The sequence below is a fragment of the Oncorhynchus tshawytscha genome, linkage group LG23 (assembly GCF_018296145.1).
Source record: "Oncorhynchus tshawytscha isolate Ot180627B linkage group LG23, Otsh_v2.0, whole genome shotgun sequence".
In the NCBI taxonomy this organism is placed as follows: domain Eukaryota; kingdom Metazoa; phylum Chordata; class Actinopteri; order Salmoniformes; family Salmonidae; genus Oncorhynchus; species Oncorhynchus tshawytscha.
In genome coordinates, this window is record NC_056451.1 from 20,518,122 (window position 1) to 20,590,210 (window position 72,089).

Here is a 72,089-nt window from a genome sequence, read left to right on the forward strand (position 1 = left end):
TTAAAATTCAGAAACCTGAATTTACAAAATGTAGACCATAAACAAATCTGCATTTTAAACCATTTCACCTGCATTTTATATTTAAAGCAAGTTGATTTGCTTCAATAGTGACCAGGGGCGTGCAACAAGTTTTCCATCACAGAAAATACATTAGTGCAACACATTCAGCACAAAATCACTTCATTCATCAGACAGAAGTGCAATGCTAATAGCAACAAGTAAATGTGCTTATAATGAAAAAGCAAGCTACATTTCCTAAGGTTTTGCTTGAAGTGTAGAACACCGTCTGAATATGTACCGTTCGTCATCCGAGTGGAAAAGTGCAACAGAAGCTAAATGAGCTACAAAACGCAGCCAGATACTCATTATGCATATTGTTTTTTCCATTAACGTGACCCATGTACATTTATAAACAAGCATTTCCTCACCTGTAGATTCCTACTACGATGGCGTGATCTCTCTCATAAGGCTCCAGTGTTAGCTGCTCCTGGGGCTTCATGTTTTCTGAGCCCATCTTCTTCACCTCTGCAGCAAACACAGCCTCCGGTGCTGCCGTTGAGTCAATGCAGTTTGCCTGGAGGGAGACAAGACAAACGTACTTTAATCCCACTGTACCTGAAGCACTGGCCCTCAGTAACAGTAATCTAGGTTGCTCCTAAACCCAAAAGCATTGCAGCTCAATGCAAATGTTCAATGTCTAATGTCTTAGATTGCATGCTTAATTAAGAAGAGTATTCCAAAAGATGGCACCACTAACTACGAATAACAGCTTTTTGCACAGTCTCAATGTTTTACCTTGATTGAGATGACAAAGTGCCCTCCGTTCTTGAGGAAGTTGTGGGCGTTGAGTGCAACAATTCTGGTCTGATCAGGCTGGGCCACATCAGCGAAGATGACATCTACCATGCCTGCACAAAGCGGGTACAGCCAGAGTTGGTAAAACATACATAAACCACCAGAGTATTTTGGCATCAGTGAATGATTTTGATGACTTACCAACAAGCATGCGGTATTTGTGTGGATGCCGGGCGTCCTCAATGATGGGAATGATATTGGTTCTCTTTTTGGCAACGTTGAGCAGATCACGCCCTGACCTGTGAGAGAACTCTACAGCATACACAAGACCCTCCTACAAAACAGAGGCCAAGTCATTACATGTACAGGGGTCAAAGGAATGAAGGTCCACACTTCATTGTGATAGTTAATTGTTCTAAACAAGACCATTATCGAGTAGCCCAACTAAACCAGTGAGTTCTGATTATGTGGAAATATACTCACAGGTCCAACGATGTCTGACACGTGGGACACTGTCGTCCCTGATGCAGCTCCCAGGTACATGACCTTCGAGCCGGGTTTGATGTGGATCTGGTCAACGCCCCCCAAGATGGCTGCTGCCAGCTTTGACCGGAAAGGGTTCCACGCTCTGTACTCAATCTTCGTTTCTCCTTCCTCGACATTCATCCTTTTTTCTCCGTACACAGACTCTCCAATTACCATGTTCTTTGTCACCAGGGCATCCTCCTTACCACGGCAGATGAACACACCTGAAGGCAGAAAAAAAAGAGACGCATGAAATTACAACACACCAATATATTGGGAACATGACAGTTAAGAAATTGTGTAGAGTGGATGCTGCTGAAAAATAAACAATAGTGCAACTACAGGCCTCTGCTGGAGACAGCTTGCATTGCACAGCTCCCCAACTTTTCCACTCACCTTCATGTCTATGAGGCTCCACTGTGACTTTCCTGCCCGCGCCGAAGCCCCCGCGTCCACCTCTACCCCTGGGGGTGCCACGACCACCTCCACGGCCTCTGAAGCCACCCTCGCCACTTGGAGACCTAAATCCACCTCCTGTAACAGGAAAATAACACTTAATGTCCAGTTCTTGCCCAAATTAACCAAGTGCGGAAAACAACTTTCACCCAACAAAAAAATGTCAAATAAAACCTAGCTATGTTTGACTTACCACCACCTCTTCCTCTGAATCCTCCCCGTCCGCCTCTATCTCCAAAACCTCCCCGTCCACCACCTCTGTCTCCAAAGCTCCCTCTTCCTCGGAAGCCTCCTCTGCCTCCTCGATCACCACCCCGAGGGCTGAATCCTAAAAGGAAGATGAAAGACTAACATTCAAATGTGTATGGCACATGACATGTTGCCAAGGCCTGGTGCAAACAACTGCATGAGAGATGCTTCGGATTTATGGTGCATGCTACAGTATAGATTACTTATAGAATCATAGATCTCAACTAATGCATGCTTATGTCTTACAGCCATGATAACTAAATACAGGTTAAGTTAATTTCACCACCTGTGACGAATTGATACCCTAATAGCGGATTAAAGGGGTACAGTAAAGAACTTGGAAATGGAACCGGATATCCAATATTTTTGTATGTCTCGGTGTTAGTTTGCCATCTAACTAGAAGACTGCATTTGAGCTCGAGTGGTAAACCAAAGATAGTGGGTAAACAGCATGACATGGCCGTCCATGAATCTAGCTAATGCAATGGGTTAGTTATTTAATGACCTGGATACATGCATGTTAGCATGTTGAGTACCAACACCGTTAAAAAAATATTTGGCTGGGCACTCATAAACCCAAAACACGTTCAATATAACAAGAATGCGTGCGTTGTGTGCAATAACTACCTAGACTGCTTGCTAGCTACTTGGCTAACGTTAGTGCGTATGAACACGTGCTTAGTTTTCGTGCCATGCGGGCTTCACCATTGCGGAAAATGTGCATTAAATCACAGCAGATGCAAATACAGTCCAAACACTTTAATATGAATGATCATTAGGTGAAATTAAAACACACACGTCCTAATTGTAACTATCGTTAGCTATATGCACTATTTACTTTTTGTCCAAGTTATGTGAGAGAAACCATAGCTAACGTTACTGCTCGCAACACTAGGAAGATTAAATAACTTGACAATAATATTTGGGCTTCATAATAATAGACTGACCCGCATTTCGATTATGTTTACCCAATTGATCAAATAAACTTACCTGGTGTCATATTTGGTCGATTGCTGTGCTCTCAATCTAAAACAGCTCGAATTTGCTTAACCGGTTCTCTTCTACCTTCTTGTGAAGACTCAGCAGAAACTACGTAATAAAGTGACCATGTGTCACCAGACTCCTCCTTCCCATGATACACCACGGTCTGGACGCTTGGGATTTTGTCGCCACCTAGCTTGGACGTCCATAAATACACCCCACTCATCTTTATCAAGGGTGTCAATAATTTCGGACTTTCTTTTCTTGAGCCGAACACTGTAGAGGTAAAAAAAAAAAAAAAAAATACTGCCTACAGTCAGTCCTGACGGATCATAAAGTCATATGGCTGACTAAGAATGTGCAGTAATGATGATACGAAATACTCTGGTGGTTATTGGAAATTGAATAACTGCATGATGATTTAAAACATCTGTTTAATGGAAATGTAACTACCTCTAATGCAGAATATGGGAAATATTGGGAACGGCTGAAATTTAAAATCCACTCAGCCTGTATTACTTATGAAAAATTGCTTGGTTTAAGGAGATGTAAGGTAGCTGAGCTCTATAAGAAGCTTGATCTTAATGAGAAAGCTCAAATGAAGGAGTCACAATTTACACAATTCACAATACCGTAAGTCACAATTTTATCTTTGATTGTCTTAAGCATTTGAAGTTTGGTCATTTTTTGTTGTTGGTGCTATTAGAACTCTGTATAATGGTAGCAGTAGCTGTATCAAACTGTCATGGAACATCCTCAATGTTTAACATTTACAAAGGAATACAACAAAGTTGTCCAGTCTCACCTTTTTTATTAGTTTCTCAAACATTCTGCCCATTAGTTTATCAAAGTCTATTTGAAGGCATGACATTCTAGGTGAGAGAGATCAAGATATCCCCAACTGGCAGATGACACCTCACTTTTGTTTGAAAAATGTGTCAAACTAGATTAGCATTGGATATTGTGAAGCAGTTCTCCAAAATGTAAATAGTCCGGGTGGTCATTTGATTAGTTATTCAGCAGTTTTATGGCTTGTGGGTAGAAGCTGTTAAGGAGCCTTTTGTTCCTAGACTTGGCGCTCTGAGACTGCTTGCCGTGCGGTAGCAGAGAGAACAGTCTATGACTTGGGTGACTGGAGCCTGACAATTTTTAGGGCCTCTTTGACACCGCCTAGTATATAGGTGGATGTCAGGAAGCTTGGCCCCAGTGATGTACTAGGCCGTACGCACTACCCTCTGTAGCACCTTAGGGTCAGATGCTGAGCAGTTGCCATACCAGGCGGGGATGCAACCGGTCAGGATGCTCTCGATGGTGCAGCTGTAGAACTTTGAGGATCTAGGGACCCATCTTTTCAGTCTCCTGAGGTGGAAAAGGTATTGCCGTGCCCTCTTCACAGCTGTCTTGGTGTTTGGAGCAGGATAGTTTGTTGGTGATGTGGACACCAAGGAACTTGAAACTCTCGACTCGCTCCACTTCAGTTACGTCGATATTAATGGCGGTCTGTTCGGCCATCCTTTTCCTATAGTCTGAGTGAGAGGTTGTCTAGTATTATATCTTTCCAAATGTGAGATGTTTGTTCTGAAATGAGCTGTCAATCCAGCAGATTGTAACATCACTGAAAAAGATACTGTAACCTACCTAGGTGTAAAGACCACCAAAAATCTTAAGGCTGTGAATGAGCTTAATATCAAGTTTCAGGACAAGACACAGGCAAAACAATAGGTCAAGGGCAGGCAGTGGTCAGTAATCCAGATCAAAGTCCATGAGGTACAGAATGGCAGGCTGTCTCAGGGTCCGGGCACGCAGAGGTCAATAATCCAGGGTGGTGTGACAAGGTACAAAACAGCAGGCAGGCTCAGGGCAGGCGGAAGGGTCAAAAAAGACAGGAGCAAGGGAAAACCGTTGGTAGACTTGACCAACAAAAGAACTGGCAACAGACATACAGAGAACACAGGTATAAATACACTGGGGATAATGGGGAACATGGGCGACACTTGGAGGGGGTTGGAGACAAGCACAAAGACAGGTGAAACAAATCAGAAACACTTCATTTCAATCCTGTAACTGAATCTATCTAAATAAATTAACCTTATGGTTAGGCAGGGATTTAAATATTCAAGGTAGGGTGCTTTTATCCAAAACTGAGGGGCTATCTCGTTCATCCTATATTTTTCCCCAAATCCACTTTAGATAAGCTATTGTACAACTTCATATGGAAAAGTGGGATAAAATCTTTACTTAATGCATACATAGAATAATGCATATTTTGGAAAATCTCCTATTGTAAGTGATACCCAGGTGAATGGCATATGTTTACTAGATAAGAAATTCAGCAATCGTTTATTAAGGGATATTTTCTACAGGAATTCTATTCCTTCTGCTATATTTTGTTAGGCTTCATCGTTTGATATAAACTGGCGCAGTGCTTGACTCACTCCACGCAAATTGGTTTCAACTGAAATGTGTCTTCTGCATTAAACCCATCCCCTCTGAATCGACATCCACGTCTTCGGCGCCCGGGGAACAGTGGGTTAACTGCCTTGCTCAGGGGCAGAATGACAGATTTGTCAGCTCAGGGATTCCATCCAGCAACCTACTGGTGCAATGCTCTAACCACTAGGCTACCTGCGCCCCTCAAAAGGAGATCTCCTTTAAGATTGTCCATAGATTTTACCTGTGTAATAGCTTGATTTCTAAATATATACCTGATGCTACCAGTGAATGCAGTTTTTGTGAACTAAAAACTGAATATATTGAACACTTATTTTGTAATTGTTTTCAAAGTGAGGTATTCTGGACTGATGTGAAACTATATCTTGGCAACAAAATGCATATAACCATTGAAATATCTCAATTTTACATTATTTTACTACACTGATTCCACAATTGAATGTCAGTATGTCATAAATCTCTTTATTTTACGAGGAACATTTTTCATACCCAAATCAAAATGTATTAAGAAAAATGCCCTTTTAAATTTTTTAAAATATGATTTGGAAAACTATTTAGAATCATTAAAATGAATGCAAAACAAAATGTCTAAAAAAATAATTGTATTTTTGATAATTTATTTAAAAAGATAAAAAACACACCTTATTTAAATAAGTATTCAGACTTTTTGCCATGAGACTCTAAATAGACCTCAGGTACATCCTGTTTCCATTGATCATCCTTGAGATGTTTCTAAAACTTGATTGGAGGCCACCTGTGTGAAATTTTATTGATTTGGAAAGGCACACACCTGTCTATATAAGGTCCCACAGTTGACAATGCATGTCAGAGCTAAAACCAAGCCATGAGGTTGATGAAATTATCAGAGGCTTGTCTCCAGGCACAGATCTGGGGAAGGGTATCAAAAACTTTCTGCAGCATTGTAGGTCCCCAAGAACACAGTGGCCTTCATCATTCTTAAATGGAAGAAGTTTGGAACCACCAAGACTCTTCCTAGAGCTGGCCGCCCGGCCAAATCCCTCCAGAAAAACAACTGTCTCTGCAGCACTCCACCAATCAGGCCTTTATGGTAGAGTGGCCAAACGGAAGCCACTCCTAAGTAAAAAGGCACATGACAGCCCACTTGGAGTTTGCCAAAAGGCACCTAAAGGACTCTCAGACCATGAGAAACAAGATTCTCTGATCTGAAGAAACCAAAATTGAACTCTGGCCTGAATGCCAAGCATCACTTCTGGAGGAAACCTGGCACCATTGCTACTGTGAAGAATGGTGGTGGCAGCATCATGCTGTGGGAAGGTTATTCAGAGGCAGCGACTGGGAGACTAGTCAGGATCGAGGGAAAGATGAACAGAGCAAAATACAGACAAATTGTTGATGAAAACTTGTTCCAGAGCGCTCAGGACCTCAAACTGGGGAGAAGGTTCACCTTCCAACAGGACAACGACCCTAAGCACACAGATGATTCGGTGAGCGAGTTCATTAGAAAGTGCATCGGCGATGCTATACCCACAGCAACGATTAAAACATTCCCAAACCAGAAACCGTGGATTGATGGCAGCATTCGCTCGAAACTGAAAGCGCGAACCTCTGCTTTTAACCAGGGCAACGTGACTGGAAACATGACCGAATACAAACAGTGTAGCTATTCCCTCCGCAAGGCAATCAAACAAGCTAAGTGTCAGTATACAGACAAAGTAGAGTCACAATTCAATGGCTCAGACACAAGAGGTATGTGGCAGGGTCTACAGTCAATCACGTATTACAAAAAGAAAACCAGCCCCGTCGCGGACCAGGATGTCTTGCTCCCAGACAGACTAAATAACTTTTTTGCTCGCTTTGAGGAGAATACAGTGCCACTGACACGGCCCCCTACCAAAACCTGCGGCCTCTCCTTCACTGCAGCCTACTGTGAGTAAAACATTTAAAGTGTTAACCCTCGCAAGGCTGCAGGCCCAGACGGCATCCCAAGCCGCGTCCTCAGAGCATGCGCAGACCAGCTGGCTGGTGTGTTTACGGACATATTCAATCAAGCCTTATTCCAGTCTGCTGTTCCCACATGCTTCAAGAGGGCCACCATTGTTCCTGTTCCCAAGAAAGCTAAGGTAACTGAGCTAACCGACTACCGCCCTGTAGCACTCACTTCCGTCATCATGAAGTGCTTTGAGAGACCATATCACCTCCACCCTACCTGAAGCCCTAGACCCACTCCAATTTGCTTACCGCCCCAATAGGTCCACAGATGACGCAATCGCAACCACACTGCACACGGCCCTAACCCATCTGGACAAGAGGAATACCTATGTGAGAATGCTGTTCATCAACTACAGCTCAGCATTTAACACCATAGTACCCTCCAAACTTGTCATCAAGCTCGAGACCCTGGGTCTCGACCCCGCCCTGTGCAACTGGGTACTAGACTTCCTGACGGGCCGCCCCCAGTTGGTGAGGGTAGGTAACAACATCTCCACCCCGCTGATCCTCAACACTGGGGCCCCACAAGGGTGTGTTCTGAGCCCTCTCCTGTACTCCCTGTTCACCCACGACTGTGTGGCCATGCACGCCTCCAACTCAATCATCAAGTTTGCGGACGACACTACAGTGGTAGGCTTGATTACCAACAACGACGAATCGGCCTACAGGGAGGAGGTGAGGGCCCTCGGAGTGTGGTGTCAGGAAAATAACCTCACACTCAATGTCAACAAAACAAAGGAGATGATTGTGGACTCAGGAAACAGCAGAGGGAGCACCCCCTATCCACATCGATGGGACCGTAGTGGAGAGGGTAGTAAGTTTTAAGTTCCTCGGCGTACACATCACGGATAAACTGAATTGGTCCACCCACACAGACAGCGTGGTGAAGAAGGCGGAGCAGCACCTCTTCAACCTCAGGAGGCTGAAGAAATTCGGCTTGTCACCAAAAGTACTCAAACTTTTACAGATGCACAATCGAGAGCATCCTGTTGGGCTGTATCACTGCCTGTTACGGCAACTGCTCCACCCACAACCGTAAGGCTCTCCAGAGGGTAGTGAGGTCTGCACAACGCATCACCAGGGGCAAACTACCTGCCCTCCAGGACACCTACACCACCCGATGTCACAGGAAGGCCATAAAGATCATCAAGGACAACAACCACCCGAGCCACTGCCTGTTCACCCCGCTATCATCCAGAAGGCGAGGTCAGTACAGGTGTATCAAAGCAGGGACCGAGAGACTGAAAAACAGCTTCTATCTCAAGGCCATCAAACTGTTAAACAGCCACCACTAACATTGAGTGGCTGCTGCCAACATACTGACTCAACTCCAGCCACTTTAATAATGGAAATTGATGTAAAAATGTATCACTAGCCACTTTAAACAATGCCACTTAATATAATGTTTACATACCCTACATTACTCATCTCATATGTATATACTGTACTCTATACCATCTACTGCATCTTGCCTATGCCGTTCTGTACCATCACTCATTCATATATCTGTACATATTCTTTATCCCTTTACACTTGTGTGTGTATAAGGTCGTAGTTGTGGAATTGTTAGGTTAGATTACTCGTTGGTTATTACTGCATTGTCGGAACTAGAAGCACAAGCATTTCGCTACACTCGCATTAACATCTGCTAACCATGTGTATGTGACAAATAAAATTTGTTTTGATTTGAGGATGAATTACCTGTGGTGGCAGGTGTGGTGAAGTCCTCAGAGTCCGAGCCTCGCCCAAATGGTCATCCAAATGATGATTCGGGCCCAGTGGGAGAGACATTTTTGGAGAAAGTGGATCCCTGCCTTTTCGCTAATCCATATGTAGTCTCAGTCTGGGTAGAAAATAGGTTGGGTACTGTTAAATTGGTGAAGGTAGCTCGAAGTGGACTTGTGATTATTTTCTGCATTTCTTCCATCCAGAGGGAGCGTCACGTGACTAGGGACAAGATCTGTGACTTGCTTTGCTCTCCGGGGGCAGGGGGCCTTTGAAAGGAGTGATTACTGGGGTGACGTTAAGTGTTGAGGTGGAGCAACTGAAATGGAAAACTCCCTATGCCTCTGACACCCACCGTTTGGTGCGACGCAGACCCTGTGGCGAGCGTGGTGAAACTGAGGAGACATTGTCTGTCCTTTTGAGGTTTGAAGCAGAGCTTTTACCTGACAAGGTCATGTTAGGATATATCAGTTACCCAGTGAGAGCTTTTGTGCCAAATCCACTAAGGTGTTTCAGATGCCAAGCTTATGGTCATATTGCAACAGTGTGTAGGAGGGAGATTCCGAGATGTGTGAAGAAGGGCACGGGACAAAGGAATGTGTAGTATCGGTGGAATAAACTGTGTGTAAATTGTGGGGGTGCCCATGCTGCTGTGGGAGAGACAGGTTAAGATTGCCAGGGTCAGAGTAGAACACATTGTGCCATATGCTGAGGCAGTGAAGACAGTAGAGGATGAGGGGTCAAGGGTGAGCAGTAGGCCTAGGCCAGTACAGAGTGATACGAGGTCGTGCTTCAGTAAGGTTAACTTCTTAGCATTCATTGCCATGGTTATCAGTTGTACCTCAGAAATGAAATGTAAATCACATAATTGTTTCTTTGTGGTGGCAGTTGCGGAGAAGTACTCAGGTGTACAATGTTTTACTGCAGAAGAGTTACACGTTGTGTTGAATGAAAGAGTCCCGTCCCCGCAGGCCGTAGGCCTGGTGTAGGATCAGTTAGGGTCAAAGTAGTGGAATGGGGTGGTGATTTGTATGTATTTATGAAATAGTGGTATATACTGTAGGCGGAGGGTTAGTTGGTGGTGCAATTCTTTCCTTTTCCCTCTCCTTTTACATTTTTGCATCACAAAATGTAATGTGATTGAACACACACTACCACACAGTAGGCGGCAGCATGCACAAACAAAATGTGCAAACTCCATGATACCAAAGAATAAGAAGAAGTAATCAAGATTTTAAATTATGTTTTTGTCAAATTCTATAATTGTTTGAGCTTCGTGTGGTCAATTTGCAGTGTACAAATGATTTATAATAATGTTCCAGCCCCCCGACCATCCACTCAAGAAAAAATCACCCCGCGGCTGAATGTAGTTTGTGACCCCTGCCATAGGGACTATGGTGACGACATACAAGATATCGAAAAGTTGTTCTCCATGGATATGCATTTGCATTTAGCGATCCAACTTAATTTTCTCTTTAAGATTATATGCATTTTTAGACTCTACACGTAGGCCACTGGCTTCTGATTTAGCTCTGTGTGAAGGAGCCTATCCTCGACTTTACCCTTCTGACTACAATGCATTAGAGTTATTGAATCTTTCTTTTGATTTAGCTGAGGGGAACTGATCAAAGCGTGAAACACTCTACCTAAAAACAACTGATCCTTGATTCTGATACGGGTTTGGAAACCTTGAACACTCAACTTAATTATCACCCTAAAAAAACTTTACAAATAGACTGCAAAATATACACTGGCTACTGTTAGATATTTCATGACAGATTTCCACCAATGTTTTTTGTGTAGCACAGCTTCAAGCCAAGGTTTTTTTGTTCCCTCCCAAATTTCCATTTGTAGTTCAGGTCAATGTGCAATGCAAAATAGCTCTGTGGGATTCTGTGTTAAAACAGCAGACAGTAAGTGTATCTGTCACTCCTGCTCCTGCTCCCCTCTCCAGCGACGTCGCCTGTCTACTAACCACTGGTCCTGGCAACCCACATTGTGCACACCTGGCAATCCTCATTGCGCACACCTGCTCCTCATCATTAAGCACACCTGGACTTCATCACCACCCTGATTACTCTCGCTTCATATAGCCCTCACCACCAGTCATCAGGCAGTATTGGTTCTGTTTTCATGTCTCAACGTTTCTCTTGTTTTGTAACACTCCATGTTCATTATTATAAAACTCCCCATGGGTACGACCATGAAGGAGGTCCTCCTCGTTGTCAACCGCCTGGACAACACCAGCAAGGTTCTCGATACCTTTGACAGAGGGCCTCCTACCATGGGTCGTCACAGTGAGCCAGTCCCCCAGTCTACCCAGTCATCCGCCCAGCGATTCCTGACTGTCTCTTCCGGAGAAGTATGACGGAACTCCATCAAAATGCCGTGGCTTCCTACTCCAGTGCTCCCTCTATGTTACCTATCAGATGGGAGCCCCCACCAAAGAGATGTCCAAGGTTGCCACGGTCATTTCCCTGCTGACCGGACGGCGTTGGAGTGGGCTACGGCCATCTGGGAGAGGAAGAGCTGGCTTCCTATGAGAGATTCATGGCTCTGTTGAGGGCAGTCTTCGACCATCCTCCAGAGGGCAGAGAGGGAGGGCTTTTCCAACTCCAGCAGGATGCCCAGACTGCTGCGGAGTATGCCTTCACCCTTCGGACTGTGGCAGCCTCCAGCGGCTGGAATGAGCTGGCGCTCCGCACTCTATTCCTCAGTGGACTGCGCAAAGAGGTCCAGACCGAGTTGGAATGCCGGAATGACAACATATCCTTGGACGCACTCTTCTCGATGGCCATCCGTCTGGATAACCTTCTTTGGGAGTGTCCATCTCGCCACTCACCTCCCTCCTTTGGCTGTCCTGAGACAGAGCCTGAACCCATGGAGTTAGGGGCCACACCTCTCCGCATCAGAGCAGAGTCACTGGAGACAGCTGGGGCTCTGTCCCTATTGTGGCCAGGAGGGGCACCAGCTTCAGTGGTGTCTGACGCATCCTAACCCGGGGTCCATTAGAGCAGAGGGGTGGCCCCGTGACCTTTCATCTCCCAGGGTAGGCGTGAGCCATTATCATTTTCTGCCAAACCCTTTCTGGTTCCCGTTTCGCTGGCTGTCCCTCAAGTGTTGTCTCTACAGCTCTAGTGGACTCCAGTGCCACGGAACTTTATCGACCAGGCCTTCGCCTCCTCCCTGAACTTAACCTCATACCCGCTCTCCTCTCCTTTTCCTGTCCAAGCCCTGGATATGTGACCATTGTGAACCGGCACAATTAATCATGTCACAGCACCACTCACCCGCACTATGGGACCCAAGCACCAGGAAACCGCACCCGTACACAGTCATACTCGGCCTCCCGTGGCTCCAACTCCATAACCCCATCTCCTGGTCAAAGATGAGAATCACCGCCTGGGGACCAAGCTGCTGGAGGACCTGCTTTCCCGCACCCTTTGGTTTCACACCGTTAGAGGGTCATGCGAGTCTCCTCCAGCCTATAAAGCCATCCTCCTGTATTGTTGGCTCAGTGTTTTGGAACGTAGATGTGGACAGCCGCCAGGCTCTGGAGAGAGAATCCACTCCTGCCATCTGCCCTCCAGAGCGCATCTACATCCCTACGGGGTGAGAGATTGGCTGTTGACCTGGGAACACATTCTTCGCCGCTGTACACCCAGGTATCACCCGCACCATCCAATCCCTCTCCGATAAATACTGGCCGCCCACTTGGTGCAGGACGTCGCCCACTGTGTCAACTCATGTTCGGTATGTACTCAATCAAGATCTCCCGGCATGCTCCAGCAGGTAAACTACCTCGCCTTCCCGTGTCTCAGCGGCCTTGATCACATCTGTCCATAGACTTTAATGTCCCTCTCTGGTCTACCGACCGCTCTCCAGGTCGCTGAAGCACTATTCCAGCAGGTCTTCTGGCACTATGGCCTTCTGGAAGACATCATCTGGGGAGGTTCCTAAGGAGTCACTGCCGGGACCGGTAGGGGGAGTGGGCCCAAGTTCCTTCCCTGGGCGGAATACGCCCAGAACTCACTTCGTCACTCCACCACCAGGCTGACTCTCAGTGCATCCTGGGATATCAGCCGGCCCCTGGTTCCTTGGACTCCGAGCCAAAAGAGGCCCCTGCAATTGAAGCGTGGTTCCGCCGTCAGAAGGATCAGGCGGTCCACCACCGCAGTGAGGCTCCCGTGTTCCATCCTGGTGATCACGTCTGGCCCTCCATCAGGAACCTCCCGTTCCACCTGCCGGAAGCTGAGCCCCTGGCTTGTGGGGCCCTTCAAGGTCCTCCGGAGGGTCAATGAGGTAACCTATTATTTAGAACTCCCCACCAACTACCAAATCTCACCCTTGTTTCACTCTTCAGGCTGGTGGTTCCTGGTCCCCTGGCTGATGCTATCCCCTGTGATACCCCTCCCCTGGACTTCGAGGACCCCCACTTATGCTGTTAGGTCTCTCCATGACTCCCAATGTTGTGGGGGTCGGCTCCAATACCTGGTGGAGTGGGAGGGGTACAGTCCTGATGAGCGCTCTTGGGGCCCAGTGGCGGACATCCCAACGTCATCCATTGCTGTCGTTCGGCCCGCTCCTCGCCCTTGGGGCCGTCCTCGCCCTTGGGGGCCCTTGGGGGGTTACTACTGTCATTCCTACTCCCTCCGGCGCTAGATGTCGCCAGTCCACTAACCACCGGTCCTGGCAACCCACATTGCTCACACCTGCTCCCCATCGTTAAGCACACCTGGACTTCATCGCCACCCTGATTACTCTCCCTACATATAGCCCTCACCAACCTCAGTCATCAGGCAGTATTGGTTCTGTTTTCATGTCTCGACGCTGCTTTTGTTTTGTAACTCTCCATGTTCATTATTATTAAACTCACCATCTGCACCTGCTTCCTGACTCCCAGGAGTCATGTTAGAGTTCAGAAATCTGTATTTTCAAAATGCAGACCATCAATAAATCTGCATTTTAAACCATTTCACTTGATCATAGAGTGATCAGGGGTGTGCAACTAGTTTTCCTTCACAGAAAATACATGAGTGCAACACATTTGGCAGAAAATAGCTTAATTTTCATCAGCTGACAACAGCAGTGCAATGCTATTTGGCTAGCAGCCACACAAGTAAATGAGCTTACAATTAAAAGGCAAGGTCTTTTTTTGCAAAAACAATTCATGGCCATTATATTTCCAATGTTTATCATATAAATAATGTAGCCAGTTACATTTCCTAATGTTTTTTTATAAGTTAATCTTGCATTGTACCAGAGAAAAGTAGGCTACGCTGAGAAAAATACCAGAGGTACACGTTGGTGAATTCTCATCTGACTGGAGAAATGCAAGTCAAGCACAATATTTGTCTGAGGCCAAGCAGAAATTACAATAAGAAGCATTTTAGCAAGATATTTCTTGCTGAACAAAGGCAGAATACTACGCTAATACGACCCCTGAAAACTATTTTGGTGTGCTATGAAAGTATAGTTTCTGAGGTTCCAAATGCATATTGCATGCAATGATTACGAGGGGGTGTGGTATAATGAGGTATATATTAGAGCAGTAAAAATAAATGTTTTGTCATACCCGTGGTATACCATGGCTGTTAGACAATCAGCATTCAAGGATCGAACCCCTCAGTTTATAATAAAGGTTATACAATGGGTGGGTCTAATCCTGAATGCTGATTGGTTAAAACCTCATTCCACCCCAGTAATCATTCCAGCCAGTGTCTATTCCACAAATTACCACTAGCTAAATCTCTGATGTTAAAATGGCAGTCTGTTCCATCTGACTGTGCAATCCACTGTCTCATCAACCCAGCCAGTCAATTTATAAACTTGATCTCCACTATAAAAAGCATCTAGACATTATCTCACATTTCTTTTAGACTAGCATTTAGTTTTCAACATCTGAGACTTGTATAAACCTTGCTGTCTGTCTCTTTGACATTTGCAACATTGTTTCAATATTCCCATTCATCTCCAGCTGTAGAGATACCTCTGCCCTGGCCTACATGACAACATGTAGCGATCACATGTAGGACTTTGTGTATGATTTGATTTATGTATAATTTGATTTCTATGTGATTTGACGGTATTATGTCATTTTGAGCTTTGCTTTCAGTGGCAGTGCAGTATTCCTTGTTTACAATTAGAATGGGTGCAGTTTTAAGGGACCCCTGCTACTTCATTATGATAAACACACCTTTCACCATACTTGACAATGTCACAATTTGCTTGTGTTTGGGGGTTTTACGCCTTGTCAGATGATTAATGACTGACTTATATATGACTGGGTAACAAAATTGGACTGATTATTCATTCCCCTCATCTTTTTCTCACTTGATCAGGCTTGGAAGGAGTTGGAGAGAGACCCGAGAGGACCAGGTTGCTCTTGTCATGACGTTCTACAGCCAGTAGAGGGAAATCTTCACCAAGGTAAGACTCGATATGGCACAACTTCAGAGTGAATGATCAACCTCTAAAAATCTATCTGTGTGGTCACTGTGGTGTGAATGTAAAATGGAAAAATATACAAAAAAGGCTTTAATCATTTCAATTTCCATGATAAGCGCTCAATTATTTATTAGGTGGTTGCCAACGCCCACTAATAGCAAACCCTTCCAAAATGCCTTGAACAGGATCATTTGTGAAGCCAACAAAATGGTGCAAGAAATCCAAACCATAACTTTAAACAATTAATTCAAAGGCAAAGGCCTTTCAAACTTAGTGATTTAAGATTTGAATACAAGGTCAATATTCATTCACGAAAATGAACACATGTAAGCAAAACGTGTGTATCAAAATACTTGAAATGAATGGGCATTTGGCCAGGCCTCCTTTAATTCATCCTCTTTCACATTCATTCTTACACACATTGCTCTAGTCTAGTACAAAGTATTCAATTATTTACATACCATTATTTGAAACTTTTAAAATCATATTTACCCAGTTCAAGTTGTTTTAGATCAGAATATTGGCACTAAATGCTGTAATAAAAAAATGATGAGTCTGTGTGAAGACTTACCTTTGGTCCCTCTAATAGTAGTCAAAAACTATAGTATATCATAGTTCATGTTTGACACTCATCAGTTGATGAAGTTTGATATCAAAGCCATTTTAAGACATTGAGTCACTTGCACAAGTACTTCTTGCCTATCTTCATGATGTTGTGGTTTTGAAATCTTACCTCTTGTAGCCTTGTTTCCATGTATGAACTTGTTTTAAACCAGTGAGCAGCATCATCGGATGACACGGTTTGTGTTTTCACCAATGCACACTCATTCATGCCCATCATCCATCCTGTTGGCATCTCCATTGCTAATGTTATCCCCCTCTCCATCCCCTAGTTCCTCCACCCCAACCTCTTCCTCCCCTCTGTCTTCCTCCTTTTCTGGACCTGGTGGGGGTGGCTCCAGGACTGGAGGTGGGGACTGGGGAGGTAGGGGGATGGCCTCTCCCTTCTTGGCCAGCTCGGCCAGCTCTCGGGCAGAGCAGGTGGGGGTCGGGGTAGGGTAGGTGTGGTGAAAGGATTCATAGTCCACCTCGTAGAAGCCCTCCTCTAGGGAGAGCACAGGGGTGAAGCGCTCCCCCCACATGACCTCTGAGTCTAGGTAGGAGCTGCGCGCCTGGCATGTCATTCCTGGAGAGAAAAAGGGGGGAGGGAGACAGACAATACTGACATGAAATAGAGGATAGGAACTTGAAACAACTGTGTGATTGGGTATAATCTAAATGGGTTTTTTTCAAAGCCCTTGTCATGGAATTATACTTAGACCTGGATCCAAGCTCCGTCGGGTGTAATTTGAGGATCTAAATAAGGTCCGCTATGCTTTGTCTTCCTGACTTTAAATGAGCTGTACTCCTTTCATTGAGCAAACATTTTAGCAGAGTTTCCAGGGTTGTACTAAAACAACTGAGACAAGAGAGAGAAACAGGATCTCACTGGGGAAAAGGAAATAGGCTGACGAGTGGTTCTAATACAGAGATGTGCATCTTCTCTTTCAATCACACACGTGTACACACATCAAACACACAGATGCAGAAACACACACAGATGCAGAAACACACACACCTTTCTGAATATTTATATACGTGGATTGCCTATAAATAGCTTGTGAGTATTTCCATCCTCTGCTCAAGTAAACCGAAGAGCCACATCAATTACAGTACATATTATCCACAGGAATGAAGAAACAAACCGACAGAGCATGCACAGCCAGCACCAGGGGTATATCAAGGCAGACAGACCAATACACACACACACACACACACACACACACACACACACACACACACACACACACACACACACACACACACACACACACACACACACACACACACACACACATAGATATTAAGTGTGTGTGTACAGTGGGATACCTACATACTGTGCCTGCTGATGATTTTTAATATACAATCAACATACCAATTAGCCTATGTATTTTCATGAAGCATCACACCTGGTAACCATCATTACGCACACCTGCTCCCCATCGTTATGTACACCTGGACTTCATCAGTACCTTGATTAGTTCCCTTTTATTTAGCCCTCAGTAGCCTCAGTCTTCAGGCAGTCTTGGTTTTGATTCCCAGTACGCTGCTCTTGTTTTGTATATCGTCATGTTCTTCCTTATTAAACTCACCAACTGCACTTGCTTCCTGACTCCCTGCATCTATGTTGCAGAAGCTCCCATTCTTTAAGCACCTGAGAGATTAACAGCAAACCAGTAAACTCTTTCCTACTTCAGGCAAATCCCACTTCAAGGCCTGATTGGGTTTGATCCCTGAGGGAAAAGAGCAAAACAACAAACTGTTGTCGATAGCTTTTAAAATTCAATAAAGCATTATCTTTTAGTTTGTCCCTTGACTAAACTGTCAATATTGACATGGGATACTGAGGAAAAAACAGCCCTTGCTGTGCGATGGATCAAACGTTCTCCCTCTGTTAAACCAAAGTCTATATATTGAGTAGAATATCAAAAACAAATCTGAAGCAATAACACCCACCCGGTCTGCATCCTTTGAACAAACCCAAAGGTAAATCACCCGCAGTGTGTCTTTGAGCAGTGGTTCAGTTCACTGCCACCGCCCACTCCTGGACCGATAATCCTTGCCAGTGGGAGGGATAGGGTGGGAAAGGGAATTGGGTCATTCCATGAAAAGGGTGCCTTTTTGTGTTCCATTGATATTTTAAGTAGAAATTGTGCACCAATATTTATTTTTAAACGTCTGTTATATTAAATTAAGTGCCCTTTAATATAGACCATATGGATAATTGAATAAATGAGATGACTAAAGGCTTGCTTGTCACGTGTGTGACAAGGGTGGTTTGTGTAGTTTTGTATTGTCTTGGGGTTTTTGTATGTTTATGGGGTTTTTCTAGTCTAGGTGTTTTTATGTCTATGGTTGCCTAGATTGGTTCTCAATCAGAGGCAGCTGTTTATCGTTGTCTCTGATTGGGGACCATATTTAGGTAGCCATATTCCTTGGCTAGTTTGTGGGTTGTTATTCTATGTTTAATTGCCTGTTTGCACTAGTCATATAGCTTCACGGTTCGTTTTGTTCAGTGTTTGTTATTTTCATTAATCTTACAGCTACCCCCCTACTTTTTTCAATTTCCGCCTGAAGACATACCCAAATCTAACTGCCTGTAGCTCAGGCCCAGAACCAAGGATATGCATATTCTTGGTTTCATTTGAAAGAAAACACTCTGAAGTTTGTGTAAATGTGAATTGAATGTAGGAGAATACAACACAATAGATCTGGTTTAGATAATACAATAAAAAAAACATGTTGTATCATCATCTTTAAAATGAACAAGACAAAACAAACATTCAGATAGGATGATGAGGACAATTTCAGTGAAAAACAGAGGGCAACAGTACTTGTGCAAAGTTTCAGAATGATAACTTCCAAAATGAGTGTGCTACATGACATTTATCATGAAGTCACCCAGGTGTCCCACACAAGTAGCCCAAATGTACCCAAGTGGCCAAATTGGTGAAGTTATACATTTTGAATGGAATAACTATATACAAAATACCAAAATGGTATTCTAACACACCCCCCCATAAAATGGAGAAAAAACATGAAAAAATATATATACATTTACAAAATAACACTTTCAAATATTTGGAAGACCCTCAGTCCTCTACACAATATTGTGCTGCTGAGGGCCTCCCGGGTGGCGCAGTGGTTAAGGGCGCTGTACTTCAGCGCCAGCTGTGTCACCAGAGACTCTGGGTTCCCGCCCAGGCTCTGTCGTAACCGGCCGCAACCGGGAGGTCCGTGGGGCGATGCACAACATCACCTGCACCACAAACATGTGGTGCAGGTGATGGGGGACTTCATTTTGCAGAGAACACAGCGACGCCTCCATGCTGTGCCCTTTTTGCCCTGAGGCACATCCATGCCTGCAGAAATACATTTGGGCAGATGAACACCACTTGTGGCAGGAGCTGGATGAACCAGCTTCAGTGGGGGATGGACACCTTAGAACTGGGGGCTCCCATTCGGAGTCAGTGTCACTGTGAAAAAAAATGTTCAGTTAATATAGTTTCACATATGAGCCCTGTATCAACAGGTATAATAAACAGATATATATATTGAGTACAGGGAACATAGGGTTGAATATATTATTATAGACCTGCTAGATCTACTCTCTCATTTATATTATGATAGACCAGCTAGATCTACTGTCTATTTTATATCATAACATTTCAGCTAGATCTACTGTCTCTTATATTATGACAGACCAGCTAGATCTACTGTCTTTATTATATTACAACAGACCAGCTGTATCTACTGTCTCCATTTCACTTTGGCCATTGTTGTGGGCCTGCCCTCCCCTCAACAGCCTCAAATAGGCTATTTCATGTGGGGGTGGGGTGGGGTGGAGCGGCAGACACACGCATCTCGGCCATGCTCCCTCTAATCCACAATTTGTATATCCACAATATATATATATACACAAACAAACATAGTCTATGGGTCATAAACATACATACAAACACCCCCACCCACAACGTGTACTTTACACATTTCATTACATTTTTATATATTGCGACTAAAATTAAAAAAAATCACAAATAATATTTTATATTATTAATTTCAAACAACGGCATTAGCATGAGAAGAACTTACCAGTCCTAAACGATGTCCTGTTCGTTCAAAAAATATTCCTCCATTTGGGAATCGCTAAATGAATCGTCCTCCAACAATCTCTATCTCACTTTCCCGATCAATTTATTCTAAAATTGTGTGTACATCTGTATATCTAGACTTAGATTTAGCTTTCCCTGACTTAGTCGCCATACTGATTGATATATAAACAGCTGAAGATGCACTTTACCAAAACAATGCTGTGCGTGACATGCGTGGCTCCTGACCCTCTTTACGCCGGAGTTTAATACATGGGTTGGTCTTCCAACACATAAACATTACATGTTGCCGTTTACCTCAGATCATTGGCTATCTACCCAGCTAGATTTCAAGACGATCAGTGGTCATTGGGTTAAAATACAGTCAATCAACGAAACAGCGGTCATATCATTGGTGCACAATGATGTCATTACTTGTTGTCTTCAAATCAGTTTCTTTCAGTCAATACATCCCGCGAAATGACCCATCACGTTTGGTTGTGTTACAAACAAACCTGTTGATTGCAATGACACCAAACATGACTGGAAAAGTCACGTTTAGTGTGTGTATTTACATCGAATGTGTCGTCGAAAATGGAATGAGACGGAATTCACGACACAGGCGGTTCACAAAATGTTTTGTGTTAGGCTATAAAAATGGATTTTATCAAACAAAAGACCATTCATTGTGTAACTATGAGTATTGGGATTGCAAACAGAGGAAGATCCCCCAAGGGTAAACAATTTATTTTATTGCGATCACCGTATGTTGTCGAATTTAATCCCGCTAACGGGTTCGGTGTGCAGAGAGGTTAAAAGATTTATGTACGCTTATCACGCTGCGCCTTGGTCTCCGCATTAAGACGACCGTGACATTGCTAAAGTGCCAAAATCCAGCATTTTGACATGTCCCTCTGTCAACCCTATGTCACTTCTAGGAAGATTTTAACCCACTTAATCCCCAAATGTCTCCAAGTTTCACCATCATTGTAAAGACCTAGTTAGTTATATTGTTGCTTTGACAAAGTCATTTTTGAAGATTATTATTTATTTCATGTGATTAGTGATTCATTTACGTCTGTCCCGCATTTTAAGGTCAACCCTGTTAAGTGAACTGAACTCTCGTTTTAATATGGTGAAACTAATCATTTTTAACAGAAACATTGAACATCTAATAGTCAAATCCTAGAGTAAAAGCAGGTGAGCTGGTTCTAATCTTTTTGGCCATTTTCTGGTGTTTTGTGGTGGAAAACTAAAAGGGTCAAACAACACGTCAACTGTAGATAGACAGGCTAGAAATGTTTTAACAAATACTTTTTTGGGGGAAGCTTGCATTCAATTGCCACTCCCTGATGCACACAACAAGCTTCCATTCCCCCTGTCACAAGGGTATTTATGGCTGATTTAAGAAGAAATTGACAACCCTGTTACGTTAAACCCTGTTACTTTATTTGGCACTTAATAGGCACTTACTATCTATCTATATATATATATAGCTTTGGTTGCGAATGGTATGAACTTTGAACTCTTATTCACTACAGAAGTGATACCTCCTAGCTGTTGAGTTAGCAACAGCAGATGCAAACGCAGGTTAGGAAGGAACAGACAAAGTATCCCGTCTACCACACAACGACGTTACTACAACGTATTCAATTGACAACCAGAGACATTCTTCAAAGGACTCGGTTGGGCAACACGGCCTTCCATTTACCACCAACCTACCGAAGCGCAGCTCAGAGTAAATATTTATTGTATTTTCCTTTTCCAAATGGGCGGTAATTTAGAATGCATTAGATACTGTATTTACAATAGCACAGCTTCGGCTTTGTTCCTCAGTCTTCCCGCTCCTTCACTCAAACCCAGCCCCTTTTCTTTTGTGTAACAAGCTGTCATATCTGTTCCGCCAGCTAGGGACGTTTTCCTTTATGACGTAATTTGTAATCAAGTTATGATTTAATTATTTGTATGTGTAATTCTGTGTGATTAGTTAGGTATTTAGTAAATAAATGATTAAACACAATTTTGTATTGCTGATTCAACTTGTTAGCCAGGGTTCGTACAGATAACTAAGAATTTACAACTTTCAGATGAGACTGAATTTAGATGACGATTGATATTGATGTAAAATATGACTAGGTCTTTAAGAGTTTATTCGGAAGATAACAGCTCTATAACTATTCTTTTGTGGTGCCCGACTCTCTAGTTAATTACATTTACATGATTAGTTCAATCAGGTGATATTAATTACGGAGAAATTATTTTATAGAATAGCATGTCATATCACATAATCCGGCATAGCCAAAGACACGACATTAGCGTACAGGACAATGCTGTGGCCATTTAGGACAGTGTAATTGCAGTCCTTGTCAAGTGCATTCACAGCCAACGTTAATTGGTGATACCCTGCAAGTCTCGAGTGATTCCTGACGACTGCATTCTCTTCATCCCACCAAGTGAATGAATGCTTATAAACAATGTCACACAAACCTGCATTAGATTCTCATATTATACGTTAAAGTACCTGTAATTATAGTGTTATTAATGTCATTTTAATAATCATTTTCTACATCATTATGATTACAAAAAAAATCTCTCTAGGTAGAAGTTTGTCGGCACAGATCTAGGATCATCTTATTCTCCCCAGGTCCGAACCTTAAATTAGATGAACCCACCTGTGGCTTCCACCATGCCCTCCAGGATGACCACTACCTCAAACTCCTCTCTCTCCAGCTGTTCCTGTGAGATCTCCCAGAAGGGACTGCCCTCGTTGAACTCGTGACAGATGATGAGTGGCGACACCAGGAAGAGCCTGTCGTCCCCCGTATCGAAGCCCACATTGATATCCGTCTGATTGAGAGGGATAAACTCCCCTTCCTTGGTCTGCTTGGAGCGGATCAGCTTGGCCCGGATGGAGGCCTCCACGATGTGTGAGTTCCTCAGGTCTCCGACCCTGAACATCAGACACAGCTTGCTGTCCCTCACAGAGATCACCGCCTTGTGGGAGAACATGAGAGTCTCGGCTCGCTTCTTTGGCTGGGAGATCTTGACGAACATGCATCCCACCATGAAGGCATTGACAATGGAGCCCAGGATGGCCTGGACTAAAAGCAGGAGAATCCCCTCTGGGCATTTATCAGTGATGACCCGGTAGCCGTAGCCGATGGTGGTCTCCGTCTCGATGGAGAAGAGAAAGGCGGAGACAAAGCCGTTGAGGTTGTTTACGCAGGGGATCCAGTCTCCATCGTCGGTGTGGTCCAGGTCTCCGCGGATGTAGGCGATGAGCCACCAGATGAGACCGAAGAACACCCAGGTGGTTGTGTAGACCAGGGTGAACACCAGCAGGTTAAAGCGCCACTTCAGGTCCACCAGGGTAGTGAAGATGTCTGTCATGTAGCGGTATTTCTCACGCACGTTGCCGTGATGCACGTTGCACTTGCCGTCCTTCTCCACGTAGCGCTGGCGCCGTTTCCTCAGGGTACGTCCTGAACGGTTGGAACCTTTACAGCCCCCACCTTGCCTGCCACCCACCACCATGGTCCGGTCTGTGGGCACCTGTGTGTTGTTCGTGTGAGAGAAAGAAAGGAAGAAAGAAAGAAAGAAAGAAAGAAAGAAAGAAAGAAAGAAAGAAAGAAAGAAAGAAAGAAAGAAAGAAAGAAAGGTTAATGACTGTGTGATTTAACAAAGTAAGTTATTGCTAAATTGATACATTCCATCAAAACTTCCATCACCTTGTTTTTGGGTGTATCCCATCTTGGTTTTGACAGCTTTTGGTCCTGTTTCTCCACATCCTGTCCAAAACGCCTTTTGAAGCAATTCATGGCCTCAAAGCTTTGGGCCACAGTCGCTGTTTCTGGCCCCAAACAGTACGCTTTCTAGCTGGAAAACATAAAAGCATATTTACATGAAAGATTATTCAAATTCCACTGTGTAGCGGACTAGCGACAAACCTGTGACATTTCATATCAAACTGAAATGAGGTGTGGTGGTTTTTTAGTAATACATCATAGAATATAGAAGAGCCAACGCAAGCTTTTATGAACAGCTCTCCAGATCAACTCATTATTGCTGTTCACCTCTGTCAGCATGGGCAGGCGAGGTTCAGAGACATGGTTCATTTCTGTCATTGATCGGCAACAGCAGACACCCTCAAGCCAAACAGAGAACACGCCAGTAATTCATTCTGCTCAGAACAACTTCACAGTGTTAAATCCCACCTTCCCACATACACACTGGGGCATAAACACTGGGACACACACACACACACAAACACACACATACACCATGACCCTCTCTATTTCACAGCTAACTACGTGACTCCTGGCTCACTTTAGAAAGGATAAAGTGAAACCCTTTTAAGTAATCTGCCTCATTATGCCTTTTGTTATCCTTCCAAATCGCTCCAGTCAATCCAGATCTATCCACCACCGCGGTGTGTGACTTGCAAGATTCTAAAGATGAGATTGACTGAACTTCAGATGTGTTGCAGACTACTGGAGATGTAGATTGGCATGATCATCAGCCTGAGACAAATCTCAGTTAGTTGCACTGCGACTTGCAATGTCTGCCACCAGCAAAACAAAACAACTCAGCTTCCTCATTTGTCGTTATGTAGATTCCAGAGCTGATTACTGGTATCTAAAGGCAGTATAGCAGGTGTAATGTGAGAGGGAGTGAGCTTAAGGATTACTCAGATAGTCCAAGGATACTGCTCCATGGCCATCTGTTCCTTTGTATTGACAGAAGTTGCTGTTGTGAGCTGCTGGGATCAAAGCTCATAGTTCCAGTCTCCCGTGGTAAGTGTGGGGGGCAGGGGAGAGGACAGGGCAGAAAGCCACACTCTCCCTCCCTCAGGAACACTCTCACAATTTCACTCACCTCATGTCAGCTTGTTGCACTTTTATTGTTATAAAGGCCTACAAGCAGCGCTTAAGATAAACTAATGACAAGATTGAGTGTGTCCGTGTGTATGTCTGTGTACGTGTGTGTACCAGTGGAGGCTCCTCAGAGGAGGAAGGGGAGGACCAGTGAATTAAAAATAATGAAACATTAAATATATTCACATCACCAAATACCTGATTAAAACACACTGTTTTGCAATGAAGGTTTACAGTTGTCTCAACAACACACTTTAGGCTATTACTATGGTGTAGCCAGAGGACAGCTATTCCCCGTCCTCCTCTGGCGACATTGATTTCAATACAAAACCTAGGAAACTCTTAGGCCTTACCCCTTCCATAGACCTACATTGTAATTATGACCACTTCCGGAGGACATCCTCCAACCAATCAAAGCTTTTGCCATATGAACAAACATGTTGTCCATCAAATCATAGGATTAGGATCAGAGAATGAACCTAGTGTGTTGTATTGCGGTTGTGCCACAGAAGCTTGGTGAGTTGGTGACTTATTGGATAGAGATTGACAGTGAAGAGTGATAGCTGAACATTTTTAGGGATATTATTCAAATCAAATTCGTTTTTTTAAACTATAGGAGATGGAGGTAGATTATATATTGTTTTCTTGGTTTTATTTTTTGGTGGAGTTAGTGCAATTTATTTCAATTTGCCTTGCTAACTAGTAGAAAGTACTAACATCACTCACGAGTAGCGTAGCGGTCTAAGGTACTGTATCTCAGAGGCATGCTAGTCACTACAGACCCTGGTTCGATCCTGGGCTGTATCACAACTGGCCAATTGGCCCAGCATCGTCCGGGTTGGAGTTTAGCCGGTGTAGGCCGTAATTGTAAATAAGAATTTGTTCTTAACTGACTTGCCTAGTTAAATAAAGCTTAAATTAAAAAATGACAAAATAAGCATTAGCTAGCTACCATATATGTATTTATAGCCCATTTGTTTGTCAGGAGAAAATGTGAATGTGATCAAATTTGGTTTATATTCAAACTTGGGCTGGCTATGCTGCCTATACCTTTTCAATCCAAAACGATTAACTGGAATTTATCAATCAACATAAGCGTGATGACATAGACTGAGTAAATTTTTTTATGAGGCCTACAGTTGCAAATATGCATAAAGCAAGCTCCGCCCTGTGAAGTTATATTGTCTATCAGTTGTTGTCTCTGTGTCTGGGTAGAGGAAATCCCCCTGTTAGTCTAGTCTAAATATAATTAATATGAACAAGTACAAGGTTGCTGCAGTTTGACAGGGTTTTCTTCAGGAGATTTTTATAACTATGTGATCTGATCAGAAAAAATGGTCCCATCATAGCCCATATAAAACCTTTTTACAATAGTCCTGTAGCCCAGCCTGTTCTCATAGACTAGACGTAATCACTGTCAAAGGAAAAACTCCAGGCCCCAGGGAGAACAATTTTTCCCACGGCTTTATTCAGGAACGTTTCTTGGGCTACTTTAATGTGTCAAGTAGGCGAGATTCGCAGTCTGTGTTTGACTTTGTGAATTCTGAGATGTCTAAGTTTAACTTCATGGACAAACTTGTTGCCCAAACCTGTGATGCCGCAGCTGTAATGGAATGTCCCCTCCTGTTCCCTGATTAAGAGGTGATGACCACTCCACTCCACTACCATTGCCAACGCTCTCCTGACATGAACTGAAGCCATGTCTCATGTGCCTACTCATCCACTGCCACGTTGAATGTTTCCTCTCCAAGGACTGTGAGTAGCAATGTCAATTTTCTCTCATTATTACTGTATGTAGATTCAATCACATACAAAAACCCAATCACATTATTAAACATCAATGATTTTACTCCTTGCTTGGACTAACTCATTCTTAGCTCTTTAGTCTGTGTAGTGTATTGTGTTGTTGTTTTTTGTCTTCCCAGTCAAATCCTGTCCTGCCCTCAGTGGAAGATTTGAGCTCTTCTCCAACACCATCCATCCATTATGAGCCTGTCCTGCACTGAAGGCTATGAACACCTCAACCCCTGTCCGGCACTGAAGGCTATGAACACCTCAACCCCTGTCCTGCACTGAAGGCTATGAACACCTCAACCCCTGTCCTGCACTGAAGGCTATGAACACCTCAACCCCTGTCTGGCACTGAAGGCTATGAACACCTCAAACCCTGTCCTGCACTGAAGGCTATGAACACCTCAACCCCTGTCCGGCACTGAAGGCTATGAACACCTCAACCCCTGTCCTGCACTGAAGGCTATGAACACCTCAATCCCTGTCCTGCACTGAAGTCTATGAACACCTCAACCCCTGTCCGGCACTGAAGTCAAGCCTCTGATCAACTCATACCCTCATTCAATCGCTGCTGTGATCCCTTTCCAACAGAGTGGAAGTAGCCCTCTCATTCCCACCCTTCTCAACTGTTCTCTCTCAGCTCAGCAGTGTCATAGCTTAAAACATGTTTACAGGGCACAGAGCTTCTGGAAAAAAACAGCCAACACTTTAAATAAATAGATGTTAATTATAGAGTAGGGTGGCAAGGTAATGGTCGCGGGGCACATTGAAAGTGAAACGCTCAAGTCATCTTTCTTTTGAGCCAGACTGCCCCCGTTCTATAAACTGCCGCCCAACATTTACAGTGGGGCAAAAAGTATTTAGTCAGCCACGAATTGTGCAAGTTCTCCCACTTAAAAAGATGAGAGAGGCCTGTAATTTTCATCATAGGTACACTTCAAATATGACAGACAAAATTAGAAAAAATATCCAGAAAATCACATTGTAGGATTTTTAATGAATTTATTTGCAAATGATGGTGTAAAATAAGTATTTGGTCACCTACAAACAAGCAAGATTTCTGGCTCTCACAGACCTGTAACTTCTTCTTTAAGAGGCTCCTCTGTCCTCCACTCGTTACCTGTATTAATGGCACCTGTTTGAACATGTTATCAGTATAAAAGACACCTGTCTACAACCTCAAACAGTCACACTCCAAACTCCACTATGGCCAAGACCAAAGAGCTGTCAAAGGACACCAGAAACAAAATTGTAGACCTGCACCAGGCTGCGAAGACTGAATCTGCAATAAGTAAGCAGCTTGGTTTGAAGAAATCAACTGTGGGAGCAATTATTAGGAAATGGAAGACATACAAGACCACTGATAATCTCCCTCGATCTGGGGCTCCACGCAAGATCTCACCCCGTGGGGTCAAAATGATCACAAGAACAGTGAGCAAAAATCCCAGAACCACACGGGGGGACCTAGTGAATGACCTACAGAGAGCTGGGACCAAAGTAACAAAGCCTACCATCAGTAACACACTACGCCGCCAGGGACTCAAATCCTGCAGTGCCAGACGTGTCCCCCTGCTTAAGCCAGTACATGTCCAGGCCCGTCTGAAGTTTGCTAGAGAGCCTTTGGATTATCCAGAAGAAGATTGGGAGAATGTCATATGGTCAGATGAAACCAAAATATAACTTTTTGGTAAAAACTCAACTCGTCGTGTTTGGAGGACAAAGAATGCTGAGTTGCATCCAAAGAACACCATACCTACTGTGAAGCATGGGGGTGGAAACATCATGCTTTGGGGCTGTTTTTCTGCAAAGGGACCAGGATGACTGATCCGTGTAAAGGAAAGAATGAATGGGGCCATGTATTGTGAGATTTTGAGTGAAAACCTCCTTCCATCAGCAAGGGCATTGAAGATGAATCGTGGCTGGGTCTTTCAGCATGACAATGATCCCAAACACACCGCCCGGGCAACGAAGGAGTGGCTTCGTAAGAAGCATTTCAAGGTCCTGGAGTGGCCTAGCCAGTCTCCAGATCTCAACCCCATAGAAAATCTTTGGAGGGAGTTGAAAGTCTGTGTTGCCCAGCAACAGCCCCAAAACATCGCTGCTCTAGAGGAGATCTGCATGGAGGAATGGGCCAAAATACGAGCAACAGTGTGTGAAAACCTTGTGAAGACTTACAGAAAACGTTTGACTTCTGTCATTGCCAACAAAGGGTATGTAACAAAGTATTGAGTTAAACTTTTGTTATTGACCAAATACTTATTTTCCACCATAATTTGCAAATAAATTCATTAAAAATCCTACAATGTGATTTTATGGATTTTTTTTTCTCATTTTGTCTGTCATAGTTGAAGTGTAACTTGCACAATTGGTGGCTGACTAAATACTTTTTTGCCCCACTGTATAATGGACAAATAATTCATCATTACCAACACCACCTACTCTCAGCATATTTCTCTAATGACCCCTACCTAACAGCAGATTTTCATTAACTCCCTGGTTTTAGATGTTGAGATGAAAACATTCTCTGCCACACACACACACCTGATTAAACTTCTTTGAAGTCATACGCTTAAAACGATCAGCCTCCATTCCCCATGCTCTGTCCAGTGGTAAAACACTGGCAGTAGGTGTGGGTGTGATGAGGAGTTGCCTGTTAGTCAGCAGCAAATGTGTGAAAGCTGAAAGCCATATTAATAATGCAGGTCTCTGTGGGGTACGTGGCGGGAGGACAGGCAGAGACAGACGGAACACGCTGGGAGGCCACAAATCAGCCACTGATCCATCTAGAGGTGGGCCCGCCTGACGAGAGAAGATTAAAGAGACAAGGGGACAACATGCTGCACACATGTATGACTGGGAGGAGAGACATTAGCCAAGGACTGGCAGGGGACGTAGAGAAAGGGAATAAGGGAGGGGGACAAGTAAACAAACAGGGAGAAGGAAGTAGATAAAGAGATATAGGAAAGGGAAAAGAGAAAAACAAATGAGGAGTGAAAATGAGAAGGAAAGAGAGGGACAGAGTAAGGTGTAGTGTTGGACAGGGCAAAAGGCAAGGGTGACAGAGTAGATTGGCGAGCAGATCGGTCAAGTAGAGGGTTTCAGGGAGGGAGATAACGAGAGAGACAGTAAAGAATAGTTTAATAGGGACAGAAAGACAGAGATGGAGAGAAGGGGTTCATGGTTAGAAAGGAAATGATAGGTGTGGTTGGAAAGAGGAGAGGCTAGAGGGAAGATGGTGACTGGTGGAGAGGCTGGAATAGCCAGGTGTTAGGTGAATCGGTGAGTGTTAGGTCTAGTGTTGACACCAGTACCACTACTGCCAGTAGCAGTAGCAGTGGCCATGTCTGTGTGTGTTTTCACAGGCTTCTCTCCAAGTTTTCCTTCTGACCACAGCAGCTTCCCAGAGGCTCAGTCAACCAACATGGCTTCATCCTAAAGACAGGACTGACCCCAGTGCAGAGCAGCCAGGCAGCATCTGCTTCCTCAGTACAGCTCCACTGGCACAGCATGTTACAGCACTAATGCCACCCAGAATAAAGAATAGTTCTGTCAGGAATAAGGGATGGAGGCCAGCCTGTTGGAATGAAATGTCATGTCAGCAGTATGAGAAAAAGATGGTCTCATTTTCTGTGTCGCCTTTGTGAGAATATTGTCGTGAGCACCAGTGATCCTCTACTTTTTTCTTCTTATTTTCTCACTCCATGTATCACTCTCCCCTGCTCCTTCGTCTCTTTCCCTAGTCACTTTTCTCATTTCATCTGGGTTCCCATTTTGGCTCAGGATGATGAGGGTATAATGGCTTCATTGAAGTGTAATGCTTTATAATGAAATGACCTGTCCAGTACAAACTGAGAGCCACAGGTAGACAGTGAGACAGACAGACTTGCCAGGACAGAGAGAGGATATTTGAGCTCACTCCCCTCAGCCATTAAATTACATATCCAATGAGAACAGCGGTTGGGAGAGAGAATGGGTAGACGGGAATTAAAGAATACTGCAAGAAAGAAGAAGTGAAAAGAATGAGAATGGAGTGGGGGTAAAAGGAAGTGGGTGAGGCTGAAATGAGAGCCAGGCAGACTCACTGCATTCCCACTTCACACTGTAGTCTACACACTATCTTTAATGAAGGGCTTTGTACCACACTTAAACACTCTGCCCATGAGAGAACTTCATCTTAGGGGGGCTGAGAATGAGTTGTAACTGCTATTTTTTATTTTCAAATGGCTTGTGTAGATATGAGCATAATCATTTACATGGCTAGATATGATCTTAAATGTCTAATGCAACCGTGGTTATCTTAATATCAAATAATTCTGGATTGAAATTAAGTTCCTTACTGTAATTGTTTCCAATTAAAATTGTCAAAAATAAACAAAATAGCCTCTTAGCGAAGAGCAATTTCCCAAGCAAAAATGTTACAAAGACTGGTCTGTGTGGAAAGGGGAAAACTGAAAACTAGCTCTTATTGGTAGAGAGGTCTCCTTGTCTCCTTTTCACCTCATTTAACACCTGATTTACTTAGCAAGAGGCACATCTCAATAGGTGGCCCAGGTAAGTCATTACACAGCCCAAGTGGGGGGGGGGGCTTGCCTCTTTTGTTTTCTATTGCTCCTCTATTGTTCCTCAAGCAAGAGGGAAGACCGATGACATCACAGATTCCCATTAGACCAACTCCTTGAATGCCCTACTCCTTGAAGTTTGCAGTTCATTCTAAAAAACACTATATTGCTTCTAACATTTTTTTTTTTTACCCCTTAGTATATGTACTTTACAGTATTTATACGAGAGACTTTTCAACAGTTAAAGTTAGCTGAAGGACGTGTTTAACTCATTTAAAATCAAATCCAATTTTATTTGTCACATGCTCCGAACACAACAGGTGAAATGCTTACTTACAAGCCCTTAACCAACAACGCAGTTTAAAAAATATTTAGTTAATTAAGAAAATATTTAATAAATAAACTAAAGTAAAAAAATTAAAAAATAACAATAATGAGGCTATATACAGGGGTTACCGGTGCCATGTCAATGTGCGGGGGCACAGGTTCGTCAAGGAAATTGTACATGTAGGTAGGGGTATAGTGATAATAGACATAAAGTAGCAGTAGTGTAAAATGAAAATAGTCCAGGTGGCCATTTTATTAACTTTTCAGCAGTCTTATGGCTTGGGGGTAGAAGCTTTTATGAGCCTTTTGGACCTAGACTTGACCCTCCAGTACCGCTTGCCATACTTTAAAAAAATGTAACCTTTATTTAACTAGGCACGACAGTTAAGAACAAATTCTTATTTACAATGTCGGCCTACTCCGGCCACACCCAGACGACGCCGGGCCAATTGTGCGCTGCCCTATGGGACTCCCAATCACAGTCGAATGTGATGCAGCCTGAATTCAAACCAGGGGCTGCAGTTACGCCTCTTGCACTGAGATGCAGTACCATAGACTGCTGCGCCACTCTATGACTTGGGTGACTGCAGTCTTTGACAATATTTTGGGCCATCCTCTGACACCACCTAGTATATAGGTCCTGGATGTCAGGAAGTTTGGCCCCAGTGATGTACTGGGCTGTACACACTACCCTCTGTAGCGCCTTATGGTTGGATGCCGAGCAGTTGCCATACAAGGCGGTGATGCAACCAGTCATGCTCTCAATGGTGCAGCTGTAGAACGTTTTGTGGATCTGGGGATCAGACTCCTGAGGGGGAAAAGTCGTTGTCGTGCCCTCTCCACTACTTTTTTTGGTGTGTTTGGACCATGATAGTTTGTTGCTGATGTGGACACCAAGGAACTTGAAACTCTTGACCCGCTCCCCTACAGCACCGTCGATGTGAATGGGGGCGTGCTCGGCCCTCCTTTTCCTGTGGTCCACAATCATCTCCTGTGTCTTGCTCATGTTGAGGGAGAGGTTGTTGTCCTTGCACCACACTGCCAGCCAGGTCTCTGACCTCCTCCCTATAGACTGTCTCATTGTTGTCGGTGATCAGGCCTACCACCATTGTGTCATCAGCAAACTTAATGATGGTGTTGGAGTTGTGCTTGGCCATACAGTCGTGGGTGAACAGGGTGTAGAGGAGGGGATTAACTTCCTGACTGATGTCTTGAGATGTTGCTTCAATATATCCATATAATTTTCCTCCCTCATGATGCCTTCTATTTTGTGAAGTGCACCAGTCCCTCCTGCAGCAAAGCACCCCCGTAACATGATGCTGCCACCCCCGTGCTTCATGTTTGGAATGGTGTAGATATATTGAAGCAACATCTCAAGACATCAGTCAGGAAGTTAAAGCTTGGTTGCAAATGGGTCTTCCAAATGGACAATGACCCCAAGCATACTTCCAAAGTTGTGGCAAAATGGCTTAAGGACAACAAAGTCAAGCTATTGGAGTGGCCATCACAAACTCTGACCTCAATCCCATAGAAAATGTGTGGGCAGAACTGAAAAAGTGTTTGCGAGCAAGGAGTCCTACGAACCTGACTCAGTTACACCAGATCTGTCAGGAGGAATGGGCCAAAGTTCACCCAATTTATTGTGGGAAGCTTGTGGAAGGCTACCTAAAATGTTTGACCCAAGTTAAACAATTTAAAGGCAATGCTACCAAATACTAATTGAGTGTATGAGTGTATTGAGTGGGAATGTGATGAAAGAAATAAAAGCTGAAATAAATCATTCTCTCTACTATTATTCTGACATTTCACATTCTTAAAATAGAGTGGTGATCCTAATTGGCCTAAGACAGGGAATTTTTACTAGGATTAAATGTCATGAATTGTGAAAAACTGAGTTTCAATGTACATGGCTACGGTGTCTGTAAACGTCCGACTTCAACTGTAGGTTGCCTGTAAACTGTGAGTGTTACTGGTGGAGCTTGTCTGAGCTGTTTCCCTTCCATGCCATCATTCTAACTGTGTGTGTAATGCTACAGATAAAATGAAACACTATTAGATGTAGAAATCCAATAAACTTCCTCCGCACACAGAATACAAATTGACAGAATTAAATGGTGTCAACTTATTTGCTCTTCACCACGATTGTGTCATAAACCACTTTTGACATTAATTTGAGGGCAATTTGAAAGTGAAAAGGACAACTCAATACGTGATCCTATGCTCCGCCAATGCACAGTACTCTGCTGAGTGCGGCTGATAATGGGCTGTGGTGGCTGAGCATGAGCAGTATGCCAGAACAGCACCTCTGTATTCTTAATCAAATCACTGTCATTGCCAACACCCGTAGTCCCAATCGCTCTCCCTCACTGCCTCATTTCCAGCCCAATGAACTAAAATAGACAAGTTCAGGCAGATGAGGCATACAAGCAAACCCTTTAATTTATCTTTGGGAAATAGAAAGCCACTCAGTGATAGGTTGACTGATGATGGGATAAGGAGGTGGGAGAGAGAGAATGTTTTAAACCTTGAATGGAACAAATGTTCTCTATGTGAACCGTATAGGTTAAGTTTAGAATCACAAAAAATGTATGTAGAGATTTGTAGCTAACAACATCAATGGAAAGTAAATATGAAAAATGCATAATGTGGTTACGGCTGTTGGTGAACTGAACAATGTGAATGAGGAGCGTTGTTGCAACATCATGTCCAAAGCCAAACCTGGCAGGCTGACATGGTTATAGTCAGAGGCTTCATGTCCATAGCGAACACAGTGAAACTAGGCCCTAAGATCACATTCCTTTCAATCTTTCAATCAGATTTTAGCAAGAAAGGCATATTTAGTTTCTTAAAAAAATAACCCCCAGTCTGGAAGATACAGTTTAAGAGGTATGCTTAGATATGCAGGAAAATAAACATACATTTTGAATAGAATTAAGCATAATGATTATGGCTCTAGATTGCAGGAAAAAGCTGGTTTTGGTGTTTGAAAAATGAAAAATTCTCCAACTAGTGTTAACATAATAATATAAACCAAATAGTTTGGTTCCTGGATGCTGATTGGCTGAAAGCGGTATGACAATTTTATTTTACTGTTCTAATAACGTTGATTACCAGTTTCTAATAGAGATAAGGCACCTCAGGGGTTTGTGGTATATGGCAACTCCGTGTTGCGTCATACTTTATTGCTTAATTATACCATGACATTGTTGAATACTTGTTTCTGAATGGCTTGATGGGCATTCTAGAGCGTGCATTATTTCCCTATACGCACAGTATATTTGCACGGTAAAATTAAATGGCTATAGTTAATTCTTACATGTTCCATGTTTGAGCTGCTTTTGAAAGCAAAGGTTGAAACGAAAACATTATTGGCATTGTTGAATTGGATTTTCATAATGGCAAGCCAGGACTGATGTTTTGGTTAGCTAAACTAGCAAGTCTGTTTGTTTGGTTACCACGGCAACTACTGTAGCTATCTAGTAAACTTGCTAGCTACTTCAGTGGGTGTTAAACACATTTCTATCATCAAATGAACACATTTATAGCAGGAAATATGTTACATTATAGCCATGGTATAAAAGGGATAATCAACTCGGGGCGCTATACGTTCTCTGGGAAATAATGCAGCTCCATACAAGGTCAGTTCCAGTCTGCTAGCGCGTCGTGATTTTTGGAACAAACTTTCCACATCCTTCATTATTTTCCATAGAACGCCCCTCAATTGATTATCCCTTAGGTGTAGGCATGCATGCCAAGTAATTAAATTAAATCAGCAAAGAGAATACAAATCACAATGATGGAAAACATAGACACAAAAAAAAATGATTGAAAAGGAATACATTCCTAGAATTAAACAGAGGCTATTTCTACACGGCTATTTCTATGACGAAATGGCCTTGAAGAAACAACAGTACTGTGATGAAACAGCAGGGAGCAGATCTTGAACTCTCGACCTTCTAGCCCGAGGTCCGGCGCGCTATCGACTGTACCGCAAAAGCATACTCGTGCAGCAGGGTCGATTTCCGTGCTATATTATAAACCCAGGGTCGTTACACGACTCCCTCCTTTCAAAGAGCGCGTCCTCGCGCTAGCTTGCGACTCTACGTCTTACAGGAACGCGCTCACCGGACAAGCACACTCACTGTCGTGGATGCAAGATCCAATCACTTCTGACACCAGTGTAATGAAACAGGCAGGGAGCAGATCTTGAATCCTCGACCTTCTAGCCCGAGGTCCGGCGCGCTATCTACTGTGCCGCAAAAGTATGCTCGTGCGGCAGAGTCGATTTCCGCGCTTATAAACCCAGGGTCGTTACAGTACTTAACATTTTCAGAGCTTATATATACTTCTTGAGAGTTTCCTAATGCGTGTTAGCTGAAAGTCCTTGATATAATTATTCAACACACATTCACGTTTGGAATATCATATTTTATTAACTTAAACTGTATATTGAACTTAGTGAAAACATACTGAAAATATGTTCTCGCAATATGCTCAAGGTTAATTTCATCAAAAGCTACTCATAATACACCAAGGCTTGAAATTCAACCCATTACAAAGCCTTGGTAGATGAATACCCCACTGACCTTAGGGTCATCTTCAGAACCATGAATAGTGGTTAAGCTGGGTAGGCAGTGTAACCATTTAGCAATTCCCAGTCATATTTAATATTCAAGAACAAATCTAAACTATTCCATCTGACGCCCATATCCTATTCCAATGGTTCCATGATATCCAATTCGCTGTCATCAAATCTGAAGCCTGTCAATTGCTCTTGAGCAGCCATGCCTTCCTTTTAGAATTTCAAGAATATTTTATGTAAAAAATATAACCAATTTGACAACGTGTGAATAGTTAGAGAAAATATCTTATTCTAAACATCCTTGACATGGATAACAGGATGTGTGGAACACACAGCGCACAGGGCATAGTCGCAGTTGACTGTTAGTTCTGGAACTATTATTTATTCAGAACGTGAATCGTTGATGACGAACAGCAGCAAGGCGCAATTAAAGCAAAGCGCGTTAATAATGGGGTAAGAAATAATACAGGAACATTTCACATGCTGTGCAGGAAGGAAGAGTAGGGCTGTTTTAAATTGTATTTTACACGTGGGTACTGGGTAGGCTAAAGAATTGGACTAGCTGTCAAAATCCTAGGCGAGCGTGAAATGCGTTGGAGCATAAGAAGAACATGTGGGCACGTTTTCACTCACTTGCTGAAAAACAACATGAAAACAGGGCGATAACGCAACACACTAAAAACTGCCGAGAGAATAAAAAAAGGGGAGAAGAGAGAGAGCGGGGAAGAGACTGAAAGAAAGAGCGTAGACAAATTGGGGATGAATGGATGGGGATAGAAAATAAATACAGTATAAATTAACAATGTATTACAATGTTTTAAATTGTTCATTGGCGTCAACAATGTATCAGTAATTAGTCAACTTTTATACACAAATTAAGTAGATTTCTTTCAGAAATCATTTGTTCATTTTTTTAATGCTAGGCTTCTAGTTGCCTACTAGTTACTGTTCAAATGCATGCCTTTTAAGAGCCTAATAGATTGACAAGGTTAGGTTAGCTCACATTACCCGCTGGTTTTTAATTAGAACCACAACAAATGGAGACCTCAATAAACGAAGTTGTCCGCATGTTGACTTCACTAGTTTAATAGACACATAGCCTAACAACCCAGCATCATATAGGCTACGCAAAACTGAAGCAAATTAAGTTTGCCCCCCTGACAGACTCCGACCATACATGAACCCAGTTTGGTTGTCTAATAGCCTTGTCTGTTCAGTCATATAGGCTACTACGGACATATATACAGCATTGTCAGGGTTACTAATGTATTAAGCATTTAATAATTATGGTAGTTAATAAAATACCTCACCTCTGTTCTACAACAGTGCTTGGTTCGACACGTCTGAACGAGCTCTGACCAGTACCTGTCAAAGGTAGGTTACATCAAACACGACCACCGAGCGCGCCGCCAGTGCGTGTCCACATATCAACACATCTTATTCCTGTAATTTGACAGAAAACTGAATGAATTAAAATAATAAGTTGCATTTACTATCAATATAGTAGTTTGGAATTAACACGTCTGGTTATATTGGCTTGGTGGTTATCCATGAGTGGCAAGGCATCCTTTGTTTGCGCTGTGCTTACCTTCTTTCCGAACTGGATTTGAGAGTCCCATGATCGCTGCCATAGCAGATCAGGTGGCGGATTTAAAGCTGTAAGTAAGACCACAGTAAACTGTCACTTTTTTGTTCCTCCTGTAGCCCACCCCGGTCTCACAGACTGGACGTAACAGCCAGCTGTAGTCTACAGTTCATTGTGCGCGAAGGAACGGACTAGGCTTGCCACTCCTACTGTACCCGTAATGCAAAAATCCCCTCCCCCTCATCCGCCCCCTGTACTTTACAGACTGCTAGGCTTTTCTCATTATGTTCGATCTAATATATGGGTTTCCGTGCTGTGCTTAGTGCTCAGCGCTAGACCTCTATTGTGGAGTGGCAATCGTCTTGGTATGATAACATTACTATTCGGCTTTGACTGCTCTCTGCGCGGTGGCATCAGTAGTCCCATTTGACCCGGTGCAAACCATTCCCTCTCATCTACCGTTCATTAAGAGTGATCATTTTTTCTCAGTGGGAATGCTAAGATTGCCTGCTGAAAAATGGTAGACTATAAGAAATGCAGAGGTAGGTGGCTGCATGACCTATCTATGAGATTACATTTTCAAGAGTTAATTTAAGAGCAATTACATTGTATCAGCCATTAATGTGTGAGACACTCTTGCATGATGAAAAACCTTGGCTGAGACCATAAACTTGCTATAACTCAGGGCACAGCACAGACCTCAGTTCAACTTCTAGTTTTGATTCACATTTGGTTGAGTTGTCAACTAACCTGAATTCAATTTGAAGTCAACAACAAAATGTCATTAGATTTGGGTTAAACGTTGGGTGAAAAAAATTAAGAAATTCCCTTACTTTTATTACTTTAAAAAAATCCAATCAGTTTTCCACATTGATTCAACATAATCACAGAAATTGTCTGTTGAAATTAAATGGCAACAATGTTGATTCAATCCGTTTTTGCCCAGTGGGTACGGCTTTAGTTCAGTGGGCTAACCCGTCTTGTGGCATACAGATGACCTAGGATGACTGTGGAGAGGAGGTGGTTAAAGGGGGAGTGTATGAAGTTTGCTTGACTACATTGTCACATAACTATAACTGAAATCAGAAGATTAATGTTAGCTCCCTGAGCGGATGCCTTGGGCTTTGAGCTCATATAGTCTCTGAAGTTGCACAGACACCCTGGGTCAATACTGTCAGATTCACCTGTCTATTATGTAAAACATGGAACATACTGTATTTCAACCATTATGTAAAACATGGAACATACTGTATTTCAACCATTATGTAAAACATGGAACATACTGTATTTCAACCATTATGTAAAACATGGAACATACTGTATTTCAACCATTATGTAAAACATGGAACATACTGTATTTAAACTATTATGTAAAACATGGAACATACTGTATTTAAACTATTATGTAAAACATGGAACATACTGTATTTCAACTATTATGTAAAACATGGAATATACTGTATTTCAACCATTATGTAAAACATGGAACATACTGTATTTAAACTATTATGTAAAAAATGGAACATACTGTATTTCAACTATTATGTAAAACATGGAACATACTGTATTTCAACCATTATGTAAAACATGGAACATACTGTATTTCAACCATTATGTAAAACATGGAACATACTGTATTTCAACCATTATGTAAAACATGGAACATACTGTATTTCAACCATTATGTAAAACATGGAACATACTGTATTTCAACCATTATGTAAAACATGGAACATACTGTATTTCAACCATTATGTAAAACATGGAACATACTGTATTTCAACCATTATGTAAAACATGGAACATACTGTATTTAAACTATTATGTAAAACATGGAACATACTGTATTTCAACCATTATGTAAAACATGGAACATACTGTATTTAAACTATTATGTAAAACATGGAACATACTGTATTTAAACTATTATGTAAAACATGGAACATACTGTATTTCAACCATTATGTAAAACATGGAACATACTGTATTTAAACTATTATGTACAAAATGAGTAAGTGGCTGGGGAAAGAAAGAAAACAATGTCAGTCTCTTCCTGTGTAGCCCAATGATTTAGAGAGAAAGAAAACAATGCCAGTCTCTTCCTGTGTAGCCCAATGATTTAGAGAGAAAGAAAACAATGCCAGTCTCTTCCTGTGTAGCCCAATGATTTAGAGAGAAAGAAAACAATGCCAGTCTCTTCCTGTGTAGCCTAATGATTTAGAGAGAAAGAAAACAATGCCAGTCTCTTCCTGTGTAGCCTAATGATTTAGAGAGAAAGAAAACAATGCCAGTCTCTTCCTGTGTAGCCCAATGATTTAGAGAGAAAGAAAACAATGTCAGTCTCTTCCTGTGTAGCCCAATGATTTAGAGAGAAAGAAAACAATGTCAGTCTCTTCCTGGTAGCCTAATGATTTAGAGAGAAAGAAAACAATGTCAGTCTCTTCCTGTGTAGCCCAATGATTTAGAGAGAAAAGAGAAAACAATGTCAGTGTCTTCCTGTGTAGCCTAATGATTTAGAGAGAAAGAAAGAGATGTCAGTGTCTTCTTGTGTAGCCTAATGATTTAGAGAGAAAGAAAGAGATGTCAGTCTCTTCCTGTGTAGCCTAATGATTTAGAGAGAAAGAAAGAGATGCCAGTCTCTTCCTGTGTAGCCTAATGATTTAGAGAGAAAGAAAACAATGCCAGTCTCTTCCTGTGTAGCCGAATGATTTAGAGAGAAAGAAAGAGATGTCAGTCTCTTCCTGTGTAGCCTAATGATTTAGAGAGAAAGAAAACAATGCCAGTGTCTTCTTGTGTAGCCTAATGATTTAGAGAGAAAGAAAGAGATGTCAGTGTCTTCTTGTGTAGCCTAATGATTTAGAGAGAAAGAAAACAATGTCAGTCTCTTCCTGTGTAGCTCAATGATTTAGAGAGAAAGAAAACAATGTCAGTGTCTTCCTGTGTAGCCTAATGATTTAGAGAGAAAGAAAACAATGTCAGTCTCTTCCTGTGTAGCCTAATGATTTATAGAGAAAGAAAACAATGCCAGTCTCTTCCTGTGTAGCCCAATGATTTAGAGAGAAAGAAAACAATGCCAGTCTCTTCCTGTGTAGCCCAATGATTTAGAGAGAAAGAAAACAATGCCAGTCTCTTCCTGTGTAGCCCAATGATTTAGAGAGAAAGAAAACAATGCCAGTCTCTTCCTGTGTAGCCTAATGATTTAGAGAGAAAGAAAACAATGCCAGTCTCTTCCTGTGTAGCCTAATGATTTAGAGAGAAAGAAAACAATGCCAGTCTCTTCCTGTGTAGCCCAATGATTTAGAGAGAAAGAAAGAGATGTCAGTCTCTTCCTGTGTAGCCTAATGATTTAGAGAGAAAGAAATGTCAGTCTCTTCCTGTGTAGCCTAATGATTTAGAGAGAAAGAAAACAATGCCAGTCTCTTCCTGTGTAGCCCAATGATTTAGAGAGAAAGAAAACAATGTCAGTCTCTTCCTGTGTAGCCTAATGATTTAGAGAGAAAGAAAGAGATGTCAGTCTCTTCCTGTGTAGCCTAATGATTTAGAGAGAAAGAAAACAATGTCAGTCTCTTCCTGTGTAGCCTAATGATTTAGAGAGAAAGAAAACAATGTCAGTCTCTTCCTGTGTAGCCTAATGATTTAGAGAGAAAGAAAGAGATGTCAGTCTCTTCCTGTGTAGCCCAATGATTTAGAGAGAAAGAAAACAATGCCAGTCTCTTCCTGTGTAGCCCAATGATTTAGAGAGAAAGAAAACAATGTCAGTCTCTTCATGTGTAGCCCAATGATTTAGAGAGAAAGAAAACAATGTCAGTCTCTTCCTGTGTAGCCCAATGATTTAGAGAGAAAGAAAGAGATGTCAGTCTCTTCATGTGTAGCCTAATGATTTAGAGAGAAAGAAAACAATGCCAGTCTCTTCCTGTGTAGCCTAATGATTTAGAGAGAAAGAAAGAGATGTCAGTCTCTTCCTGTGTAGCCTAATGATTTAGAGAGAAAGAAAACAATGCCAGTCTCTTCCTGTGTAGCCCAATGATTTAGAGAGAAGAAAACAATGTCAGTCTCTTCCTGTGTAGCCTAATGATTTAGAGAGAAAGAAAGAGATGTCAGTCTCTTCCTGTGTAGCCTAATGATTTAGAGAGAAAGAAAACAATGTCAGTCTCTTCCTGTGTAGCCTAATGATTTAGAGAGAAAGAAAACAATGCCAGTCTCTTCCTGTGTAGCCTAATGATTTAGAGAGAAAGAAAACAATGTCAGTCTCTTCCTGTGTAGCCCAATGATTTAGAGAGAAAGAAAACAATGTCAGTGTCTTCCTGTGTAGCCTAATGATTTAGAGAGAAAGAAAACAATGTCAGTCTCTTCCTGTGTAGCCCAATGATTTAGAGAGAAAGAAAGAGATGCCAGTGTCTTCCTGTGTAGCCTAATGATTTAGAGAGAAAGAAAACAATGCCAGTGTCTTCCTGTGTAGCCTAATGATTTAGAGAGAAAGAAAACAATGTCAGTCTCTTCCTGTGTAGCCCAATGATTTAGAGAGAAAGAAAACAATGTCAGTGTCTTCCTGTGTAGCCTAATGATTTAGAGAGAAAGAAAACAATGTCAGTCTCTTCCTGTGTAGCCCAATGATTTAGAGAGAAAGAAAACAATGTCAGTCTCTTCCTGTGTAGCCTAATGATTTAGAGAGAAAGAAAGAGATGCCAGTGTCTTCCTGTGTAGCCTAATGATTTAGAGAGAAAGAAAACAATGCCAGTCTCTTCCTGTGTAGCCCAATGATTTAGAGAGAAAGAAAACAATGTCAGTCTCTTCCTGTGTAGCCCAATGATTTAGAGAGAAAGAAAGAGATGCCAGTGTCTTCCTGTGTAGCCCAATGATTTAGAGAGAAAGAAAGAGATGTCAGTCTCTTCCTGTGTAGCCCAATGATTTAGAGAGAAAGAAAGAGATGCCAGTGTCTTCCTGTGTAGCCCAATGATTTAGAGAGAAAGAAAACAATGCCAGTCTCTTCCTGTGTAGCCCAATGATTTAGAGAGAAAGAAAGAGATGTCAGTCTCTTCCTGTGTAGCCCAATGATTTAGAGAGAAAGAAAACAATGTCAGTCTCTTCCTGTGTAGCCTAATGATTTAGAGAGAAAGAAAACAATGTCAGTCTCTTCCTGTGTAGCCCAATGATTTAGAGAGAAAGAAAACAATGTCAGTCTCTTCCTGTGTAGCCTAATGATTTAGAGAGAAAGAAAACAATGTCAGTCTCTTCCTGTGTAGCCTAATGATTTAGAGAGAAAGAAAACAATGTCAGTCTCTTCCTGTGTAGCCTAATGATTTAGAGAGAAAGAAAGAGATGTCAGTGTCTTCTTGTGTAGCCTAATGATTTAGAGAGAAAGAAAGAGATGTCAGTGTCTTCTTGTGTAGCCTAATGATTTAGAGAGAAAGAAAACAATGTCAGTCTCTTCTTGTGTAGCCTAATGATTTAGAGAGAAAGAAAGAGATGTCAGTGTCTTCCTGTGTAGCCTAATGATTTAGAGAGAAAGAAAGAGATGTCAGTGTCTTCTTGTGTAGCCTAATGATTTAGAGAGAAAGAAAACAATGTCAGTCTCTTCCTGTGTAGCCTAATGATTTAGAGAGAAAGAAAGAGATGCCAGTGTCTTCCTGTGTAGCCTAATGATTTAGAGAGAAAGAAAACAATGTCAGTCTCTTCCTGTGTAGCCCAATGATTTAGAGAGAAAGAAAACAATGTCAGTCTCTTCCTGTGTAGCCCAATGATTTAGAGAGAAAGAAAACAATGTCAGTCTCTTCCTGTGTAGCCCAATGATTTAGAGAGAAAGAAAACAATGCCAGTCTCTTCCTGTGTAGCCCAATGATTTAGAGAGAAAGAAAACAATGTCAGTCTCTTCCTGTGTAGCCCAATGATTTAGAGAGAAAGAAAGAGATGCCAGTGTCTTCCTGTGTAGCCCAATGATTTAGAGAGAAAGAAAACAATGTCAGTCTCTTCCTGTGTAGCCTAATGATTTAGAGAGAAAGAAAACAATGTCAGTCTCTTCCTGTGTAGCCTAATGATTTAGAGAGAAAGAAAACAATGTCAGTCTCTTCCTGTGTAGCCTAATGATTTAGAGAGAAAGAAAGAGATGCCAGTGTCTTCCTGTGTAGCCTAATGATTTAGAGAGAAAGAAAGAGATGCCAGTGTCTTCCTGTGTAGCCCAATGATTTAGAGAGAAAGAAAGAGATGCCAGTCTCTTCCTGTGTAGCCTAATGATTTAGAGAGAAAGAAAACAATGTCAGTCTCTTCCTGTGTAGCCCAATGATTTAGAGAGAAAGAAAGAGATGCCAGTGTCTTCCTGTGTAGCCCAATGATTTAGAGAGAAAGAAAGAGATGCCAGTGTCTTCCTGTGTAGCCTAATGATTTAGAGAGAAAGAAAACAATGTCAGTCTCTTCCTGTGTAGCCCAATGATTTAGAGAGAAAGAAAGAGATGCCAGTGTCTTCTTTTGTAGCCCAATGATTTAGAGAGAAAGAAAGAGAGATGCCACTTTCCAATTCCATCTTGAATCACAGGTGCAGAAAAGTAACTAGTGACAATGAATCAAGGTCGGAACATAATTGTATTTTCCAGAAATTACACTTCTCTCTGTATATGAATGCCCCCACCCCCTCCCACACATTTCTCTGTGAGCAATCGACCCACTCTCCTGTTCAAACTACCGTTGCTAATTGGCTCGCGGGGCTTTCATTCAAATCACATCTATTTTTTATGACTGCTGTGTAGTAGTGACTGAATAATTATTCTTCCCCAGGAAAAAAAACATTACATCTTCAAATCTACATGCACCTTATTTGTGAATATACTTCAGAACCAAATTATGGCGCCAGGGAGCTGACAGAATATAGATTTCATGATAATGATATGGAAGAGATAAATGCCTGCTGCAGATATGGAATGTGGAATTATACTCTCACAGAGGATTCAGTGGGCTTTAATGTTTATTCAGCCTCACAATGCTATACACAGACAGGATGTACACAGACAGTATTAAGCCTATCTATCCAATTGTACACTCCCAAACAAGTGTTGAAGTTGAATACCATCAGTCCTAATACCCACAACCCATCAGTGATCTTGCTCACTCAAGGCTTACCGTCTTTTCCATTCCCAGTTGAAGTCGTGCAGCACACGAGTCCCCAAAGCACTGTCACAATCTGTTTTATGACTCCATTCCATCACATTGGGTGAATGCAGTATGGAAAGGCTAATCTAAGGCTCCCAATCTGTTCACAGTAGTAGCTACAGAGTATATGCAGGAAATGTAAAACATGTAGTGTATTTGAGGTTTAAAAAGGCTTCTGAAGTTTGGAGTTTCCACATAGAAATTTTAGACATAATTTTCCCTTACAAGAAATGTATCAACCCCAACAAAAATGCCCATGAATAATCATCCATATAATACACAGTATAGGCCCATGTCCTCAGAGTGGGGAACAGAGTGGGGCTTGGGTGTAGAGAAGTACGCTGAACTGATTTTCTAAAGGTCAAAGAGGTTACGGGGGGCGAGGAGACTTAATGATACATTTCTCCCATTGGTCGTTATTGATCCATGGCTGTATTTATACATCACCTGGCTGAGGGGAGAGAGGCAGAGAGTGACAGCCAGGGGAGGAGAGGAGGATGGTAATCCTGTATTTATACATCACCTGGCTGAGGGGGGTGAGAGGCAGAGAGTGACAGCCAGGGGAGGAGAGGAGGATGGTAATCCTGTATTTATACATCACCTGGCTGAGGGGAGAGAGGCAGAGAGTGACAGCCAGGGGAGGAGAGGAGGATGGTAATCCTGTATTTATACATCACCTGGCTGAGGGGGGTGAGAGGCAGAGAGTGACAGCCAGGGGAGGAGAGGAGGATGGTAATCCTGTATTTATACATCACCTGGCTGAGGGGAGAGAGGCAGAGAGTGACAGCCAGGGGAGGAGAGGAGGAAGGTAATCCTGTGACGTTCCGGGAAAAGCTGGTGTAGTGAGGTGTCGTCATTATCACTCCCTTCAGAACAAGCACTTCCTCAGCAGACCAGAGACGAGCAGCTAGTAGAACTGGTATAGTTGGTAAATGATAACTTCACTGAATCAAGCCAGAGAGAGATGAAGAAAGAGATGACAAGGGGGTCGAAGAGAGAGGCATGGGGGGGGGAGTGGTGGAAAAAGTACTCAATTGTCATACTTGAGTAAAAGTAAAGAAACCTTAATAGAAAATGAAAGTCACCCAGTAAAATACTACTTGAGTAAATGTCTAAATGTATTTGATTTTAAATATACATAAAGTATCAAAATTAAATGGAATTGCTCAAATGTACTTAAGTATCAAAAGTACAAGTATAAACCATTTCACATTCTTTATATTAAGCAAACCAGAAGGCACAATTTTTTATGTATTGGCAGATAGCCAGGGGCACACTCCAACACTCAGACATAATTTACAAACGAAGCATTTGTGTTTAGTAAGTTCGCCAGATCAGAGGCAGAGGGATGACCAGGGATGTTATCTTGATAAGTGTGTGAATAGGACCATTTTCCTGTCAAAATGTAACAAGTAATTTTGGTGTCAGGGAAAATGTATGGAGTAAAAAGTACATTATTTTCTTTGGGAATGTAGTGAAGTAAAAGGAAAAGTTGGCAAAAATATAAATAGAAAAGTACGGATACCCTAAAAAACGACTTAAATAGTACTTCAAGTATTTTTACTGAAGTACTTTACACCACTGTTGGGGGGGGAGCATAGGATGGAAAGGGAGAAGGAGAAGGGAAGGAGAAAGAAGAAGAAAACAGGAATGGAGAGAAAGAGGAGTGGTGAGAGTGTGTGAGTGAGAACAGAGTGATGGAGATAGACTGCTCATGAGAGGTAATGAATGTGATACATGACCAGACAATTGTGGAGTCAATTCTAGACTAAGGAATATCAATTAGCGTGTGTGGTATGCTTAAAAAAAATATTTTGACTCAAGCATAATTCCTTTTGTGTAAGGAATAGATATTTGAGTGATAGACTGAATGGCAGGGTAATCAATCAGGTGTCATATTGTATTCATCTCTATTGCACCATTTACCTAGATTGGTAATGGACAAAGTCAAAAATCTTACTCATGTCCTAAATTTCACATTGTTCAAACCTCCCTCCCACCTCCCTCCAACTTGTCGCATCCACAATGATATTGACTGTGAGGGCAGTGCTCTCTGTGTGTGCCCGTCATTTGGAGCTTGAGTATTGTAAAGTCGTTTTTACAGAGGAAAAGTCTTAAGGTCCAGTGCTTCTGTGGCATTTACATAGATGCATGTTCTGCTGTCTCTTATCATGAACATTATTTTGCCAAAGGATTTTCTAACACTTTATAGTGCAACAGGCATTTATGTCCTTGTACATAACAAACAAGAGAAGTAGTCCTTTTCATCTCTCTCGCTCTCTCTCTCTCTCTTTCTCCAATGAAAACTTTCAAGGATAACTGCACCACACTCGCACAATAAAATGTATTATGCAGAGTATACTTGGCGATAGTCTCGACTATTTTTATAATTCTACGAGCAACTTGAGGACTTTCTGTCCTTGTACATAACAAACAAGTGGTCCTTTCCCTCTCTCTCTCTCTCTCCTCTCCTCTCTCCCTCTCTCTCTCTCTCTCTCTCCCCCTCTCCCTAAAAGGTTCTTGGGCTTTGAGGCCGTCCCCCTTGAGGAGCTTGTGGTGCTGTTTCTTCTTCTCAGCGCGTCTTCAAATGTCCCCCCTAATTATGAGCGACGAGGGCCTTTTGAAGAGCACTAAGAGGGCCCTCTGCCCACTCTGGCTCCACACAACAATAACTGTAACTGCACCCAACCTGAGAAGTATTATGAAAATGGCATCTTAAAGCAGGTTATTAAATACACACCTGCTTCTGTCTCCCTGTTTCTCTCTAAATGTCTCCCTGAGCCAAACACTCAACTCACAGTCAATGATGTGTCCATTAGCTACCTCTCCATGGATGTCATCATTAGAGATCAGCTCAACACACATAGGAACTATAATACCAGCAGGCTCACTTAGCTAGGATGCCTTTCTGCAGGGTATGATCCATGACCGCAATCCATTCTTAATAAATATCTCCATCTGATGGACTGACACAGTAGTGCAGAGAATGTTCTCCAGAGTGGCACACTAACGCTACATATAGTACTGTAGGTACAACCCTCTGCCCTACTTTGTTTTCAAGGCCAGTGGAAAAGCTTTGGCTACTGCCAATTATCCCTGCTAAAATTCAGGGGGTGCGTAGCCCATTCTGTGGCTCAGTGAGGCACACAGTCATCCCGGAGACAGCCTTCATCACTGTGAAATGGGATTCCTTCAGGGGCCACGGCCCAGCGTAAATTACCACCAAATTACCCATCACAATGACTGTACAATGCCTAAATGGTGGAAATGAGGCTATTACAGTGCCTGCCTCCAGGATGTTCCTGTGAAGGATATGTAGCGGTTGAAGCTCCATAGTGTGAGAAGACATCATGAGGATGGGGAGATGGGGAGAGGGAGAGAGATGGGAAGAGGGAGAGAGAGATGGCGAGAGGGAGAGAGATGGGGAGAGGGAGATGGGGAGAGGGACAGAGAGATGGGGAGAGGGAGAGAGATGGGAAGAGGGAGAGATGGGGAGAGGGAGAGAGATGGGGAGAGGGAGAGAGATGGGGAGAGGGAGAGAGATGGGAAGAGGGAGAGATGGGGAGAGGGAGAGAGATGGGGAGAGATGGGGAGAGGGAGATGGGGAGAGGGACAGAGAGATGGGGAGAGGGAGAGAGATGGGAAGAGGGAGAGAGATGGGGAGAGGGAGAGAGATGGGGAGAGGGAGATGGGGAGAGGGACAGAGAGATGGGGAGAGGGAGAGAGATGGGAAGAGGGAGAGAGATGGGGAGAGGGAGAGAGATGGGGAGAGGGAGAGATGGGGAGAGGGAGATGGGGAGAGGGAGAGAGAGATGGGGAGAGGGAGAGATGGGGAGAGGGAGAGAGAGATGGGGAGAGGGAGAGAGATGGGGAGAGGGAGAGAGATGGGGAGAGGGAGATAAAGATGGGGAGAGGGAGAGAGAGATGGGGAGAGGGAGATAAAGATGGGGAGAGGGAGAGAGAGATGGGGAGAGGGAGAGAGAGATGGGGAGAGGGACAGAGAGATGGGGAGAGGGAGAGAGAGATGGGGAGAGGGAGAGAGATGGGGAAAGGGAGATAAAGATGGGGAGAGGGAGAGAAAGATGGGGAGAGGGAGAGAGATGGGAAGAGGGAGAGAGATGGGGAGAGGGAGAGAGAGATGGGGAGAGGGAGAGAGATGGGGAGAGGGAGAGAGAGATGGGGAGAGGGAGAGAGAGATGGGGAGAGATGGGGAGAGGGACAGAGAGAGGGGAGAGAGATGGGGAGGGGAGAGGGAGAGAGATGGGGAGAGGGAGAGAGATGGGGAGAGGGAGAGAGATGGGGAGAGGGAGAAAGATGGGGAGAGGGAGAGAGAGATGGGGAGAGATGGGGAGAGGGACAGAGAGATGGGGAGAGGGAGAGAGATGGGGAGAGGGAGAGAGATGGGGAGAGGGAGAGAGATGGGGAGAGGGAGAGAGATGGGGAGAGGGAGAGAGAGATGGGGAGAGGGAGAGAGATGGGGAGAGGGAGAGAGAGATGGGGAAAGGGAGATAAAGATGGGGAGAGGGAGAGAAAGATGGGGAGAGGGATGGGGAGAGGGAGAGAAAGAGAGATGGGGAGAGGGAGAGAGAGATGGGGAGAGGGAGAGAGAGATGGGGAGAGGGAGAGAGAGATGGGGAGAGGGAGAGAGAGATGGGGAGAGGGAGAGAGAGAGATGGGGAGAGGGAGAGAGATGGGGAGAGGGAGAGAGATGGGGAGAGGGAGATAAAGATGGGGAGAGGGAGATGGGGAGAGGGATAAAGATGGGGAGAGGGAGATGGGGAGAGGGATAAAGATGGGGAGAGGGAGAGAGAGATGGGGAGAGGGAGAGAGATGGGGAGAGAAAGATGGGGAGAGGGAGAGAGATGGGGAGAGGGAGAGAGATGTGGAGAGAGATGGGGAGAGGGAGAGAGATGGGGAGAGGGAGATAAAGATGGGGAGAGGGAGAGAAAGATGGGGAGAGGGAGAGAGAGATGGGGAGAAAGATGGGGAGAGGGAGAGAGATGGGGAGAGAGATGGGGAGAGGGAGATAAAGATGGGGAGAGGGAGATGGGGAGAGAAAGATGGGGAGAGGGAGAGAGATGGGGAGAGGGAGAGAAATGGGGAGAGAGATGGGGAGAGGGAGAGAAATGGGGAGAGAGATGGGGAGAGGGAGATGGGGAGAGGGAGAGAGAGATGGGGAGAGGGAGAGATGGGGAGAGGGAGAGAGAGATGGGGAGAGAGATGGGGAGAGGGAGAGAGATGGGGAGAGGGAGATAAAGATGGGGAGAGGGAGAGAGAGATGGGGAGAGGGAGATAAAGATGGGGAGAGGGAGAGAGAGATGGGGAGAGATGGGGAGAGGGAGAGAGAGATGGGGAGAGATGGGGAGAGGGAGAGAGAGATGGGGAGAGGGACAGAGAGATGGGGAGGGAGAGAGAGATGGGGAGAGGGAGAGAGATGGGGAAAGGGAGATAAAGATGGGGAGAGGGAGAGAAAGATGGGGAGAGGGAGAGAGATGGGAAGAGGGAGAGAGATGGGGAGAGGGAGAGAGAGATGGGGAGAGGGAGAGAGATGGGGAGAGGGAGAGAGAGATGGGGAGAGGGAGAGAGAGATGGGGAGAGATGGGGAGAGGGACAGAGAGAGGGAGAGAGATGGGGAGAGGGAGAGAGATGGGGAGAGGGAGAGAGATGGGGAGAGGGAGAGAGATGGGGAGAGGGAGATAAAGATGGGGAGAGGGAGAGGGAGAGAGAGATGGGGAGAGATGGGGAGAGGGAGAGAGAGATGGGGAGAGATGGGGAGAGGGACAGAGAGATGGGGAGAGGGAGAGAGATGGGAAGAGGGAGAGAGATGGGGAGAGGGAGAGAGATGGGGAGAGGGAGAGAGATGGGGAGAGGGAGAGAGAGATGGGGAGAGGGAGAGAGATGGGGAGAGGGAGAGAGAGATGGGGAAAGGGAGATAAAGATGGGGAGAGGGAGAGAAAGATGGGGAGAGGGATGGGGAGAGAAAGAGAGATGGGGAGAGGGAGAGAGAGATGGGGAGAGGGAGAGAGAGATGGGGAGAGGGAGAGAGAGATGGGGAGAGGGAGAGAGAGATGGGGAGAGGGAGAGAGAGATGGGGAGAGGGAGAGAGATGGGGAGAGGGAGAGAGATGGGGAGAGGGAGATAAAGATGGGGAGAGGGAGATGGGGAGAGGGATAAAGATGGGGAGAGGGAGATGGGGAGAGGGATAAAGATGGGGAGAGGGAGAGAGAGATGGGGAGAGGGAGAGAGATGGGGAGAGAAAGATGGGGAGAGGGAGAGAGATGGGGAGAGGGAGAGAGATGTGGAGAGAGATGGGGAGAGGGAGAGAGATGGGGAGAGGGAGATAAAGATGGGGAGAGAAAGATGGGGAGAGGGAGAGAGAGATGGGGAGAAAGATGGGGAGAGGGAGAGAGATGGGGAGAGAGATGGGGAGAGGGAGATAAAGATGGGGAGAGGGAGATGGGGAGAGAAAGATGGGGAGAGGGAGAGAGATGGGGAGAGGGAGAGAAATGGGAGAGAGATGGGGAGAGGGAGAGAAATGGGGAGAGAGATGGGGAGAGGAGAGAGATGGGGAGAGGGAGATAAAGATGGGGAGAGGGAGATAAAGATGGGGAGAGGGAGAGAAAGATGGGGAGAGGGAGAGAGAGATGGGGAGAGGGAGAGAGATGGGGAGAGAAAGATGGGGAGAGGGAGAGAGATGGGGAGAGGGGGGAGAGAGATGGGGAGAGGGAGAGAGATGTGGAGAGAGATGGGGAGAGGGAGAGAGATGGGGAGAGGGAGATAAAGATGGGGAGAGGGAGAGAAAGATGGGGAGAGGGAGAGAGATGGGGAGACAGATGGGGAGAGGGAGAGAAATGGGGAGAGAGATGGGGAGAGGGAGATAAAGATGGGGAGAGGGAGATGTGGAGAGGGAGAGAGATGGGGAGAGGGAGATAAAGATGGGGAGAGGGAGAGAAAGATGGGGAGAGGGATGGGGAGAGGGAGAGAGAGATGGGGAGAGGGGAGAGAAAGATGGGGAGAGAAAGATGGGGAGAGGGAGATAAAGATGGGGAGAGGGAGATGGGGAGAGGGAGAGAGATGGTGGGAGAGATGGGGAGAGGGAGAGAAATGGGGAGAGAGATGGAGAGAGGGAGAGAGATGGGGAGAGGGAGATAAAGATGGGGAGAGGGAGATAAAGATGGGGAGAGGGAGAGAGATGGGGAGAGGGAGAGAGATGGGGAGAGGGAGAGATGGGGAGAGGGAGATGGGGAGAGGGAGAGAGAGATGGGGAGAGGGAGAGATGGGGAGAGGGAGAGAGATGGGGAGAGGGAGAGAGATGGGGAGAGGGAGAGAGATGGGGAGAGGGAGATAAAGATGGGGAGAGGGAGAGAGAGATGGGGAGAGGGAGATAAAGATGGGGAGAGGGAGAGAGAGATGGGGAGAGATGGGGAGAGGGAGAGAGAGATGGGGAGAGGGACAGAGAGATGGGGAGAGGGAGAGAGATGGGAAGAGGGAGAGAGATGGGGAGAGGGAGAGAGAGATGGGGAGAGGGAGAGAGATGGGGAGAGGGAGAGAGATGGGGAAAGGGAGATAAAGATGGGGAGAGGGAGAGAAAGATGGGGAGAGGGAGATAAAGATGGGGAGAGGGATAAAGATGGGGAGAGGGAGATGGGGAGAGGGATAAAGATGGGGAGAGGGAGAGAGAGATGGGGAGAGGGAGAGAGATGGGGAGAGAAAGATGGGGAGAGGGAGAGAGATGGGGAGAGGGAGAGAGATGTGAGAGAGATGGGGAAAGGGAGAGAGATGGGGAGAGGGAGATAAAGATGGGGAGAGGGAGAGAAAGATGGGGAGAGGGAGAGAGAGATGGGGAGAGGGAGAGAGATGGGGAGAGAGATGGGGAGAGGGAGATAAAGATGGGGAGAGGGAGATGGGGAGAGAAAGATGGGGAGAGGGAGAGAGATGGGGAGAGGGAGAGAAATGGGGAGAGAGATGGGGAGAGGGAGAGAAATGGGGAGAGAGATGGGGAGAGGGGGAGAGATGGGGAGAGGGAGATAAAGATGGGGAGAGGGAGATAAAGATGGGGAGAGGGAGAGAAAGATGGGGAGAGGGAGAGAGAGATGGGGAGAGGGAGAGAGATGGGGAGAGAAAGATGGGGAGAGGGAGAGAGATGGGGAGAGGGAGAGAGATGGGGAGAGGGAGAGAGATGGGGAGAGGGGGAGAGAGATGGGGAGAGGGAGATAAAGATGGGGAGAGGGAGAGAAAGATGGGGAGAGGGAGAGAGATGGGGAGACAGATGGGGAGAGGGAGAGAAATGGGGAGAGAGATGGGGAGAGGGAGATAAAGATGGGGAGAGGGAGATGTGGAGAGGGAGAGAGATGGGGAGAGGGAGATAAAGATGGGGAGAGGGAGAGAAAGATGGGGAGAGGGATGGGGAGAGGGAGAGAGAGATGGGGAGAGGGAGAGAAAGATGGGGAGAAAGATGGGGAGAGGGAGATAAAGATGGGGAGAGGGAGATGGGGAGAGGGAGAGAGATGGTGGGAGAGATGGGGAGAGGGAGATGGGGAGAGGGAGAGAGAGATGGGGAGAGGGAGAGATGGGGAGAGGGAGAGAGAGATGGGGAGAGGGAGAGAGATGGGGAGAGGGAGAGAGATGGGGAGAGGGAGATAAAGATGGGGAGAGGGAGAGAGAGATGGGGAGAGGGAGATAAAGATGGGGAGAGGGAGAGAGAGATGGGGAGAGATGGGGAGAGGGAGAGAGAGATGGGGAGAGGGACAGAGAGATGGGGAGAGGGAGAGAGATGGGAAGAGGGAGAGAGATGGGGAGAGGGAGAGAGAGATGGGGAGAGGGAGAGAGATGGGGAGAGGGAGAGAGAGATGGGGAGAGGGAGAGAGAGATGGGGAAAGGAGATAAAGATGGGGAGAGGGAGAGAAAGATGGGGAGAGGGAGAGAGATGGGAAGAGGGAGAGAGAGATGGGGAGAGGGAGAGAGAGATGGGGAGAGGGAGAGAGAGATGGGGAGAGGGAGAGAGAGATGGGGAGAGATGGGGAGAGGGACAGACAGAGAGAGGGAGAGAGATGGGGAGAGGGAGAGAGATGGGGAGAGGGAGAGAGATGGGGAGAGGGAGATAAAGATGGGGAGAGGGAGAGAGAGATGGGGAGAGATGGGGAGAGGGAGAGAGAGATGGGGAGAGATGGGGAGAGGGACAGAGAGATGGGGAGAGGGAGAGAGATGGGAAGAGGGAGAGAGATGGGGAGAGGGAGAGAGATGGGGAGAGGGAGAGAGAGATGGGGAGAGGGAGAGAGATGGGGAGAGGGAGAGAGAGATGGGGAGAGGGAGAGAGATGGGGAAAGGAGATAAAGATGGGGAGAGGGAGAGAAAGATGGGGAGAGGGATGGGGAGAGGGAGAGAAAGAGAGATGGGGAGAGGGAGAGAGAGATGGGGAGAGGGAGAGAGAGATAGGGAGAGGGAGAGAGAGATGGGGAGAGATGGGGAGAGGGAGAGAGAGATGGGGAGAGGGAGAGAGATGGGGAGAGGGAGAGAGATGGGGAGAGGGAGATAAAGATGGGGAGAGGGAGATGGGGAGAGGGATAAAGATGGGGAGAGGGAGATGGGGAGAGGGATAAAGATGGGGAGAGGGAGAGAGAGATGGGGAGAGAAAGATGGGGAGAGGGAGAGAGATGGGGAGAGGGAGAGAGATGTGGAGAGAGATGGGGAGAGGGAGAGAGATGGGGAGAGGGAGATAAAGATGGGGAGAGGGAGAGAAAGATGGGGAGAGGGAGAGAGAGATGGGGAGAAAGATGGGGAGAGGGAGAGAGATGGGGAGAGAGATGGGGAGAGGGAGATAAAAATGGGGAGAGGGAGATGGGGAGAGAAAGATGGGGAGAGGGAGAGAGATGGGGAGAGGGAGAGAAATGGGGAGAGAGATGGGGAGAGGGAGAGAAATGGGGAGGGAGATGGGGAGAGGGAGAGAGATGGGGAGAGGGAGATAAAGATGGGGAGAGGGAGATAAAGATGGGGAGAGGGAGAGAAAGATGGGGAGAGGGAGAGAGAGATGGGGAGAGGGAGAGAGATGGGGAGAGAAAGATGGGGAGAGGGAGAGAGATGGGGAGAGGGAGAGAGATGGGGAGAGGGAGAGAGATGTGGAGAGAGATGGGGAGAGGGAGAGAGATGGGGAGAGGGAGATAAAGATGGGGAGAGGGAGAGAAAGATGGGGAGAGGGAGAGAGATGGGGAGACAGATGGGGAGAGGGAGAGAAATGGGGAGAGAGATGGGGAGAGGGAGATAAAGATGGGGAGAGGGAGATGTGGAGAGGGAGAGAGATGGGGAGAGGGAGATAAAGATGGGGAGAGGGAGAGAAAGATGGGGAGAGGAATGGGGAGAGGGAGAGAGAGATGGGGAGAGGGAGAGAAAGATGGGGAGAGAAAGATGGGGAGAGGGAGATAAAGATGGGGAGAGGGAGAGAGATGAGGAGAGGGAGAGAAAGATGGGGAGAGGGAGATGGAGAGAGATGGGGAGAGGGAGAGAGAGATGGGGAGAGGGGAGAGAGATGGGAGAGGGAGATAAAGATGGGGAGAGGGAGAGAGATGTGGAGAGGGAGATAAAGATGGGGAGAGGGAGAGAGATGGGAGAGGGAGATAAAGATGGGGAGAGGGAGAGAGATGTGGAGAGGGAGATAAAGATGGGGAGAGGGAGATGGGGAGAGGGAGAGAGAGAGACAGGGAGAGGGAGATGGGGAGAGGGAGAGAGAGACAGGGAGAGGTAGATGGGGAGAGGGAGAGAGGGAGATGGGGAGAGGGAGATGGGGAGAGGGAGAGAGAGATGGGGAGAGACAGGAGAGGGAGATGGGGAGAGACAGGGAGAGGGAGATGGGGAGAGACAGGGAGAGAGAGATGGGGAGAGGGAGAGAAAGATGGGGAGAGGGAGAGAGATGGGGAGAGGGAGATAAAGATGGGGAGAGGGAGAGAGAGATGAGGAGAGGGAGAGAAAGATGGGGAGAGGGAGAGAGAGATGGGGAGAGGGAGAGAGATGGGAGAGGGAGATAAAGATGGGGAGAGGGAGAGAGATGTGGAGAGGGAGATAAAGATGGGGAGAGGGAGAGAGATGGGAGAGGGAGATAAAGATGGGGAGAGGGAGAGAGATGTGGAGAGGGAGATAAAGATGGGGAGAGGGAGATGGGGAGAGGGAGAGAGAGACAGGGAGAGGGAGATGGGGAGAGGGAGAGAGAGACAGGGAGAGGTAGATGGGGAGAGGGAGAGAGAGATGGGGAGAGGGAGATGGGGAGAGGGAGATGGGGAGAGGGAGATGGGGAGAGAGAGACAGGGAGAGGTAGATGGGGGAGAGAGTGAAGGAAGATGGCAATCAATGAAGAAGTTTGAGGGATGAATTTCATGTCTTTATGAAGCCGTCGTTTTATTGGATGATGGCCTTTGATGCAGCCGCAGAAGTTCTGGCACCATGTCACAGTGACATCACCGCTTTGATTCGAGACCCATTATTAAGTGCAGAATCTGAAGCACATTGATGCAGTTAATGGAGGATGCAGTCTGGTAGTTTTCTCCAATATTATTGTATTCTATTTCACAGAGGAGCAGGTGTTCTGGGAACTTCAAGTGCAGTCAGGCAGTGTGAGAGTACTTACCCTTTTTCTCTCAGCCCAATAACAAATTCTACATATTTTTGTTCTTGTTTGACTTAAGACCTACACTTTCAGGGTTCCATGTTGAGAATACCCTTGGTCTCATTTCATCCATCTCCTTCCACTAAACATTAGCATATGTTCCTTTTCCTAAAGGGATGATGAGTGTTGAAAGAACTTGTCTTGAGGTAGCTCATGCATTATCTAATCTGCAAAGCTGCGTTGTGAGGGGAGAACACTTTGGTCAGTAATGAATGGGAAGAAATCTTGCCAGTGCTGGTGTGTGTGAGTGCGGAATTGCACCATTCAAAGAAAGGGCAGACAGAGTGAAAGGGGGAAAAGGAGAGGAGGGGAAGAAAAGACAAGATGGACAGAAGACAGGCGGGGCAGGACAGAGCAGTGCACAGGAGATATGAGAGGGAGAGAGAAAGAGAAGGGGGAGGGAGAGAGTCAGAGTGTTTGAATTAAATAATTAATGTCAACAGTTCCGCACAAAATGAACTATGGCAGAGTGATGACATCAAATACAAAACTCTGGAGCCATATATAGAGATACACAGTATATTGCTCTGCAAAAAAAGTATTGGAAGCAACACAGACAAACTTCCCTTGGAACACAAATCTCCCAGACACAGTCAGTCTTACAATAGGCTCTAGTATACCATTGATTTACCTTCCATGACAACCTTGCAAAATGTGATGTTAGCACTACAGCACTGACCTCAAACGGAGGTCTACTGTCCCATCCTCCCACCCCCTCTCGTCTCTCTGTTCTCCTGCTCACTCTGCAGCTATTATTTGTTTCATTTCAAGCTAGAATCCTTAGTTGCTACATCAATTTTTGGACTTATAAATGAATTATATAATGTATACCCATTGATTCTTCAAGAATATAACTTATTCATGCCTCATGAGCTTAGTTCAACTGTCGTACCCCATCAGAACCTACAATAAGATTTTTTTTTACTCCAATGTCTGTAAATAACTAACACTGTATAGCCTCAAACATGGTTTAAACTATCATTTTTATACCATGGTTAATCAGTCCTTGCATCCATAGCTCCGTCTATGAATTTGAGAGTTGTTACACTTCTCCAAGACCATCCTTCAATTTTTACCAAAACCAGGGGAGAGAGGAGGATAATTGAGCTGTACATCATACCTACTGTATTTGCAGTGTAAAACCAGCTCTCTAGCTTCCTGGAAGAGCTAAAGGTGCTTTAAACCTAGAATCTGCAGTTGAAACAGTAACAAAGCTACCACTTTGATGTACAGCTCAATTATCCTCCTCTCTCCCCTTCTTTAGGCTTGTCACCTAAAACCCTGACAAAGTTTTACAGATTCGCAATTGAGAGCATCCTGTCAGGCTGTATCACCGCCTGGTACGGCAACTGCACCGCCTTCAACCGCAAGGCTCTCCAGAGGGTGGTGCGGTCTGCACAACGCATCACCGGGGGCAAACTACCTGTAGGTGTCCTGCCCTCTAGGACACCTACAGCACACGATGTCACAGGATGGCCAAAAAGATCATCAAGGACTACAACCACCCGAGCCATTGCCTGTTCACCCTGCTACCATCCAGAAGGCGAGGTCAGTACAGGTGCATCAAAGCTGGGACCGAGAGACTGAAAAACAGCTTCTATCTCAAGGCCATCAGACCGCTAAACAGCAATCACTAACTCAGAGAGGCTGCTGCCAACATAGAGACTCAAATCATTGGCCACTTTAATAAATGGATCACTAGTCACTTTAAACAATGCCACTTTAATAATGTTTACATATCTTACATTACTCATCTCATATGTATATCCTGTATCTTATACCATCTATTGCATCTTGCCTATGCCGCTTTGCCATCGCTCATCCATATATTCATATGTACATATTCTTATAGTTGTAAATGAGAACTTGTTCTCAACTAGCCTACCTGGTTAAATAAAGGTGAAATAAATAAATTCCATCCCTTTAGATTTGTGTGTATACATACGGTAGTTGTTGTGGAATTGTTACATTACTTGTTAGATATTGCTGCACTGTCGGAACTAGAAGCACAAGAATTTCGCTACACTCACATTAACATCTGCTAACCATGTGTATGTGACCAATAAAATGTGATTTGATCATCACCACTACCTCCCAACTCTCTCTCCAGTCCTGGCTTGGTCCTTCTAATTGCCTGAAAACCAGCCATGTTAAAAGCACTCCAGAAATTCCCAGTGCATGATTGGTCTCCATTTGTGCTGTGTTTTTATGCTCTGAAAAAAAATAATATCTAACATATACACACACACACACACACGGGTGGGAAATTCTCCCACTCTCTATTTACTTGAGTAGGGATCAGAGGGGCACTGGCAGGATGTGTTTGTACATTCAGATACCGAGCTGCCACCTCATGCCACAATGCTGTTGTTCTGTACTGTTCACTGGAAGCTAATGGGGAACTACAAAATGACATCTCAGTCCTAAGACATGAATTAACTGTAATTCTACACTCTCATTTGCGTTCTTATGTGTGCTTGAATTAAGCACATTTATTCATTACTCAATTTGAAAGAACAATCCGTTGGGGTAGAATTCGTGTTTTTCATGCCTCCATCCAGCCCTGATTATTCATTTTTAATTATTGTCCAGCGAGCTGATAATAGAGGTATGTTTAATTTTGTGTGGCTGGCTATACACACTTAAGCTACAGAGCATTTACCTTGTACACTTAAGCTACAGAGCATTTACCTTGTACACTTAAGCTACAGAGCATTTACCTTGTACACTTAAGCTACAGAGCATTTACCTTGTACACTTAAGCTACAGAGCATTTACCTTGTACACTTAAGCTACAGAGCATTTACCTTGTACACTTAATTAAGCTACAGAGCATTTACCTTGTACACTTAATTAAGCTACAGAGCATTTACCTTGTACACAGAGCATTAAGCTACAGAGCATTTACCTTGTACACTTAAGCTACAGAGCATTTACCTTGTACACCATAATTAAGCTACAGAGCATTTACCTTGTACACTTAATTAAGCTACAGAGCATTTACCTTGTACACTTAATTAAGCTACAGAGCATTTACCTTGTACACTTAATTAAGCTACAGAGCATTTACCTTGTACACTTAATTAAGCTACAGAGCATTTACCTTGTACACTTAATTAAGCTACAGAGCATTTACCTTGTACACTTAAGCTACAGAGCATTTACCTTGTACACTTAAGCTACAGAGCATTTACCTTGTACACTTAAGCTACAGAGCATTTACCTTGTACACTTAATTAAGCTACAGAGCATTTACCTTGTACACTTAAGCTACAGAGCATTTACCTTGTACACTTAATTAAGCTACAGAGCATTTACACTTAAGCTAGCATTTACCTTGTACACTTAAGCTACAGAGCATTTACCTTGTGCACTTAAGCTACAGAGCATTTACCTTGTACACTTACAGGGCATTTACCTTGTACACTTAAGCTACAGGGCATTTACCTTGTACACTTAATTAAGCTACAGAGCATTTACCTTGTACACTTAATTAAGCTTTACCTTGTACACTTAAGCTACAGAGCATTTACCTTGTACACTTAAGCTACAGAGCATTTACCTTGTACACTTAAGCTACAGGGCATTTACCTTGTACACTTAAGCTACAGAGCATTTACCTTGTACACTTAAGCTACAGAGCATTTACCTTGTACACTTAATTAAGCTACAGAGCATTTACCTTGTACACTTAAGCTACAGAGCATTTACCTTGTACACTTAAGCTACAGAGCATTTACCTTGTACACTTAATTAAGCTACAGAGCATTTACCTTGTACACTTAAGCTACAGAGCATTTACCTTGTACACTTAATTAAGCTACAGAGCATTTACCTTGTACACTTAAGCTACAGAGCATTTACCTTGTACAGAGCATTTACCTTGTACACTTAAGCTACAGAGCATTTATTTACACTTGTTTACACACTTAATTAAGCTACAGAGCATTTACCTTGTACACTTAAGCTACAGAGCATTTACCTTGTACACTTAAGCTACAGAGCATTTACCTTGTACACTTAATTAAGCTACAGAGCATTTACCTTGTACACTTAAGCTACAGAGCATTTACCTTGTACACTTAATTAAGCTACAGAGCATTTACCTTGTACACTTAAGCTACAGAGCATTTACCTTGTACACTTAATTAAGCTACAGAGCATTTACCTTGTACACTTAAGCTACAGAGCATTTACCTTGTACACTTAAGCTACAGAGCATTTACCTTGTACACTCAGGACTGGAGACACCACTGTCTTCAGTTATGCTCTTGTTTTCATCTCTTTACAGCGATATGAATCAGTCTGTATCGGTAACACTTCCCCATGCCTCTCCTCCACTCTGTTTCATACACTTCCCCATGCCTCTCCCCCACTCTGTTTCATTCACTTCCCCATGCCTCTCCTCCACTCTGTTTCATTCACTTCCCCATGCCTCTCCTCCACTCTGTTTCATTCACTTCCCCATGCCTCTCCTCCACTCTGTTTCATACACTTCCCCATGCCTCTCCTCCACTCTGTTTCATTCACTTCCCCATGCCTCTCCTCCACTCTGTTTCATTCACTTCCCCATGCCTCTCCTCCACTCTGTTTCATACACTTCCCCATGCCTCTCCTCCACTCTGCCTTTCATACACTTCCCCATGCCTCTCCTCCACTCTGTTTCATACACTTCCCCATGCCTCTCCTCCACTCTGTTTCATACACTTCCCCATGCCTCTCCTCCACTCTGTTTCATACACTTCCCCATGCCTCTCCTCCACTCTGTTTCCACTTCCCCATGCCTCCCTCCACTCTGTTTCATACACTTCCCCATGCCTCTCCTCCACTCTGATTCATACACTTCCCCATGCCTCTCCTCCACTCTGTTTCATACACTTCCCCATGCCTCTCCTCCACTCTGTTTCATACACTTCCCCATGCCTCTCCCCACTCTGTTTCATACACTTCCCCATGCCTCTCCTCCACTCTGTTTCATACACTTCCCCATGCCCCATGCCTATCCTCCACTCTGTTTCATACACTTCCCCATGCCTCTCCTCCACTCTGTTTCATATACTTCCCCATGCCTCTCCCCACTCTGTTTCATACACTTCCCCATGCCTCTCCTCCACTCTGTTTCATACACTTCCCACTCTGTTTCATGCCTATCCTCCACTCTGTTTCATACACTTCCCCATGCCTATCCTCCACTCTGTTTCATACACTTCCCCATGCCTCTCCTCCACCTCTGTTTCATACACTTCCCCATGCCTCTCCTCCACTCTGTTTCATACACTTCCCCATGCCTCTCCTCCACTCTGTTTCATACACTTCCCCATGCCTCTCCTCCACTCTGTTTCATACACTTCCCCATGCCTCTCCTCCACTCTGTTTCATACACTTCCCCCTCTCCTCCATGCCCCCCCATGCCCCCACTCTGTTTCATACACTTCCCCATGCCCCTCCCCCACTCTGTTTCATACACTTCCCCATGCCTCTCCCCCACTCTGTTTCATACACTTCCCCATGCCCCTCCCCCACTCTGTTTCATACACTTCACTGCCACTGAACCCAGACAGTCTGCTTAGTGCAGTACACACAAACACTCCACTGATATTTTATTTACTCTTCCTTCCATTTTCCCCTCTCCTTCTCCTCACCATTCACCCCTCCCCATCCTTTATTCAACTTCCCCTCCCCTGTATCTCAATTCTCATGAGAGCACATTCAGAGACTCCATTCCTCTCCATTCTCTCACAGAAATCATAAAAAATTCATACCGGGTGCTGCTGTGTAATCCTATGATGAAGGATGGTTGCCCAAAAAGTAGTTACCGTTTTTAACGATGTCGAACAGAAATACAGTGTCGTGTTGGTGTGTACATCACATTTACAGGCCTAATAGATGTGGAGAAACACCCTTGTCCTGTATCTAGGGGCTGGGGAGGAGATGAAGAGGGGCTGACGGTAGGACTCAGAGCCCCAGGGGATTCACTGGTAATCCTCCACACCTTTCTGCCTATCATAAACTCACTCACAACACCTGCAAGGTAAACTGCTGCATCTGAGCAGGGATCCAGCAGTGAGAGACTCATGCAAATCTCCCTGGATTGTAGTAGATGTCAGGGGGGGATTTATTCTTTCATAAATCATAAAAACCATATATCTGAAGCCTATTGTGTGCGTGTGTGCCCGCGTGTGTGTATTATACCAAATTGAGTGACAAATATTTTGGCTTGTGGAGATAGAGGTACTATCATTAGTTGCTATTTGACAAAGATTAGATGTTTAGAATACCACATGCAGGGAAGCGTTTCAAGAGTTGGAAACGGTCCTGATGATCTCATGGAGCAATCAACTCACTTTACTACTGTAGCGGCCCAATTACTTCCAATTTTAGTCAAGTTTAATTTGGCGATGCTGAATACAGTGGCGCACAATCTAAACAACTCTCCCTTTTCACATGAATCTGAGAATCTACTTCTGTATGTTACAAGCAAACTACTGACTCAGAGCCTATAGGCAGGCAGTCACACAAACACACAGAATTACTAAAGCATTTTAGAAATAAGGGAATTATTTCAGAAAATCCCTTGATCCCTCTTCAGAATGTTTCTGTGTCTCTGTGCATCTGCTTACTAACAAGCTGTTTGGAACATGGGATTAATGCAGCGATGCACTCATCTAATTGGGTGATACATTCAGGTCTGTAGGAAGATACACTTCATACCAGGAGGATTACTATTTCTTAGTAAAAGGCATGACGTTCATCAACCTTGTTAATCAAGTTGACAACAGTGTGGGTGGAAAGATGGGATCTAAACGCTGTTACTAACATTACTGAATACGTTAACCTTTGGAAATGAAGAGCAAATGTCCAATGGCAGCTAAGGGAATGGTTCATACCAAGAGTCCAGATGGCTGTATGAAATAGCACAGGAGTTAAACCCAAGAGTCATCTAATAATGGACATTACCACCTGGACTGCTATAGTTTGGTTGATGTGAAAGGTCATTTTCAGATAGTATGTCCTTCCGGTATATAAAAAAATTAAAATATAATAATAATAATATAACTAGGCACGTATACCCTACAGTCCTTGGTTCTTACTAGGAAAAACACTGTACTGGTGTTGCTACTGGTGTTGAATGAATGCCTCTCTCAGGACCTCATAGGGACTCTCTCTGATTAGATTTTAATTTCTCTCACATCCATCCTCTCCTACCCTCTCAGTCTTCTCAATAGACTCCTGACGTGACCAGTGAAAGAGAGCAGTAAAGATCTCTGCGGTCTCGTTTAATGCCAGCCACGTCCCAGTCACTTCAGAGAGACCCGGTTAAGTGTAAATGCCAATGACTAGTGATTACCAGGGAAAGAGCTGCTATTTATTCTTGTCAATGCCCCTCAAATGTTTAATCTCGCAATCAATGACATACTAGTGGCAAATTATGCAAACATTTCTCCCCTTGAGTTTCTGCCTCCCTCCCATTTCTGATTCTTTCGGATCCCCTTAGCTGATTACAAGTCCAAGTAATATATGTGATTTAACATCACCCCACTGTCACATACTACAAACTCTTCAGACCTATTTGTAAAACAGACAGATTGAGTGCAGCTCAAACAAAACATGATGCCATTCAATTGAGCCATTGGTCTGAAAGCCAACAGGACACAAAGGAATTCACATAAACACAGACAACCTCTCCAGTTTGTTACCTTGCATTTGGGTACATAGTTAAATGTATTTGAAGAGGGGCTTTGGTGAGGCCCAAGTCCTCCTCATGATTTGGCTAAGGACGTGGATAGATGTTAAGAAACTCCAGCTCTCTAAGGAAGCAGGCAGGCTGGCATCATGCTGTACTGTTACTACACTTCATCCATGAATGCCTCCTGTCGTGGAAGAATCAGAATTTGTTGGTAACATAGGTAAGATGTTTTATATTCATCATATGTTTATAAGTTACTTCTCATCAGAATGGTATTTTTGTATAATACTGTGGCGGGGTTGCAGTTATCTGTTCTATGTCAAGACTAAGTTGCATGGGCCGCAGAGAGGGGAGAGGTCAAAGTGTCATCATGTGTAAACATATCTTTTACTCCCTACCTTTCCCAGTGGAGAAAGGAGGGTGGCAGTGTCTGGAATCATTCTATGCTCCCTCTAATGTTGTTTCTATCTTAACCTATAGCCTCATTCTCCTCTCCGTGAGTTTGTCCAGGATTGGTTGTATTTAGGGTTGGTTGTATCTAAATGACAATTTGATATATGCCTGTTGATATGGAGGATTGGTTTATGGTTCTGGGGTTTGAGAAAGGAGACAAAGCTGAACGATGAATTATGTCTTTGCTGTCTGACTATGTGTGTTCTTTGCTATTAAAGGATCTCAGTTGCATTGTAAGGGGACTCTCAGAAAATTCATTGAGAGACACTGAATTTATCTGAGAGTCACAGAAAATGCTATAGAGCTTATATCATTAAAAATGGACGTTGATAACTAACTCTGACTTGTGTGTGTGGTTTGCTCCCATGATTTGGTAAATAGAGGAAATTTCCACGACACTCCTCAGAAAATGCCATCCATGGCAAAAGATACAGACCATAATATAACACGTCTTATGTTTATAACAATTCATACTCATAACAATTTTACAAAGTAATTACACGGATGAAAACACCCATAGGGCTACATTTCATTCAAACAAATTAGACAGTAGAAGAGATCATCAGGAGGCTTGGTTTGGCCTTACTTGACATTATAATACTTTGAATGAAGTAATGAAACTAGAATGGCCAGATATGAAAACAGAAAAGGTGGGTGTTTTATAAAGCCTTTAGGTCACAGTGAGTTTTATTAAAAATCCCTGGCTGATATCAGAGGTACTTAAAGATTAAGAATAGCAATTTTAACCTCACCCGCAAGCCAGACAGGAACTGAATTGAAGCCACAGAAGGGCTTAAGGAGAGGTTGGGGGAGGCAGCCGCAGCACTACACTTAAAGACTCCAGGCTAAGCACAAAGTCAACAGAAAACCCACTGCTAGCACAGCTTCTCAGGAGATACAGATTTAGGAGAGTATTTTCAGAAATATCTTCAAAGACTTGAAAGCTAGTCACTGCTTCAACTCACAGAGGCTGTTTGATGTAGATTAGTCATGTTTGGGACGGTCCAGTTTGAGGAAAATACAAAACAGCATTTCATTTGGCCATTTTCTAACTTTTGAGTTAACATTGCAAGAAAACGTAATAATTGTTTAATCCCATAGTAATATAATGCAGCGCTCAATTGGGTGACTTGAAACAATTCTGCTGTAGTTCAAAATGAAAAGATTGATATCTACAGCACTTGGTTGATCCAACAGGGAATTAATCATACCTCCATCCCTGTGTATGTCTGCATAGTGTCTGTGCGTATACCTGTGTGTGCCCGTGCTGTGCATATACCTGTGTGTGTGTGCCCGTGCAAATACCTGTGTGTGTGTGCCCGTGCTGTGCATATACCTGTGTGTGTGCCCGTGCTGTGCATATACCTGTGTGTGTGTGCCCGTGCTGTGCATATACCTGTGTATGTGTGCCCGTGCTGTGCATATACCTGTGTGTGTGTGCCCGTGCTGTGCATATACCTGTGTGTGTGTGCCTGTGCTGTGCATATACCTGTGTATGTGTGCCCGTGCTGTGCATATACCTGTGTGTGTGTGCCCGTGTGTGTGTATGTGTGCCCGTGCTGTGCATATACCTGTGTGTGTGCCCGTGCTGTGCATATACCTGTGTGTGTGCCCGTGCTGTGCATATACCTGTGTATGTGTGCCCGTGCTGTGCATATACCTGTGTGTGTGTGCCTGTGCTGTGCATATACCTGTGTATGTGTGTGTGTGTGCCCGTGCTGTGCATATACCTGTGTATGTGTGTGTATGTGTGCCCGTGCTGTGCATATACCTGTGTATGTGTGTGTGTGTGTGCCCGTGCTGTGCATATACCTGTGTATGTGTGTGTATGTGTGCCCGTGCTGTGCATATACCTGTGTATGTGTGTGTATGTGTGCCCGTGCTGTGCATATACCTGTGTATGTGTGCCCGTGCTGTGCATATACCTGTGTATGTGTATGTGTGCCCATGCTGTGCATATACCTGTGTATGTGTATGTGTGCCCGTGCTGTGCATATACCTGTGTATGTATGTGTATGTGTGCCCGTGCTGTGCATATACCTGTGTATGTATGTGTATGTGTGCCCGTGCTGTGCATATACCTGTGTATGTGTGCCCGTGTGCTGTGCATATACCTGTGTATGTGTATGTGTGCCCGTGCTGTGCATATACCTGTGTATGTGTATGTGTGCCCGTGCTGTGCATATACCTGTGTATGTGTATGTGTGCCCGTGCTGTGCATATACCTGTGTATGTGTATGTGTGCCCGTGCTGTGCATATACCTGTGTATGTGTGTGTGTGTGTGTGCCCGTGCTGTGCATATACCTGTGTATGTGTGCCCGTGCTGTGCATATACCTGTGTATGTGTATGTGTGCCCGTGCTGTGCATATACCTGTGTATGTGTGTGTATGTGTGCCCGTGCTGTGCATATACCTGTGTATGTGTACTGCAATATGTGTCCATCTATCTTGCTCAGCCTCATTCAGGGATAAACAAGTTGATTATCCTGTTAGTGACGCACAGGGATGGTGCAAACTGTGGTAGAAAAGCGTTAATAAAGCTACACAAACACCGCTCTTATCTGACATCACCAGTGTAGTTGGGGCTGGGGCCACGCTGCAGGGTGGGGACTCAGGTCCGCTCTGTTATCTGACATCACCAGTGTAGTTGGGGCTGGGGCCACGCTGCAGGGTGGGGACTCAGGTCCGCTCTGTTATCTGACATCACCAGTGTAGTTGGGGCTGGGGCCACGCTGCAGGGTGGGGACTCAGGTCCGCTCTGTTATCTGACATCACCAGTGTAGTTGGGGCTGGGGCCACGCTGCAGGGTGGGGACTCAGGTCCGCTCTGTTATCTGACATCACCAGTGTAGTTGGGGCTGGGGCCACGCTGCAGGGTGGGGACTCAGGTCCGCTCTGTTATCTGACATCCCGGCTGCGATCCTTATTCAAACTGCATCAAATCCATTTCCCACAGTCATACGTACTGAGTGTACAAAACATTTAGGAACACCTGCTCTTTTCATGACATAGACTGACCAGGTGAATCCAGGTGAAAGCTATGATCCCTTATTGATGTCACCTGTTAAATCCACTTCAATCAGGGGAGGGGAGGGGAGGAGACAGGTTAACAAACAAGTTCAAACCTTGAGAATTGAGACATGGATTGTGTATGTGTGCCATTCAGAGGGTGAATGGGCAAGACAAAAGATTGAAGATGGGGTATGGTAGTTGTTGCTAGGCGCACTGTTTTGAGTGTCAAGAACTGCACCGCTGCTGGGTTTCACACTCAACAGGTTCCTGTGTGTATCAAGAATGGTCCACCACCCAAAGGACATTCAGCCAACTTGACCCAACTGTGGGAAGCATTGGAGTCAACATGGGGCAGCAGCCCTGTGGAACACTTTCAACAACTTGTAGAATTCATGCACCTACAAATTAAGGCTGTTCTGAGGGCAAAATGGGGTGCAACTCAATATTAGGATGGTGTTCCTAATATTTTGTACACTCAGTAAGGTATCCATTTGGTACTGTGTGGAGCAAGATTACCACAGCAGCACTACGTAGGTCGCAGGAGTCATTTAATATGAGAAACATACACCACTCATTAACTATAATACCTGCTATTGATGTCCTAGCTGCTCCTATATTCCAACCACACAGCTGGAGTTATTATATGGCTGTTAAAAGCACTATTCTACATGAAGACCATTACAGCCATGCTCAACAGGCGGACTGCGGACACTTTGGTCTTTTTTTTGGAACTCAGTTGAGCTTCGACCCCTGGTATATTAACACACATAAGGAATGGCAAAATGTGTAGAATTGCAGGAAATGAGCTTTAATACTGCAATTTCTTTCTGCCAACATGAGGGGTGTGAACAGTTTGAGGTTGAATGGGTTGTGAGGTGGGGGCTTGTTACTATGCTGATAAATGACTATCCATTCGGGTCTTTGCCCCTTAGGACATTTGTGTGACCAGACCTTCTCAAATAGTACTTGAGTACCCCTGCCATAGAGCATCGTGGAGCATAAAGAGCATCAAATAAAAATATATTTTATAAAAAGTACTCTGAGCCTTTCTGGAACCCCCCCCCACACACACAATAGACCCTCTTACAGGCAGGATCCTGATTCAAAGGACATACAGGAGAGATACCGAGTTAGTTAGTAATGTATGGTATCACGGTCTTCACCTCTACACCAGGGTTAAACTCCATGAGTCCTGATGGGGCCTGTTGGCTAGGGTGAGTGGCAGGGCGTCTAATTGAAACTGTTCATATCTTTCCCTCATTCCCTCTGGAAACATCCCAAATGGCTTTCCCTTCAATTAGTCTCCATTTCCATCAGCTACTTACAGCCTCTAAAATATATATAAGATGAGCGGGGGAGAAGATGAGTAGAGGAGAAGATGAGTGGAGGAGAAGAGAAGATGAGTAGAGGAGAAGATGAGTGGAGGAGAAGAGAAGATGAGTAGAGGAGAAGATGAGTAGAGGAGAAGATGAGTGGAGGAGAAGATGAGTAGAGGAGAAGATGAGTGGAGGAGAAGAGAAGATGAGTGGAGGAGAAGAAGATGAGTGGAGGAGAAGAGAAGATGAGTGGAGGAGAAGAGAAGATGAGTGGAGGAGGAGAAGATGAGTGGAGGAGAAGAGAAGATGAGTGGAGGAGAAGAGTGGAGGAGAAGATGAGTGGAGGAGAAGAGAAGATGAGTGGAGGAGAAGATGAGTGGAGGAGAAGAGAAGATGAGTGGAGGAGAAGATGAGTGGAGGAGAAGAGAAGATGAGTGGAGGAGAAGATGAGTGGAGGAGAAGATGAGTGGAGGAGAAGAGAAGATGAGTGGAGGAGAAGATGAGTGGAGGAGAGGAGAAGATGAGTGGAGGAGAAGATGAGTGGAGGAGAGGAGAAGATGAGTGGAGGAGGGAAAAAGGAGTAATGATTAGGGACCATTAGTAACGCATGGTGGGAGGGGCGCTGGATGAGCGGATTAAGGGTGATGATAACACATTAATTAACGGGACGTAAAACCACGCGTTAAAGACGAAGGAAATCCATTATTATTTCAGATCTACCAGAGTGAGTGTAGGCAGCTTGGGGAAAAAGCAGAGAGACTGTCACACACGAATGGCACCTCCTCTCTCTCAGACAGAGATAATGCTATTAGCTGATTAATTAGACTCCTGTGGATCATGTTTATGAGGAGGTTGGATGCAAACTCGACAACAGTGTTTTTTTATGTTCCTCGTAGACGGCCTGGTAATTGCATGCAGTGGTAATAAGTTTGTCAATATGACAGGGAGGAAACAGGGAGAGTGATATATAACCCCACTAAACACACACAGCCCAACAGCACTGAACAGGGGTTTGGGGGCGATGTTGATGAGTCAAGTGCCTAGATACATTTACAACCGTCACAACCCACTGAGCACAGACGTCAACTCAACATCTATTGAAACAACGTTGATTCAACCAGTGTGTGCCGAGTGGGAATGGTCTTTCTCCTTCCCTCTGTCTTGATTGCATGTTAAACATGGATAAGATGGTAAGGGCTGTGGAAACGGCAACCTCTTAGCCGCATTTCAAAGGAGTGGGACATTGTCTTTGGTTTTAATTGCTGAGAAACTTCATCTCATGTGCTGCACTGCAGACCATATCCACTCTACGACTGCTGGGGCCCTTTTCTTCTCCCAGCAATCAGGCTCGGCTGCAGTGAAGCAGTTAGCTCCCCAGTATTTTACATAATCTAGCCCTAATGAGGCTCAGAGGGAGAGTTCTCTCTCCTCTCCTGTCCATGGTGTGGCCTGACAGACTCTGTGTACTGCAGCAGAGCAGAGATCATTGTATAGTAATGGTCCGACTGAAACAGAAAGTGTGGGTTATGAGGGGAAGCCCAGATAAACTGGCTGTCCAGGGCACTGACAAACTAGTCCAACTGAATCCTCTTAGGAGACCTGCAGAGAGAGTTGGCTCAGCTGAAAACAAGGCTCCACACAAATGGCCATTTACAGGTTACAGCACTGATGTGTCTCTTAGACAGTTCTGATTGATTGGGAAATACAATACAATCTCGAGCTAACAGAAAACTAGCAGCCAAAATGGAAATCAAACCATTACTCAGAAAGCGAAACCTTCTGGGTTATCAGCTTTATGAAAATGTGTTATGGTTCACACCATCATATTATATAATGCAATGCATCTCCCGTTTCCACTGTGGCAGCTGCAAATATTTTTTCACCCATAATTACTGTAGTACTCAGATAATCTTAAGTGCACAACACCTGAGGGCCTTTTTATGACCTTCGACTTTCCAAAGAACGCAGTGCAAATACACCAGCTATCAATCACCTACGCAGACTTCACAACGATATTAATACCAACTCGAGTGCAATAACCTGGAGGTCGACAACCTTGGCCAACTGCTATCAATATTTGTATTCTAAATAAAAAGGGAAGGAAAACTCATTTTGGATAAGGGCAGTAAATTTCATATGTTCACCTTCACGCAGGGAGTCAGAATTAAGAGCGTGATGACAATCTTCATTTGTTTTCCACTCCCACAGAAAGTCAATGATTCTCTCATAATGCAGAATGTTTTACAACAGGCTTTAGTAAAGAAATATTAAATATACAGTATATATATCTCTCTCATTGAGACACAGTAAGGGAATATAGTCAGGCAAAGTGAAAGGATACATATTTGATTGGCAGTTACAGAGGAGAGACAGTAAACCATTACAATTTGCTCATTTAGTCGACGCCTCAGAAGATAGAGGGTTAGCGCTAAATTAATGAAAGCAGGTGCCTAACCACCAGATTGTGATGATGAAAAACAAAACTCTTCAAAGTGAGGCAAAACAACCAATTATGTTGACTTAGAGTATCTGAACCTGAAATCAACAAATAAAGTATAACCTTTCAAGTATTCTCATTTCAGTATAACGATTCAGATGAGGGAGGACAAACATTGAAGAGGCTGTTGATTTACGTAGACGGGGTCTGCTCCAATCACTTCACCTCTAAACGTTTCACAAACGTAATGAAAGTTGCATTCACAGACTGATTTTATGTTCCAGAGGAGAGTCTGGAGTTGGCGGCCATGCGGCTCGCCGATATTGCCGTTTCTCTTTGCCAGACACCATTAAAAGAAAACTCCACCCCAAAACAATATTTTGGT

At 44.4% G+C, this 72,089-nt stretch overlaps 2 protein-coding genes and 1 long non-coding RNA gene across 3 annotated transcripts in view; all 3 read right to left on the minus strand.

Annotated features, from left to right (window-relative positions):
• LOC112245866 (rRNA 2'-O-methyltransferase fibrillarin) overlaps positions 1–3,171 on the minus strand; it is a 3,783-nt gene extending 612 nt beyond the window's left edge. Inside the window, exons 1-7 of the mRNA XM_024414038.2 lie at positions 3,016–3,171; positions 1,970–2,104; positions 1,717–1,854; positions 1,279–1,544; positions 997–1,129; positions 796–908; positions 429–574 (exon numbers count right to left, since the gene is read on the minus strand). Coding sequence (XP_024269806.1) covers positions 429–574; positions 796–908; positions 997–1,129; positions 1,279–1,544; positions 1,717–1,854; positions 1,970–2,104; positions 3,016–3,025 — 941 coding nt within the window. The 5' untranslated portion in view covers positions 3,026–3,171. The remainder of the gene's footprint in view (positions 1–428; positions 575–795; positions 909–996; positions 1,130–1,278; positions 1,545–1,716; positions 1,855–1,969; positions 2,105–3,015) is intronic.
• A 12,543-nt stretch (positions 3,172–15,714) lies between these two features.
• Positions 15,715–38,209, minus strand: LOC112245880 (G protein-activated inward rectifier potassium channel 4). Its single transcript, XM_024414045.2, has 5 exons — positions 38,010–38,209; positions 37,732–37,864; positions 24,017–24,164; positions 22,961–23,840; positions 15,715–16,786 (listed from the first exon to the last, which is right to left on the minus strand). Exons 3-5 carry the CDS (start codon positions 24,104–24,106, stop codon positions 16,425–16,427), a joined length of 1,332 nt encoding a protein of 443 aa, XP_024269813.2. The 5' UTR covers positions 24,107–24,164; positions 37,732–37,864; positions 38,010–38,209; the 3' UTR covers positions 15,715–16,424.
• Positions 38,210–71,504: 33,295 nt separating this feature from the next.
• Positions 71,505–72,089, minus strand: part of LOC121840599 — a 5,121-nt gene continuing 4,536 nt past the window's right edge. Inside the window, exon 2 of the long non-coding RNA XR_006079728.1 lies at positions 71,505–72,089. This exon is cut by the window's right edge and continues 1,022 nt beyond it. This is a non-coding gene — a long non-coding RNA (uncharacterized LOC121840599).

Excerpts from the sequence above, each read along its gene's own strand:
- LOC112245880 (XM_024414045.2), bottom strand. The coding sequence starts at position 24,106 with ATGAATTGCTTCAAAAGGCGTTTTGGACAGGATGTGGAGAAACAGGAC. Across the intron at positions 23,841-24,016 it reads GGGATACACCCAAAAACAAG|GTGCCCACAGACCGGACCAT; the intron begins GTGATGGAAGTT and ends AACAACACACAG. Across the intron at positions 16,787-22,960 it reads GGGCATGGTGGAAGCCACAG|GAATGACATGCCAGGCGCGC; the intron begins GTGGGTTCATCT and ends TTTTCTCTCCAG.